The sequence below is a fragment of the Monodelphis domestica genome, chromosome 8 (genome assembly GCF_027887165.1).
Source record: "Monodelphis domestica isolate mMonDom1 chromosome 8, mMonDom1.pri, whole genome shotgun sequence".
In the NCBI taxonomy this organism is placed as follows: domain Eukaryota; kingdom Metazoa; phylum Chordata; class Mammalia; order Didelphimorphia; family Didelphidae; genus Monodelphis; species Monodelphis domestica.
In genome coordinates this window covers 69,832,363-69,893,310 of record NC_077234.1, presented here as the reverse complement: position 1 = coordinate 69,893,310, position 60,948 = coordinate 69,832,363, and the positions used below count along the sequence as shown (strand labels likewise).

Here is a 60,948-nt window from a genome sequence, read left to right as displayed (position 1 = left end):
CAAGACATAACGTCAACATCGCTGACTCATCTTGCGTTTGTAGTCTATTGAAACCTCCAAGTCGTTATCACATAAACAGTCATTTTGTCATACTTCTCTCAAGAGACTGATTATTCCATTCCATTCACATTGGACACCATGTTGTTATTCCATCAATATTTATTGAGTGCGTACTCTATGCTCAGCACCTTATGAGGCTCTGGGAGTTTACTATTATCCTTCACTTGTTTCAGTCCTGTCGGACTCCTTGTGACCCCATTTGGATTTTTCTCATCAGAGACGCTGGAGTGGTTGGCCATTTCCTTCTCTGGTTCATTTGACAGATGAGGAAACTGAGGCAAACAGGGTAAAACGACTTGTCCAGGGCCACACAGCTGGTAAGTGTCGGAGGCCAGATTTGAACCCAGGAAGAAGTCTGACTCCAGGCTCCTATGCGCTCTATTCGGAACTCCACCTAGCTGCCTTTGGGAGGTGCAAGGAATGGTTATAGCTCTTATTCAAACCAACCAACCTGTGTCCTTAAATGTCTGCAAATCAGAGGCGGTTGTGCTCCTGGGTCACAATGCTTGATTTTGTCCCATCGGATGACTGTTACTCTCTTCCTTCAAAGTCAACGTCTAACGGGTCTAATAATGTGATGAGCAACAGTGCATTAAAAACAATTGTGTAATAATCATAACGAATAATAGTAATAACAATAACTAGCCTTGACGTAGCGTGGTAATAATAAGTAAAATGTGGCCCCTACGCCAGAGAACTTAGAGGTGGCACGAGCGTTTGCTTAGCTTTCAGGCTGGAACGACAGACTTGGAGCTAAAAAGCCCATCCTAAATCCTCTTGTCGGACTCCTGCATTTTATAGATGAGGAAACTCGGTCAATCAGTCAGTCAATAAATATTTATTAAGCCTCTCGGAGATAGCCAGCACAAAAGGGTCCAGGGAAGCTGGCGAGCGACGAGGCTCTTCTCGGTTCCAAGTCCAGCGCTCTAGCTCCAGAGACACGTGAGATGCTCCATGAGCTACGGCATCACCGCTGCTTCTCTCCACTGTCATTTCCACAGACATTTTTAGTGACTTTGGAAAATATGATCCCCCATTTGGCTTGTTGCTGCCATGAATTTCATCGTGTCCCCTTCTTGGCTCTGCATTGCAGCATCTCCACTTGGGCTGAGATTAGACTTGTGATTTCCCTGGTACAGGGAGCTCCCAGGAGAGCAAACTCCCTGTCCCCGTGCAGGTTTACATCCTCTCCGTGACTTATGGCTTCAGAGAGATATTAGAGGGCATTAAATGACCAGTAAAAGAGCCAGTGCCTGTCAGGAACAAGACTCGAAGACTCGGGTCTTACTGGCTTCAAGGCCACTCTTCCATCTTGTCTCTCCGGGATGCGTTCTAGCGTCTACAAATCAAAACTTCCTTTTATTCTCTTTCCTCTCTCTTTTTTTTTCTTTGTCAAGATAATATTGCTCGGTACTGTTTGCAACTCTGCAGTCAGAGGGGAAGATTCTGAATCTTAATGCCTTCAAAGTAGCATGACTTTTGGGTCCGATTCTTGCTTTATTTATTTGCAAACACAATGGATCAGTCAAGTCAATTAGCACTGGAGAGACACCACATTTCCCATTTTGTCTTTTGTTCTGGCCTGCTGGTATGACAGTTCTTCATTATTGGTTTGTAAGCAGTTCCCACTTATGAGACTTATAGTTGGGAGGCCCAGGGCCCTGGAACATCATTTCCCTTCTTACAAAATAATCATAGAGTTTCAGAAGGGACTTTAGAAATCATCTACCAGGGATTCTTCAATATATTTTTATTTATTTCATTAAATATTTCCCAATTACCTTATAAATTTTATTCTAAAAAAATTTCGTTTCAAATTTTCTCCTTCCCTCCCGTGCCTTCCCTACCCTTTAGGAGGCAAGCAATATGATATCAACTCTACATGTGGAGTTTTGCAAAACATATTTCTGTAATCTAAATGTTCACACTGAAAATTTAAGCTGAATACCCCCAGTTCCTTAAGAGGATCCTTGTATGGCATGATCTTCAGTCTCTTCTGGGTGAGATCCACATTGTTAATTTCCTTCCTAAAATATGGCAGCCACAACTTTCAGGTGTGACCTTACCAGAGTCAAGTATGGTAGAACTATAACTTCTCTTGTTCTGGATGGCATTCCCTTTTAATTGCAGCCCAAATCTTGAGGGATTCTTTTTTTTTTTATTTAACCCTTATTTTCTCTCTTAGCTTGAATTCTAAGACATTAAAGTGGCAAGAGCTAGGCTATTGGGATTAAGGGACTTGCCCAGGGTCACACAGCTAGGATGTTGCACTGACTCTAGTCTTGTCAATGAAAAGGATTGATGGACTTGATCCAGGGGGTGAAAAGCGGTTGCAGGTGGAATGGCAATGGATGTTACCATCCGAAATCTAATAGAATGTAACCGTTTGAGATCAGATTTGAACCCAGGTTCTCTGGACTCTAAGCCTGGTATTCTATCCCCTGAGCTACTTAGCTGTCCCTATCATGAGTAATTCTTAACATTTTTGTGTGTGATGGTCTCATTTGACAGTGTGATGAAGCCTGTGGATCCCTTCTTAGACTTTTTTAAGGGAATAAAATAAAATATCTGAGATCCCCAAAGAAACCCATGATGTTGAAATACAGCATTTACATGTTATAGATGTATAAATACATATACATATATACACAACACACATATATGCACACATGTACATATAGAATATTTCTACCCATAAAAATTTTCATGTTGTCCCAGTAACGCTCCAGCATTTGTTCAGAGTCAATCAGTAACCAAACAAGCATTTATTAAGTATTTACTATGTGCCAATGTCTGTGCTGAGGGATGAGAATAAATACATCAGGACTGGAGGAGGTAATCTCCTCAAACCCTAGGATGGGTGCCAAGGCCAGGATTTCCTCCTTAGCGAATTTTCTTATACCTCTCATTCAGAACCTATTTAACCCTTAGGCCAGAGCCCAGCACAGCTGGAGAGGGGGTGAAGGGGAAATAAAGGGAAGTAATTACCTGACTTTAAACTTCCCACTCAGTATAGACTGCTCATTTGTGTGCTCAAAAACCCTGTCCCTTTGCTTTTCCCTGGGAGGAAAAGGCAAGCAACAGGATGGGATGGGAAAGGGTAAGAGTGGCATGAGGGAGTTATTAGAAGTTAAAACCTTTAAAAAGCCCCAAAAGGTCTCATGTTTGCTTTAGTGACTAAGGACAGGGGAGAAGCCATAATAAGCCTGTCTTCATTCCTGCAGTGGGCAGAGATGAAGAGAAAGGCAGATCAAAAATAACAGGTGATGGCTGGGGACAGGAAAACAGATGAGACAATCACTTTTGGAACCAACCCTGTTTCCAAGTTAGGGAACTGCTTGTACATTCAAGATGACTTTGTAGGTCTCTAAACCTAATCCTGATGGTAACTCATATATTCCATTTCCTGGGCTTCCTCCTCCCCATCTGTTACACTTCCTGCTCTAGTCCCTACAAGTCTCCAGTTTTCTTTGTCCATTTCTTTCTCCAACTCTCAGCCAGATAGAGCAGTTGTAGTAGAGTGGTCATCGGTCCCACCATCTTCTGGGTGGGATCCAGATTGTTGACTTCCTTCCTAAAATATGGTGACCAGAACTTTTAGACATGGTCTGACCAGAGCCAAGTACAGCAGATTGATAGTAAGTTGTAATAGAGTGGATTTAAAGTCAGAGAAGCCACAAAATCAAGGGTGGTTAGCATTGGAAAGGAGCTTTGAGATTTTCTACTACAGCAACCTCAGAAATGGTTAAGTAGCTTTTGATACGGGGACCTCTACTGAGGAAGGAACTGTCCACTAATGCTGTGTCACAAAGCAAGGTCAGCAAAAGAATTTGTGGTGAGCTTGCTTCAGTAGGAAGAGAAGAACTAGAGAGAAGAATTAACCTGATTAAGAGAAAGTGGGAGGGTGTTTTGGAGGAGTTTGGACTTGTGAAGAAGGCTGGAGATGGATTTTTGAAGAGGAGAAATTTGGAGAACTTACTCATTTGTAGAATAGTCTCCAGGCTCATTTTCTGCTGTTGCCATCTATAAGAGAAGGTTGCAAGGTGGTTATTGGTGTTTTAAGATGGGGGAAATGTAGGCATGTTGGTAGGCAGCATTAGGAAGAGTTGAATGTGTGAGGTGCTGAGGGGAGGAGGCTGGAAGTTGAGGTGGTGGGGTAGTCTGATGGGGAACATGGGAAGGGCATGTTAGGCACACTACACTGCTCTTCAAGAGCCTCTCATTCCTATTCAAGCTGAACAAATCTCCTTACCTAACACCATATATCATCCAAATTCCATTCTCAGATGCCATTTTCTCAGTTGACTGATCCCTTTCCAAATCTGCCTTTTTTTTAAAATCCTTTGCCTTTGATAAGTGGTAGTCATGAGAAGACTATCCGTGCCTCCAAGATCTTCTATTTCTTGTCCAAGATTGCAATCATAATATTTAATAATACTCTTAGGCTCTTTCTAGCAGCATCACATATATGTCCATGTACATCGCTAGAGATGGAAGAGATGTATTCATCAGATTTGACAAATCCATGGTGATTCTCTGTCATGTCTCAGATCCACACAGGTCTGCCTCAGGACCATTCATCAAGGACTTCCCCACTATTGCTTCTCTCACTGATCTCTCAAATGAGAGCATGTATGACTTCTCAATATCTCCTTCTTCAAAGACAAGCAGATCTTTAGACTATATAGTACAGTTCCTTCCTCTTGGAAAGACTCACTCATATCCATTTTTTTTAGCTTTCAAGTGTTCACTGGTCTTGTTCCCTTTCTCCTGTGTGACATTTCTTCCACCCACCAATGTCCTGACACGTCAGAATTTCTTCTTTACTTCTTTTTTCATCTTTATTACAACACTGAAGATCTTTTATTTTTTTTCAAGGACTAATTCATTCTCCCCCACAACTTGGAAAATGGAGAACTGTTCCTCAAATCCTTTCACCTTCTTTTCTAGGCAGGTTATCAACCTATACATTGAGCATAGAAAACAGGTCATAAATAATATGACAGAAATAGAAACTTCCCACTCTCAGTTCAGGCCACTCCAAAGACCTTCATGTTCTCCAGGCTTCCTGGAAGTGAGGTCCTCAGTCCTTATCTTTCTTGTCAGTAGCTAATTGGATTGACAAACTGTTTTTGGAGTCTTCAACTTGGGAATGGAACTTGTTTCTACTTGGGCAAACCTATCCAAAGTTCCTTTCCTTCTCCAAATGACTTCTTACCTTATTTAACCAAATACTTCCCTTTTCTGCTTAAATCTTCCACTCCAATCCTTTTCCTACAGCTTTTGTTATTCTCTTTATTCATGTCTTTATCTCTGGGTCCTTCACTTCTTACTTTTCTCATCACCTTCCATATTTTCCCTTTCTAAATTCATTCTCTTACTCCCCCCCCCCCATTTCCAGAACTCTCCAAATTACCTGCACAATTCCTTCTCTTACTTTGGCTCCAGACGTTCTGCCTCTTCCCTGACACAACTGTCTCTCATGGAAGCTAGAAGCAAAATGGATTAGATTCCATCTAGGGTCTGCTACTTTGAACATGTTCCATGGTATCTCTGGCTCTCAGTTTCTTCTTGTATAAAATGGGAGTCTTAGGTCACTGTTATCTCCAAATCCTATGAGCTTATGGATTCCCCATCTTTCCTTCTTGTCATGACATGCTCCATTTGAAAATTCCATTTTTAGGCATGCTGCATCTCCTCTCCCTCAAGAGGGGGAGTTTTAAGACTGGAATGTGAAAATTCTCATAGTCTCCAAAGACAAATTCCTTCCTCTTTCTGAACCTCAGTTTCCTTACCTGTAAAACAGAGGGGTCTGAACAGCTGACCCTCTAAAGTTCCTTCCAACTCAAAGATTCTACAACTTTGAATCTATCCTAACTGGGCTGTATCTGATTTAGTCTCCATCCTATTTGGAGTCTCTCTGATTGGATTTCCAATGACATGCCATCCCACTAGAAAACCAACCAACCAACTTAAAAAAAAACAACACCCTTCCCCCTCAGCCCAGGTTCACAGCATTCAAGTTCATACATGAATTCTGGGCTTTGGGGAATAGGGGAGCACTGCTTAGCGGCGAGAGAGATGTTGTCCTGCCACAGGATTTATTTTTGAAACCTGAGTGTGGGCTTAGCAAGTGGACAGACGACTCTGAATGTTGTGGTGAATAGACTAAACTGTGCACCACAGGGATGGTGAACAGCAAATCTTGTGTTACTATTCTAGGCAAGTGGAGGCGGGGACCAGTCACTGTTAAGAACTGGGGACTCCAGCTCAATTTACTGTAGCAGAACTGGGAGCTACCTCAACCCTTCCCCTAAGCGTCTCCTGGAAACTGCTGAACTGGGAGTGTTATGGTCAAGTGAGGCAAAAATTAATTGGCATATTAATCTGGAAACCATTGAGTCTACCCAGGGAATGGGTGAGTGACTATGAGAAAGCCTGTTCCTGGTCTGTTTCCCCTTTGGATTCCTCTAACACCCATTCTGCTTTGCCTCTTAACAATATTGCTTTGGATCTGTTTACGGCACTTGGTAGAAAGCCAGAGACAGAGGGTGGCTGATGGGAGTGGGTGGCACATACCTATCCATGCTTTAGAGGAGGCTAAGGCTGGTGGGTCACTTGAGACCAGGATTTCTGAGTTGCGGTAGGAAGCCAATCAGATGTCCACACTAACTCTGACATCAATACAGCGAGCCTCTAAAAAGGGAGGACCACCAGAATGCCTATGCCTTCCGATGAACCAGAATTAGGCTGGAATAATGGTGAAGGTTAAAAAATTTCCTTGCCCATTGGTTTATCTATCTATCTATCTATCTATCTATCTATCTATCTATTCATTTATTCAATTTATTTATTTATTTATTTGTCCATTTTCCACTTATTTATTCATTCATCCATTCATTCCTTTATTTGTTTATTTATTTATCCACTCATTTATTTATTCATTCATTCATTCATTTATTTATTTATGTATTTATTGAATTAAACCCTTACCTTCTGTCTTAGAATCAATACTGTGTATTGGTTCCAAGGCAGAAGAGTGGTAAGGGCTAGATCAAATTTGAACCCAGGACCTCCTGTCTCTAGGCCTGGCTCTCCATCTACTGAGCTACCCCCTTGCCCACTGGTTTTGGGATTGAGTCAGTGAGCTTGGGCAAGGCATTGAGAGCTAGCCTAAGAAGAAAGGAAAGGAAAAAAAGAGAAAAGAAAAGAAAGGGATTTGGATTTAGTAAAACAAGGACCAGGTTCAGGGTCAGAAGATTTGAGTTCAAGTCCTGACTCCACATTTACAAGCTAAATAAATTTGAAGCATCATTTCACTTTTCTGAGCTTTCTATGCTTTTTCCTCTGTAAAATGGGTATAGCAGCCCTTGTGCCACCTGACTTCCTGAGGAGTAGTAAAAAAAAAAAATCACAGTGACTCACATTTACATGGTTCTTTATGGTTTACAAAGCAAACCACTTATGAATTCCTTCCTTCCTTCCTTCCTTCCTTCCTTCCTTCCTTCCTTCCTTCCTTCCTTCCTTCCTTCCTTCCTTCCTTCCTTCCTTCCTTCCTTCCTTCCTTCCTTCCTTCCTTCCTTCCTTCCTTCCTTCCTTCCTTCCTTCCTTCCTTCCTCTTCCTCCTTTGACTCAGTTCCAAGGCAGAAGAGGGACAGAAAGACTAGGCAGTAGAAGTCAAATGACTCAATCAGGGTCATACAGCTAGGCAGTGTCCGAGGCCCGATTGGAACCATCTCTAGGCCTGGCTCTCCATCCACTGAGCCACCTATCTATGCCTAATAGCTCTTCTTTAATGTCATTTTCATTGATGATATCATACCAATTTCTGATATCAAAAGATTTGACAATATCCAGGGCTTTGGTGGCAAGAACTTTCTCTTTTGTATCATCAGTAGTGGTAGCTGTAGCCCACAGCTATAGGAACCATGACCAGAGTGACTCTCCATAAGGCTTACTTCCCAGAATGATGTCTAAGGGCACTGGGCTGGAAACTTTGCTATTTCCAAGGCTCTTGGGTTCAAAAAATACCATGTGAGCCCATCAGAATCAAGGTTAAGATGGTAGAAGAGGCTTGACTTTCATGGCACAGGCTGCTTCCTCATTTCTCCATTTCTCCCTCAGAAAAATGGCTGTTTTTGTATTTTTATGATCAGAGTTTAGCACAGTGCCTGGCACATAGAAAGTGCTTAAGAAATGCTTGTTCATTCATTCATCCATTTATTCATTCATTGTTTGGTCACATTGCTTTGCACAGAACTTCTGCTTAATACATCTTTGTTGAATTGAATGGTAGGCTCTGTGATCGATGGTTGGAACTCTTTAGAGTCTGAGCCTTTAAGACAGGGGTATGAGTACACCAAAATTATGTCCTCCAGGTAGACGTAGTGAGGATTGGGTTGTGATAATAATAACCCAGGGTAGAGTTCTGAATAATACCAAGATAAGCCAGAATTTCCTAATGCTAGGCCAGAGACAGCTGATTGGTGTGATGCCAAAAGAAGGAAAGGGGAAGAAAACAAACATTTATTAATCAACTATATGACATTGTGTTCAGGTCTTTACAAATTATGAAAATTGTATTTGATCCTCACAACAACCCTGCGAGTTAGATGCTGTTATCCTCATTTTACAATTCGAGAAACCAAAGCAAAGGTTAAAGACTTACCTAGGGTTATTCAGCTAATAATATTTTTTAAAAAATTATAATTGAAATGAAAGATCCAGATTTTAAAATTGCCTCTAGGGTTGTACTCAGTTTTGCCGGATGTTAGTCTCTATCATTTTCCTCTCAAAAGATTATATTCTAAGCTCTCTTTTCCTTTGACTACTAAATGCTTTATGATGTAACTGTACCTTCTAAGTATTTGAACTCTTGTGGATTCTTTTTTTTTTTTTGGTTCAAAGATATTTTATTTTCCCAATTATACATAACAACAATTTTCAACATACATTTCCCAAAATAATAAGATCCAAATTGTCTCCTTCCTTCAGTTCCCTCTTGCCTCTTGGAGTGGTAAATCAATTTGATCTGGATTATACATGCATTATCATGAAAAATATCATTTCATGTTGGTCATTATTTTAAGAAAATACTCATATAAAACCAAAACCCCCAACTAAAACCATAAATAAACTAATGTGGAAGAGAGTATGCTTTGATCTGCATCTGACTCCAACAGTTCTTTCTCTGGAGGTGGAGAGCATTCTTTGTCATAAATCCTTCAGAACTGCCCCAAATCATTGAATTGCTGGAAATAACCAAGTCTTCTACAGCTGATCATTGTACGATATTGCTATCATTATGTACATTGTTCTCCTATTTCTGCTTATTTTACTCTGTATCGATCAGTTCACGTAGCTCTTTGCAGCTTTTTCTAAAACCATGTTGCTTATCATTTCATATAGCACAATAGTATTCCATTACCATCATAGACCACAATTTGTTTGTTACCAACTGATGGACATTCCCTCAATTTCCAATTCTTTACCACCACAAAAAGAGCTGCTATACATATTCTTGTACAAGTAGGTCCTTCTTGTGGGTTCTTGAAGTACTTTTATCTTGACCTGGAAGCTATGGATTTTAGTTACAATGTTCCTGGGAGTTTTTATTTTGGGATTTCTTTCCAGAGGTGAAAGGTGGGATTCCCCCCCCCCCCCCCATTTCTATCATCCCTTGATTCTGGTAGGTCCGAGCAGTTTTCATTCTTGATTTTGTGTCTAAGCTGTGTTTTTCTTTGAAGTTTCTCTCCTTTGGGTTTGTGTCCTGGGACTCTCTGGATCCAAAATAACTTTTTATTCTTGGTGTCTTTTTTGTTTGTGCGTTTACTCATTCTACCACCCTAACCTCCTAAATTGGGACTTTTTGTTAGGCCAGGTTTTTTAATATATAGGCCAGGTTTTTAAATAAGGGAATATTTAGGACCGTTTATGGTACTGATATGTAATATCTAGGGTCTCACCATTGCTCTCGTTTGCTTATTACTGATCTCGGGGATGGCTCAGGCCAAGGGACTGCAGACTTTTGAGGCATGCTGTCTCAAATTGCTACCCTCCTTGTTTAGCTTTGCAGGCTCTTGACCCCAGTTTGGTTTTGGGTAATGCAACTTCAGACTTCCCCTTAGTAATAGACCATTGCTGGACCCAAACTCTGTTAACTAGCTGGAAATCTCTGCAAATTCAGGTTGAAAGGACTGTAGATGTTCTCTCTGCTCTGATTACCCAGCTGCAAACTCAAGCCCAAGATTGTAGACTGAATCTGGAGTTGGAGCAACACAACTGTAGGCTCAGCCATGATTCAATCTCCCTGCCCAATGACAGTCAGTGCTGAATCCATTATTCTATTCTAAGGTCAGAGCACCACCACTGCCCCTTCCACCCTGTTCCTGCTCTTGTTCCCTACTTCATTCACAGTTATAAGGCCCCAGACCAATAAGCTGGAAGGCTCTTCAAGTCTTCCTGGCTGGACTTGCTTCCCAGGGCTCACAGGCTGTCTCCCTGGGTTGATCAGGTCTGGGAAAATGACCTACAGTGGTTTTCTCCTTGGATTTCTTATGCTCCTCTGTCTGTTACTCTTCCTAGGTCTTTGTTGTGGAGGGATTGTGGGACAAAACCCAGTTGTACCATTTCCATTCACTCTGCCATCTTGTCTGGTCTCTCTCCTGATTTTCAATGTCCTTCTAAACCATAGTAACCCATGAATGGGTACAATCTTCCACCTATGTACATAGTATGTGAGTCTAGTGAGTAGACTATCCTATCCTTGATCCTGATGCCCATGGTCCTTTTAATGTAGCTGAGATCACATGCCCTTTCTTGGTGGAAATGTTGTATTGTTGATCCATGTGGGCTTCTTACAGTACGCTAACATCTTATAGCAACAGATTGCTTTTCACCATGCCTCCTCCATATGAAATCTATTTTTTGAACCCAAGTGTCAGACTTTACATTGATCCCTAATAAGTTTCACCTTATTAGAATTCAGCCCAGTTTTCTAGCCTTGTAAAACCTTTTTGCCATGCAGAGTGCTGATATCCAGAGGGAGAATATCAACACTAAATCATCAGAGCCTTCTATGGGAAGCACAAAAAAGGACCCTTTTCCCAGGGGAGAATTTGGGATCAGGGGTCCTGGCACGTCTACAAGTTTACCTCTGGTGAGACGAGCATGTATAGTGTTAGCACTCTGAGAACCACAGCCCCGAAACATGAAGAAAGCCAGTAGAATCCAACAAACAAAAGAATACCATTACGTACAATTGATTCTTCTTCCTCCCATTTTCAAAAAATGTCAATACTAAATTTAAAATCAACCTTTGCTTCTGCTTCTTTTGTACAAGAGGTACTCACTGGATTTTTTTAACTCTTACCTTCCATCTTAGAATCAATACTGTATATTGGTTCTAAGGCAGGAGAGTAATAAGGGCTAGTCAATGGGTTAAATGACTTGCCCAGCTAAGTTATAAGGCAAGATTTGAATCCAGGATCTTCTTTCTCTAGTCTTGACTCTCAATCCACTGAACCACCCAGCTGGCTCACAATGAATAAACATCTTCTTGAGAATAGGAACTTTTGGGGTTTTTTTTGGATCCCCCAGTGCTTGGCATTAAATAAATGATTGTTGTCAGACCAAATGGGATTTAATCAGGAGCTACTCAACCATGACTTTTTTTTAAGGTCTGGTCAGCACACGGCAAACCTGTCCTTAAATACCCAGAGTTGGTGTCTCTTTGTCATCTCTTGACTGTCCTATTTGTCAGGGCCCCAGTTTCCCCCCTATTATGAGGTCAGAGGCTATTGACAACTGTTCCTGCTACTTGCTATCTGGGTGATGAAGTGTCATGTCTCTCTGCTCTGCTCCACTGGCTAGGAGTTCTTGGTTCAGATTCTATGCCCAAGCTAAGTGCCTTGGGAACTCAGAATGCAGGCTGGACTCCTCCTGCCCTTGGAGAGCCGTGGCTCTAGGCTCTGGATTCCAGAGCCTCACAGGTGTACCAGGATCCTTGCCTTGGCTGCTACCACTTGAAGTCATAGAAACTTTTCTGTGCGGTTACAGGCACAGACATCATCTCAGGTCAGTTTTCTCCAATGTGACAAAAACTCCTTTCCTGCAGGTGCAAGTTCTGACCAGGATGCAAATTAGCTGCAAGTAGGCAAATGTAGCTGCATGTGCTTTCCAGTTCTCCATCTTCAGAAAGGATATTTAAACTTTTTTGTATTCGTGCATTTGAGGGCTCGTCACAAATCCACGTATGAACGTGGGGTTAGTTCCAACTCTCATCCAAAGCCAGGGGATGAGGCTTCACTAAATACCCTCTCAACAGGACCCTGTCCTTGTCTGAACCCCAGAGGATGTGAGAAGGTAGGTCTTTTTTCCCCCAAGTTGTTGATTGAGAAAAGATTAGAAGACATTGGGGTGAGTCTGAGGCCCTGATGGGGAGGAAACGAAGAGGGGAACTGCTCTTTTGGACCTGATTCTACCAAAGGGGAGAAATTGGTTTCAGAAACAGGAAGCAGAAACGCTACAACTTTGGGGTGGGGGGGACTACCAGTTCATTTTTGAATTTGTGGTAGATGGGAGGAAGGCCCAATCTGATATGTACTCTAGGGCTTGGGAGAGCAAATTTCAAAATGTTCAGAGAAAAGACAGCTGGGGATCCCATGACAGAAGTCAACCCAGGAGGGATGGGAAACTCTCAAGAATGAAATTGTTTTTTATTCGAAGATAATCTATTTTTCCAATTTCATGTAATAACAAATTTCAATATGTTTACCAAAAGTATAAGCTCCAAACTGACTCTCCCTCTCCCTTCCTTCCTCTCTCTTGGAAATGGTAAGCAATTGATCTGGTTTTTCATGTATTATAAGAACGAAATTCTGAAGATCCAAACAGAAACAAATTCCAATAAGGAAGGAAAAGAGAGGGACTGTCTAAAGAGATGGATGTAGGTAACATGGAACCATTTAGCAAATGAGATATTCTTTTTTAAATGTAAAACTTTCCCTTATAGCAAATATCACACAAGTAAAGTAACTGACTCTAACTGACTGCCTATGCACCTATGGTCCACTCACTATATCTCTGTAAATATGAGGGAAGTCCAACTTCTTAGATTTTTAAAAAAATTTTTACCTTCCACCTTAGAATCAATACTGTATATTGGTTCCAAGGCAGAAGAAGAGGAGTAAGGGCTGGACTCTGGGGATTAGGTAACTTGCCCAGGGTCACACAGCTAGGAAGTATCTGAGGCCAGATTTGAGGACCTACTATCTCTGGGTCTGGCTGTCAATCCACAGAGCCACCCAGGTGCCCCCTTGCCAACTTAGATCTTTAAAAGTCATATACAGAAAATGGAGACAAGACTAGTAATGAAAAATTGAATAAAAAATAAATGACATGATTTCTTTAAGAAAGTTTCATTGTAGTTCAAAATGAATTGAAATTGGACAACAACAGAAAGGCTCTTTTAAAAACAACTATGTTGTCACAGCATTGGTAGAACCTATATTGGACTGTTTACCACCCCAAGGATGGGGAAAGGGAGAGGATATGAATCCTAAAATGTGACATTTGTCACAAATTGTTTCTACATGTAATTAAAAAAAAAAGTTAAAAATGAAACAAAACCAAAAAAATATGTTGGAGCAGGTAGGTGGTCAAGTGGATAGGTGGTAGGACCAGGCCTAGAGTCAGGAGATCCTGGGTACAAATCTGTCCTCAGAAACTTCCTAGCTGTGTGGGCCTGGACAAGTCACTTAACCCCCCAATGACTATCTTACCACTCTTCTGTCTTGGAACTGATACTTGAGTATTGCTTCTAAGACAGAAATTAAGCATTAAAAAACCCAAAGAAACCCCAAAATAGCTGTTGTTCAAAAGAGGAATAAAGAAGAGAAAGATCTTTGCTTTCTCTTTTTTTTTCTATTATAAAGAATGATACTTGTACAGAGAAGGAAGGACTGAAAGAAAATGAATAATAGGGAATTGAAACCAAGTAAAGGGATAGTATGCAAGTATCATGCTGCCCTCTCTAAGTCTAACTCACAAGGTCCAGATGAATTATATTCCATCAAATTGATAGAACTGCCTGGTATTTTGGCAAAGCCACTCTCAGATATATCTCGATATCTCTGAAATATCAGAGTAATGGGGGAGGTACCATGTCCTAATTTTTAAAAAAAGGAAGGTGGGGGGAGGGGAAATGAAGTCTGCAAACTTCAGGTCAGTGAGCTAGAGACTCTTGGCAAAATTGTGAAAGAAATGACTAGGGGTCATCTAAGTGATCATAAAACCAGTGTGGCTCCATCCAGGATGTCATCCCAACCTAATATCATTTCCTTTCTCAATAGGGTTATTAAACTGGTTATTCAAAGGAATAATGTAGATTTAGGTTTTGGTAAAACATCTGACAAATTGTCTCAAATTAATCTCTTGGGAAAAAGTGGAAAAATGTGGCTTAGATGATAGTACAATTAGGAAGTTCCAGAAGTGGTTGAATGATTGGACCCAAAGAGTAATCATTAATGGTTCAAAATCAATTTCGAAGGAAGTTTTTAGTGGCATGCCCTAGGGATGGCACATATGCCTAACTCTGTGATGCTTAACATTTTAATCAGATGTATTAGCAATCTACAGTATGTCCAGAGGAAGGCAGCTAGATGGTAAAGGGACTGGAGAGTATGCTATGCACATACAAGGTTCAGTGGAAGAAACTGGGTATGGTTAGCCTGGAAAAGAGAAGATTTAAGTGGATGACTTGATAATATGTCTTCAAATATTCAAAAGACAGTTATTCGGAAAAGAGATTATATTTGGTAGGTAGGGCAAGGAAAACTTTCTGTTTGACCCCAGAGGCACAGTGGAACCCCCAATGTAGTCAATGTAGTCAAAAGCTACATAAATAAAGGCTTGAAGTAAACTAAAACTTCCTAATAGAGCTTTCACAAAGCCAAACGACAGGCACATTGATGCAGTGGCTAGAGAAGGGTCCTCAGAGAAGATGTTGGCTCAAGTGGGTTGTGCCCTAGGCAAGTCACTGAATGTCCTACTACACCCTGGTAATTCTCTAAGACTAATATTTGAGGAGTGGCACAGGGAGTTTGTCCACAAGACTGCCTACATCCATTCTAGACAGAAAGGTTGGGGGGAGAATAGCCTGGCCTGGGGAGGCAGAGAGGTTTTCATCACTAGAAGTCTTCCTTTCAGTGAAGGCTTGTTGGGAATATGATAGAGGACTCTGATTTTTGTTCGGAGGAAGCTTCCAACTTTGAGAATCTACTGTGGCTGGGTCTCCTGCCAAGAAGGATGGTCCTCAGAGGAATTTAGAATTTAGAGCTAGCAGAAATTGTCTGCGATCAGTTAGTCTAACTCCCCTCACTTTTCTGAGTAAGAAAACTCAAATGTAGAAAGTAGGAGCAACTTGCATACGCTCCACAATTAGTTAAGGGCAGAGCTAAGGTTACTTTGGGGTTTAGAGTCTCTTTCCCAAACTCTAGCCCTCCAAAAACTTCTTAGAGAATACGAAGACCTTCTATTTACAGCTCTCAAGTATTACCAGGGTCATTATTTTCCTGGCTCCTGGAAAGTTAGGTAGGAGAAATATGATGTTATCCTGATTATGCAGAGAGGGAAACTGAGGCTGAGGCGCAGAGAGGTTGTTTCTCCCACAAATAATCAAGAGAAGAGTCGGGAGTAGAAACCAGGTTTTCTGGAGATCTCTTTCTCAATGCCAAGTCGTGTTTCAAAAGGACAGCCCTGTAGGTTGGACGAGGGCAAGGTGAACCGTATTTTCTGCTTGCTATTTAAGAAATGAATACAAAGAAGTTTTATTCATGGGGACGGATGGGGGCATAAGCTGGGGGGTTGTTTACGGGTTGTTGGCAATGGAGAGGCATGATCAGGGGAGGGGTCCTCTGCAGTGGTAAGGGGATGTATTTGGGGGATGGTGGGAATCGAAGGCCCCCAGAGAAGTACCTGGGACTGCTGTGGCGGGGGGCAGCGGGGCTTGTGCGCGAGGCTGTGAGGCGGGTGGGGGGCATGGCGGGGTCCGGGAGCGTGCAGGCGGGGAGCTGGTTGGGGCCCGCGTGGTGTGAGTCACGACCCCGCTCTCATTGTACCGGGCCCGAGGCTCAGCTGAGCCGCTGCGCCGGGCGGGGACGGAGGAGGTGGAGCCGCGGGGCTGCGGTGCGGGTGCGGGGCTGCGGGTGCTGGCTGCGGGCTCGGGCGCCTGCGTCTGTCTGCCCAGCGCTGCCCGGCCCGCCCGGCTTGGCTCGCTCTCCGCCAGAGGTTGTCCGGGCGCTCGGAGGCCCCGAAACGGAGCGTGGAAGGGAGGGTGATGGGGAGCGCCGGGCCCCCGCCGCCGGCTCCCGAGCCCCGAGGTACCGCTGCTGGGGGTTGGAGGGGGGAGGAGGAGGAGCGGGGGCGAGGGGACCGGATGCGGGGCGTGGCGGGAGGATGGGGCTGGGGGCTCTTCAGGCCATAGTCCGAGCCTGAACCTGGGGTAGCGGGACAGACTGCGGAGGGGGGGCGGGGGCGGAGGAGAAGGTCACAGAGATGGGGGAGGGCACCTGGGCTTCCCTGGGCGGTGGCGGGGGCCCCCTCGAGCATCGAGAGACAGGGACTGGGAGGATGTGGAAGGAGTGCCTGTGTGGGGATTTGGTGAGGTGGGAGAAGCAGTGCAGATCCCAGAGAGGGTTCTTGGACCCCGCAGGGGGTGGGGATGGTGCACTTGATCTAATCCTGTTTTCTTCCCCTCCACTCCTTCAACCCTCAGACCTCCCCACTTAGATACTATACCTCATCAGTGACAGAGACCGACAGGAACCCACCCCCTAGCCCAAACTGATGGCTAACGGATTGATCCCACCTCCCGGGGGCACCTCTCCTCTACCCCAGGTGAAAGAGTACATCGTCCCAGATGTGTGTGGGTTGGTGAGAGGGGGAAGAAACGGGCTGGGGAGGAGGATATCATCAAAGGGCGATCCTGTGTGTGTGTGGGGGGGTATGTGGGGTGGGGGAGAGACCCTCCAGGGTCTTGGGATAGGATATTTAAGAGACTGAAGGGTTTTGGAGGACCAAGCTGGAAGGACTTGGCTTTTAGGTCATCCTAAGGAAGGCTGACCAAGATCTGGGGCTCTGACTCAAGGGTAGATCCAGGATCCAGGCCCCAGTGTCTTCCAGGTGTGTCCAGATCAGGGATACTTAGGAAGAGGATGTCTGGGCTCTGTAGGTCCGGGTGCCATTGGAAGAGCTCCCCTTGAGCCCTGACAGAGAAGAGGATGATGACTTGGGAAAGACCTTGGCCGTGAGCAGGTTTGGGGACCTGATCAGCAAACTCCCTGCCTGGGACCCTGAAAAACCAAGCCGAAGCTACAGCGAGAGAGACTTTGAGTGTGCGTAGCCCTAGGGACCCTAAGCCTGTTATCATCATTATTAGCATCATCATCACCGTTATCACAATCATCAGCATCACTGTCACCATCTTATCTCAGTCACTCAATGCCATCCTTTGCTGGATACTGTGCTGGCTACTGTGTGGTGGTAATCCACACCGCCTTATCCCCACTTTCCAGGGCAGGAGCTCTAGATATGGGCTTTTAAAGAATTAGTAGTAAAGGGTAGCCCTATAGGCTCTCTGAGTAATTCTTCATCTTTTTCTATCCTCATCTTCCCTCCATCTTTCCTTAGTGTCTCCATCTCTCCTTTGTCTCCTGTCCTTCCGTAGCTATTTCTCCTCTTCAGCTTCTCACTGGCTCTCCATCTCCCTCCTTCCTGATACCTGTTTTTTCTCAGCTTCTCTCCTCGCCTTCTGTACTGATTTGTTTAGTTCACATCAGGCTATGGGCCTGGACACCACTGAAGGGGAAATGGTGACCCAAGGAAAAGATTGTGGGGAGATCTCATGTCTTGAGCTAGAGGGAGAAGGTAGCTTGTAGGTCTAAGGAAGATGTAAGGGATTGGGAGGAGGGTGCTAGGATCTGAGGCTAAGGTAAGGTATATTGGGGGTGGAGGTTGCTGTCCAAGGGCAGGGGCCTGAGGCCAACTCTCCCTACAATCTCAGTTCACCGTCACACATCCCACCACACACACCACCCGCTGTCAGCTCGCCTGCCTCCCCCACACAAGTTTCGTCGGCTACCCACCACCTCTGCCCATCGGGCCAGGAGAAAGAGGAAGAAGGAGAAAACCTCTGCTCCCCCTTCTGAAGGCACACCTCCTATCCAGGAGGAGGGGGTAGTTGGGGGAGAGGAGGAGGAAGAAGAGGAGGAGGAGGAGGAGGAGGAAGAAGAAGGGGAGTCTGAGGCAGAGACATTGGATCAGGAACCCTTGCCTGCAGAGTCTCCAAGCAGAGTCAAGGCAAGAGTGACTTCCCCTGGGAGGGAGGTGGGGATGAATGGGGTGGTGTCAAGGTGATGCTATGTGGGACAAAGTTGGATGGATGGTGTAAGAGTGGTTGAATGGCCAGTGGAAGGGGAGATGGAGTAAATAAAGGTATGGCTTTGGTCTAAGCTGGCAGAATACAACCCTAAGGCTTCATTCTGTTGATCTCCAGTTCTCCATTGGAAGTGATGATGATGACAGTGTGGGTGTCCCAGGGAAGAATGTCCCCACAAAGTCCCTGTCTCAGCCTCTCCCGGGCCTGGCCCATGACTCTGAACACTCCAGCAGGTATTGACTATTAGCTTGGCCACTTCTTCAGGGACTGGACCCTTTCCTAGAACTGCAGAGTGACCAGACCAAAGACACACCACACTCCATGCCCCATCTTGTAGAGAGGAGGCCATGGGGAAATCTTTTCCTGAAGGGTTGGGGGTGGTGAGAAGTGGGGATATGGGCTTTATTCCCATTCACCTTGCAGCTGTATAACTTCCTCTTCCCAATTCCCTCTCCCCCCAAGACCTAGGGGAAAGGTACTGTCCTAGTGTTAGTCCTCAAATTATGATCCATTTTGAGAAATATAATTAGTAAGGAGTATTGAATTAAGAGAAGAGAGGAGGAAAGAGAAGGGGAAGGGATAGAGTGGGCTGGGCCCAAAGGGGCAGAAATGGGGGAGAAGGAGAGGAAGAAGAAGATGGAGTTGAAAGGAGGAAAGTATGGAGAGAGAAGAGAATGGTGAACAAGATGAGGGAGCACCTTCCTCAACCTTTAGGAGAAGTTTTTCCTCTCTAATACAGGTGGCCCCTGAGTGGCTTCTTCTCTGGCCTTCCTTGTAGGTTGGGTGGGGAGAGGTTGATGGAGGGCTTTCCTGAAGGGGACAGGATCCATGTTGGCAGATTTCCAATCTAGACTCTTGTAAGGGTCTGAGTTATCCCTGAGACTGGTTGTGACCTTTCCCAGAGGATATGGGTGAGGGGAGCAGGGGCCTCTTCTCTACCTCTTCTCCCAGTCCCCCGATTCCTCGACCCCGGACCCCTCGAGGCATGGATGAGAAGGCCAGGCCATGGAGCCCATCAGCAAGTTATGACCTCCGGGAGCGCCTGTGCCCTGGCAGTGCCTTGGAAAGCCCAGTCAGCCTGGAACAGCAGGTGCCCACCGATGAGGCTGAGGCCCAGATGCTTGGTTCTGCTGACCTGGATGACATGAAAAGTGAGTGAACTCATCTCTTAGACTCACATAGAGGGGACCCTGGAGTCAAAAAGACACAGGTTCCAATCTGAGGCATTTATGAACCTGCAAAAGTCACTTCATCTCTTTCAGCCTCAGTTTCTCTTTCTATAAACTTAGGGAAAAATAGCACCCACTTCCTAGAGTTGTGATGTTCTATTGCATCCTTAAATTAGCACTACGTAGATCCAAGCAATTCTTTAGACCCTTAGCATCTCTCTTAACTTTAGTTTCCTCCCCTGTAAGATGGGAATGATCCTTGTAGGACTCACTTAATTGGGTGACTGCGAAGATGGAGCAAGATGATGTTTGGAAGGCACTTTGCCAATCTGAAGGAGTGACATAAATGCTGGTTCCATGATTCTGAGGTGTAGCTCCAGCTTCACACACAGTCCTTCATCCTCTGCCGTCCTGGTGTCTCTCTTCCCTTTGCCCTTTTCTCTCCTTGGCTTCTATTGGGCCTGTGCACATTCTCTCCCTATTATCAGTAGCCTGCCTTCTGTACCACCTGTCATCGCCCATGAAGCTCCATGCCCTGGGCAAGGGCCCCACTGACCGCACCCTCCCTCCTCCCTCCCTCTCAGAGCCACGGCATGGAGGCGGGGTGTAGGGGGGGCTGCTGCTGCTGCTTTGAGCACAGACACGTCATGGAAAGTAGCCAGGGCCTGAGGACAGGGGCAGGAACAATTCGTCCGATGGCAGCAGCAGAATGGAGAGGGGAGGGGGAGAAGGGTGTGTTTAAAAGGCCCAGGTGGGGGCTGCTGGCACCAGGGAGCAGTGCTGGGAGCTGGGGGGACCCTGGCTTCATCTGCACACTAGCCTTGCCTTCTCTTCCTCCTCTTCCCATCCTCCCCAACCCCAGCTGTGGACCCTGAGTGTGAGGACTTGGTGCCAGACAGAGTGGGCATGTGGTCATCACACTGAGCTGTGCCCAATCACAAAGGGGTAATGGCGAGTATGCCGGAGGAGGCAGAGCAGAGTGGAGCTCCGAACGCTAGGACCGGGGTTAGCCTGGCTCCTCTGGAGGCTCAGGACTCCCCTCTCCAAGAATATCAGGCCTCTGAGGACTTGGAGGCATTTGTGCTGCAGTTTGAGGATTATGACCTGTGGGAGTTGATCCGGGGCCAGTTGAGCCCTTTGACTGGGGAACTGGCTTGTGAGTCACCATTCTGTCTTTTTTCTAGGTTGAGGATTTCTGAGGTAGGGGGTAGGTGGGCAGCTTGGGGGGAGGTGGGCAGTGGGCACAGGACAAGAAGGAGGCCACACAGGGTCCTGGAGATCTCCTGATACAGCCAGGGGGTCTGAGGCTGAAGGTCATTTGCTGACCTCCAATGGGTCAGCAGGGATGTGAATCCATTTTCTGGATAGACAGAGGCGAGTCTATGGAGTTGGTCTGTTCTAGACTCGGGGTACTCCTTCAGCCTGTGCATAGAGGGTAGATTTGGGGGCTACTTTGGGCAGGGCAATGAGAGTGGACTCGGCTATATCCCCAAGGATCTGATTTCTTGTTCTTTCTCCAGTCATCCACTTACCACCTTTTTCCTAGGTCATCGACTGGAGGACAACCCTGGAGTGCGGAGGCATCTGGTGAAGAAGCCTTCTCGGACCCAGGCTGGGAGGAGTAGCCCTGGAGGCTTGGCTCCTATTTTGAGGAAGAAAAAGAAAAAGAAGAAACTGGACCGGAGGCCTCATGAGGTATGGGGAACTTAGGGTAGATGGGTCTGAACTTGCTCCTTTTTTGTGTGGTCAGACCCCTTTCACTCTCCCTCTGTTTAGTCCCAGCCCATCTTTCCAGCCTCACGGCACGTTCCCCCCCTCTTTACTCTTGGGATCCAGACTGGCTCCCTCTATTCTTCACACATACTGCTCTTTTTCCTGGCGTTGTTGGCCATCTCCCATTCTGGATTGTGCGTCTCTTTCACTTCTGACTCATGGCATCCCTCTCTCTTACAAGACCACTTTCCACATGAATCCTTTCCCGACACTTCCCTCTCTCTCAGCTGCGAGGACTTTCCCTCTCAAATGACTTTATATTTAATTTCTATTTATTCTCTTGATTCCTATTCTGAATATATTTCTCTTTGCCCTTGTTGCTTCCTTTATTAGAATGAGAGCTCCTTGAGAACAGAGACTGTTAGCCTTTGTCTTTGTCCCCACAGCACTTAGCGCTGAGAGTAGGTCCCTAACTATATTGTTTGCTTCTTCCCTTCCCTCAGAATCCTGATTTTCAGAATTGGAAGGGACTTTGTAGTGCATCCAGTCCAAGTCTTACCCATCCGTCACAATGACTGGACCTTGTCTGAAGATCTTTATTGAGAGGAAAAGCCCTTCCTTTCTCCATATCCTCTCCTCAGGGCAGTGGGTAGCACAGCGACGGACACATAGTAGGCACTTAATAAATGTTTATTGATTGACTTATTGACTAACAATTCATTTTGCAATTGGATGGCACCAATTGTTTGCTTTATTTCAAGACATTTTTTTTCATTCCAACTTTCCCCTCTTGCCAAAGTTCCATTAAAAAAAAAATCCTAACCTTCTGTTTTAGAATCAAAACTGAGTGTTGATTCCAAGGCAGAAGAGTGGAAAGGGCCAGGTAATGGGGATTAAGTGACTTGTCCAGAGCCACACAGCTAGGAAGTTTCTGGGGCCAGATTTGAACCCAGGACCTCCCATTTCTGGGCTCAGTTCTCTATCCACAGAGCAATGTTCCATTTATTTATTTTATTTATTTTTAAAACCCTTACCTTCTGTCTTAGAATCAATACTGTGTATTGGTTCCAAGGTAGAAGAGTGGTAAGGGCTAGGCAATGGAGGTTAGGTGACTTGCCCAGGGTCACATAGCTAGGAAGTGCCTGAGGCCAGATTTGAACCTAGGACCTTCCTCCCTCCCATCTCTAGACCTGGCAATGTTCCATTTATAATGCTTCTCTTCCTTCCGTCTCCCTGGTGCTGACTTTGATGATCCTTCTCTCAGTTCTAGTCTCTTTGCTCTATTCATAGGAGCAGAAGGGACCTCAGAGGCCATCGTCCTCAGTCTCTCCTCATTTGATGCCCAGTGACTTGCTCAAGGTCACCTGGGCAGAGGCATCAGAGATGGGACCTGAACCCAACCCTCTGACTCCAGACCTAGGCTTCTTTCACATTGCTTCCTCTCTTTTCCTCTCCAGGTGTTTGTGGAACTGAACGAGCTCATGTTGGACAAGGCCCAGGAGCCTCAGTGGCGGGAAACAGCCCGCTGGATCAAGTTTGAGGAAGATGTGGAGGAGGAGACGGAGCGTTGGGGGAAGCCCCACGTGGCTTCGCTGTCTTTCCGTAGCCTTCTGGAGCTGAGGAAAACCATTGCCCACGGTACGGGCTCCTCAATCCCATGCCAAGTTGGGATCCCCATCATCCCTCCAATCCTCAGTGCTTTCCATCCCCCGTTTGTCTTCCTTGCATCCCTGTCTGCCCCCTCTTCATATTCGGTGGTCAGTGACCTGGAGGGATTCTGGGAGGAGATAAATGATGAGCCCCAGGCTGGATTGACATTGGGATTCTAGAATCCTTCATTTAGAACTGGAAGGGACCGGTCCAACTCCCTCATTCTCTAAAGACCCAGACAGGACAAGTTAATCTTTCCCTGGTCAAATGGTTGCAAGCAGAGCTGGGATTGAATGGAGGTCTTCCTTCTCTAGGTCTGGTCTGTCCTCACTACAACATGGTATGCCTCAGGCACAGGGTCATGTTCTTACATAAGATGATCAATCATCATTCCCAGAGCCAGTTATGTGGGCCACTCTGGCTCCGCGCCAGTGAAGACCATGGCACCATTAGAACCCTTCTTATCAATAGTAGTGCTGCTTCTGCACATTTCCACCAGATTGGCTTCTTTCTATATTTTTTCCCTCCCACAAAGTAAACACTTAATAAAAGCTTATGGATTCATTGAATTAGGTAGGATCTAGGCGGATTCCCATTTTATAGCTAAAGAAACTGAGCCTTAGATTAAATAACAGACAGGGGCTAAATATTAAATTAATGCAAGAACCAGAATTAGGATGTGGATCTCCCATCATCTAACCAAATGCTTTAATGAGAGGGCCTCCATGGCCATGGGACTATGACCAGAGTCACAGGATCACTGCCATGATGGATTGGGTTTTGGGTGGGAGGTGGGGAATGCATGTTCAAGGAAGGTTGACCTGTAGAATTGTAAGGTACTACTGTGATGTCTGTGTTTGATTCTTTCCTCTGTTTTTCATCTCTTCCCTCTCCATACTCCTGTCTAGGCTAGACCATACCCTCCATATTTCTTCTTTCTCTCCTTTATCGCAAATTGACTCTTAGGAGAGCGTCTGATAAACCAATTCATATAAAGGTGAAACCGTGCTAGATTGAGAGTTTGAGAAACTGGACTCAGGTTTTGTCTGCTCCTTGTCTTTGTGCCTGGATTTTAAATTACTTAAATTCTCTGGGCTCCACTTTCCTCATCTATTAAATGAAGAGCTTGGAATTGATGGCTTGAAGCTGTGATATTAAGAGATGCAGTCTAATGTTTGACCTCCCTCAGGAAGGATTTCTATTTTAACTAGGGTCAGAGCTTTCAGCCAAAGGAATAAAGCTCAGATGCAGACTTCAGCCAGTGGGTAGAGACTTATTTTAGAGGCTGGATTATCTTCCTTGTCTCCTTAGATTTTGCCCTTGGGTAAGGCTGACCCTTTCTCTTGAGGTGATTCTGTCTTATGCCCATGACTATAACTGCTGTATTGTAGAGAAGCTAGACTCTAGAGTGCCTGACTCAGTGATCACAGGACTGCAGGGGTCTTTAGGGATGAGAGCGTGAAGAGCTCAGCTCTAGATGCTTGTAGGGACTTCGAGGGGGTAAAGGGCTAGGATGGGTAAGAAGGGTTTCTGAGTCCGTCCCCATCTGCATTCATACTTGTCTTCCCATATCCTTCTTGCCTGACCATGTGTCTTCTCAGGGGCCACCCTCCTGGACCTAGAGCAGACCACCCTGCCTGGCATTGCACACCTCGTGGTGGAGACGATGATCATGTCAGACCAAATCCGTCCAGAGGACCGAGCAAGTGTACTGCGCACACTTTTGCTAAAACACAGGTACCAAAGACTGAGTTGAGTGTGTGTGTTGGGCAGGCACGGAACATGGTGGGGATGGATGGGTAATAGACAAGCAGAAGGGAAGGAGTCTTGTGGGATCTAACCCTTCGTGTTCTCCCTGCCCAGCCACCCTAACGATGACAAAGATGGAAGTTTTTTCCCCCGAAATCCATCAAGCTCCAGTGTGAACTCCATGCTGGGGAACCATCACTCAACTCCGGGCCATGTTCCTGATAGTGCTGTCCCCACTATAGGGGATGACCTCAGTGAACCAGCTCCGCTTTGGCCCCATGATCCTGACAGCAGAGAGGTTAGTGGTTCCCCCTCAAACTCTGATCTGTGGTGGAATCAGAGTCAAACAGAGGGATCTTCAATTCAGTTTGAATTAAAGTGTTTATTAAAATTATTATATGGAAGATAGAGTCACTGATCTCACAGTACTCGTTTTCTGCTTGGGTAGATGAGATAATGAGGCAGCTAGGTGGCACACAGTGGATAGAATACTGAATTTGGAGTCAGGAAATCATCTTCCCAAGTTCATATCCAGCCTCAGACACTTAACTAGCTCTAGGACCCTGGGCAAGTTCAATGAACCCTGTTTGTCTCAGTTTCCCCATCTGCCAATGAGTTGGAGAAAGAATTGGTGCAGCACTCCAGTATCTTTGCCAAAAAAATCCAAATGGGGTCACAATGAATCAGACACGACTGAAAATGACTGAATGACAATGACAAGAGATAATTCATGAAATGGTTAAATGATAAAATGAGACAGCTTATGATTTTCAAAATGAGAAATGTGGAATCAGGCCCGCTAAAGGGTGAAAAAACCACCACGTTACCCATCGTTATCATGCAATAATTCACTGATCATCTAAAGACCCTCTACACTGATTATCTCTGGGACATTTCAGGTGCATCACCAGGTTGGCCCATAGAGGTGATGAAATTTTTCGGCCTCAGCAATGTTTGAAAGCCATCTGTTGAGTCAAAGAGAGGAAGCAATCTTCCCCAGTGAGGGTCTACACCCATTGACGAAATCTTGAATCATTTCTCAGTTTTACAGAGGAGAGCATTGAAACCCAGGGAAGGAAGCAAAGGGACTGCCTGAATCCACATGATTACCAAAAGGGAGAGCCTTCCTTGATCTAGCCCCTTCAGGTTGGCAATTTGCTTTCCTCACGACAGCTCCCATAAATAACAAGCAAGGCACTATTTTTTGTTTTCCAAATGAGGAAGCTGAATGTGCCTCCAGAGAGCTGAGGTGGTTGGCCTCAGATCACATCGCTAGTACGTGTCAAATCTTTGACTTGAACTCCAATTTTCTGACGCCTAGTCCTATGCTTTTCCTGTTATGCCATATGGTTGTTTTTGTCTCTTAGACTGCATCCTGAGCAGTAGGATGATTGAATGTCAAACTCAAAGAGACATTAGTGGTTATTTAATCCAACGCCCAAATTAAAAAGAAACAAACTCATGTGGAAGGGCTTTGGAGTTGACCACACTCACTCATATTCTAAGTGGGAAGCCCACCCTTCAGCCCGCCATATTTCTTCTCATCATCCTGGCTTCTAAGATAATCCAAGGATATGTTGAATATTTCTTTTTTTGATGACCCAAATTATAACCTCTTTTTCATTAATTAACCAGTTACCTCAGAGTTCCCAACTGCTTTATTAAATATGATTCATTTAATAAACAGGAGAAATATTTTTATCTCTCTACTAGGATCACTAATGTTTTAGGCTTAAACAAACATCACTTACTGGCTGTATACAATTTATTCCCAGAACTAACTAATAATAACATGAAGATATGAATATTTATTTACAATATTTTAACTTCAAGAAAGGTCACTGCTGTATTTAATTCAACCGTCATGTCAGCTCTTGACTTCTTCAACCCCATCATTTTACAGATTATAAAATCGAAGGCTAGAGAGGCTGTGATTTGTCTTCAGTCATACAGATAATAAATATCAAAACTGGTCTTTTAACTCTGAAATCAGTTTGCTTTTTTTAACCCCTTACCTTCTGTATTAGAACCAGTATTGTGTTCCAAGACATAAGAGAGGTTAGGGTTAGGCAACTTGCCCAGAGTCACACAGGTAAGAAGTGCCTGATTCTGGATTTGAACCCAGGACAGCTTGGCTCTCAATCTTCTGAACCACCTAGCTGCCCCCTTAAATGAGTACACTCATCTATACCACAAGGAGTATACAGTCAATCCCTCAATCAGGCATTTATTAAATAACTGCTATGTGCCAGGTATTCTTCTAGGCACTGGGCATTCTCCTCCATTGGAGAGTTCCTTGACCCGGGGAGTGGGTTAAGAGGCATAATCAGATATCATGATCCTAGGTTTGGGTCCCAGCCCCAATCTCAGCTCTGTATCCTCAGAAGCCCTTGCACATGCCTGGGGGGGATGGCCACCGAGGGAAAAGCCTGAAGCTGATGGAGAAGATCCCTGAGGATGCCGAAGCCACTGTTGTGCTTGTGGGTGAGACGGGATAAAAGAGAGTAGGGAAGCAGGAAAGATGGGAGCCAAGGGAGGGAGCTATGATCCCTGCATTCATTCCAAGGCTTTGGCTTTCTAGTTCTCACCAGTGAGGGTGCCCCCTTCCCTTCTCCACTCTGTGCTGTAACCCAAGCTCATGGCTCCATCTTTGAATTAATACCATTGGCCCTGGGCTCCCCTGTCTACTTGGATCTCTCTCCCTCATGCCTTAGTCCAGTCCTCTCCTCTGTCCTTCCCAGGGCAGCACACCCTGAGTCCTTGACCCTTCTTGGTCTAATATCCCTCCAGCTTCACCCCACTTATTCTTTTTCCTGTGCCCAGCATCCCATGCCCCATAGGCTGCCTCTCTCCCTGCCCCCTAGGCTGTGTCCCTTTTTTGGAGCAGCCTGCTGCGGCTTTTGTTCGGTTGAATGAGGCTGTGCTCCTGGAATCTGTGCTTGAAGTTCCCGTGCCGGTCCGTTTCCTCTTTGTGATGCTGGGGCCCAGAGAGACCAGGACTGATTACCATGAGTTGGGTCGCTCCATCGCTACTCTCATGTCTGACAAGGTCAGGACCCTCTGCCAAATCCTTCCTGTGTCCAGGCTCCCTCATTTCTCCCTTTAAGCTCCACCAGATAAGGTGGGCTTAACCAGATGTGTCACACCCATAGCCTGTGTCATGTGGTCCACAAAACTCCCAAATGCACACTCCAGACCAAAATGTAATTGGGAGACATCTAACAAGATAAAAATACAATAAAATATAATGAACAGAAATGCATAGTTTTCTAAGTCAAAATGTGGCCTGCAGGGATCCTTAGTGACCTTCATTTCTATTTGGGCTCATCTCCATTGGCTTGTCCAATGGCATGACCACTAGGATCTGTTGGGCGCCATTAGCGAGTTCTTGGATGGCAGCATTGTAATCCTGACATTTTACAATTCATCCTCCAGGGCTGAAGTTTTTAGGGGGTTGCAAAGTTATGATGACTCATCATTGTCAAGCCCTCTTGGTCCCTGGTTCTTGATTTGTCCTAGACTCTTTCCCCCCCTCAAAGACACTCCTGTAACTTCTCCAGTGTCTGTTGGAGGGTAGCTCTCTATGAGTGATGGAGGCCACTTCAGGACCTGGGCTGGAAGCAGGTGCACTTGGCTGTGGATGAACGGACTGGTTCCTAGAAGCCATTTGAGTGGGTCCTGTTCTTCCATCCCAAAGCTGTTCCATGAGGCTGCGTACCAGGCAGATGACCGCCAGGATCTGCTGTGTGCCATCAGTGAGTTCTTGGATGGCAGCATTGTGATCCCACCATCTGAGGTGGAGGGTCGTGATCTACTGCGGTCAGTGGCCGCCTTCCAGCGGGAGCTGCTCAGGAAGCGGAGGGAGCGGGAGCAGAACAAGGTCCAGCTGGCCCCCCGGAGTGAGACCACTGTTTCAGGAAAAGGTCAGAGCTTTGGCCCAGACTCCTAAGTCCCAGTCCTGAGGCACTGTCTTTGGTGGACCCCATCCCTAACTCCTTGGACCCTGCTGCAATGATGAGTAAAATCCCAGGGATCATAACATGTTTGAGCTTGAAAGAGACTTAAGAGACCAAAATGATAAGATTTTGGGGTTTAAAAGGGACCTTATAAGTTCATTTGGCAGGATGATGCCCAGAGGGAGATGGGGGAGGATTTCATTGGGGGGTGTGAATCCAAGATTTGTACCTCATTTCTCTGGTTACCAATGCAACATTCTTGTTCTTGGGACTTCAAAAGTCCTGTCCCTAGGCTGTCAGTGCTGGCACCAGAGTGGGCAGACAGATGGGGTGGGCATGTTGGCAAGGTTTGTGATCCTTTGTCCCCTTAGATCTGTCCACATCAGGGTCAGGAGTCTCTGAGGGGAGCCCAGAGGATGACCCTCTTCAGCGGACAGGCAGCTTGTTTGGGGGACTTATTCAAGATGTGAAGCGTCGCTACCCACTCTATGTCAGTGACCTGATAGATGCGCTGGACTCTCAGTGCTTGGCTGCTGTGCTTTTTATCTACTTTGCAGCCCTGAGCCCGGCTATCACCTTTGGAGGACTGCTGGGTGAGGAGGCCTGGAGGGCTATGGGGATGGCTACTGCCTTGGGGTGGGGAAGGGCACTCCAGGACTCATCCTTGGGCCCCCAGCCTCTACTGCTATGAGCCCAAGAAGTTGATGGGGAAAAGGGGTAGAATGAGTGGGGGGAGTTTGGGGATGCAGGGCAGGCCTGGATGCCTCACTAACCCCTGCCCAACCCTAGGGGAGAAGACTGAAGGGCTGATAGGGGTGTCAGAGATGATCGTCTCCACTTCTATCATCGGTGTCATTTTCTCCCTGCTGGCTGCCCAGCCGCTGCTTGTGGTGGGCTTCTCAGGGCCATTGCTCGTTTTTGAGGAAGCCTTCTTCAAGGTGACATCCCTATTGCCCCACCATCTCCCCACAGTCTGTCCATGCTCCCTGCCCTTGATGGCCATCTACATTCCCCCTTCCTGTTCTTGGTTTCCATGATCACCTCATCCTTTGCCCTCTTCCTCCATCCTTGGAGCCTTCCGTCCCACCCTCTCTCCAGTCCTGCCAGGTACTACCTGATGGGCCACAGGTGGGTAACCTTGGTCCTCCACACGCTCCTAGTTCTGCCATGCTCAGGACCTGGAGTACCTCACAAGCCGGGTTTGGGTTGGCTTCTGGCTCATCGTCTTTGTGGTTTCACTGGTGGCCATCGAGGGCAGCTTTCTCGTCCGATACATCTCGCTCTTCACCCAGGAGATCTTTGCCTTTCTCATCTCCCTCATCTTCATCTATGAGACTTTCTACAAGCTCTATAAGGTAGAGAGCTGGCAAGGTCTGGTGAGGGGTGGGGGAGAAGGAATAAGGGGTGAGTGAATGTAGAGGAGATCTGGAAACCCTGGGAAGGAAGCTTGGTGAGAGGTGGCCTCAGGGATTGGGCAGGGAGCTAATTTGCAGGATGCAAGAGGGCCTGGGGGGAAGGATGGAACCTACAGGTTAGCTATGGGGTAATATCTGCATCATATACACAGTGTGTCAGAGACTTCATAGGAAGGGTGCAAGCTTTCTGATGGGAGCTTGCCTTTACAGGTGCATGTCAACAGATTGCTTGTCACCTTCCCTTGTGTGGTTATTGATGGGTGGGTGGCACCACTTTTGCTTGAAAAGGCTTCGGTGTTGCAGAGAGTTATATTTGGGGGAGGTGTTAATGTCACTTGTGTGCACTAGTGTATGACAGAGGTGCGTGGCCTTTTCAACTGCACAGGTGTTTACTGAACATCCCTTACTGCCCTTTTACCCTTCGGACTCAGCATTGGAAAGGCCAATAGGATCCGACCTAGACCTGAATTCAAGTGCACTGCCTACCACAGAGGGCCCACCAGGGCCACGGAAGCAGCCCAATACAGCACTGCTTTCCCTCATCCTTATGCTTGGGACCTTTCTTCTTGCCTTCTTCCTACGGAAATTCAGGAACAGTCGCTTTCTGGGGGGAAAGGTGGGGGTTGGATCCAGGTGATCTGGGTCTAGGGGCTTTGAGGAGAGGGAGACCTTAGTCTTCCAGACAGTGGTGGGAGGGCTAGGCTTCCTTGGGTCTTCTCTTTGGTGGGCACAACCCCAGGACATGTGGGCTAAGCTCTAGCTAGCTCAATGTCCTCTTTTTCAAAGTGTGTCTGACATGGGCGCTCTTTTTCCTTCTGGTTCTTCCCTTCTTCCACAAGGCACGCCGAATTATTGGGGACTTTGGGATTCCAATCTCCATTCTGGTGATGGTTTTGGTGGATTATTCTATCATTGACACCTATACTCAGGTGAGGAAACCTTGCGATCTCTTGCCTTTTCTATGCCCAGCTCCCTTCTTACCCCAGAGGCTATTTTTTAAAATCTCCAACTTAATTCCACTCAACAATAGCTAGTTGTAATACAATGTGCTAGACATCCATGATACCTGAAAAGCCAAGTTGACCATTCTTTTCCTTCTAATGTTAAGGGTGAATGAACTGTCAATGATCACACAGGTGTGGTTTAAGTTGAGGTCTGCCAAATTGGGAACTCCTAAAGTGTGCAAGTTTCCCATTTCTTGCATTCTTGTACCCCCTTCCTTTCCAGATATTTTGTCATCCACCAGAAGGACCAGCCAAGCTTTAGCCCTGAGCCAGCTCATGATGATCTGCTTTGTAGCTGAGAGTTGGGGAGGTTGTGGGGTGGTGGTGGTTTGATATCTTGGAAGACCAGATGGAGGTGAAGTCACCACAAGAATGATGATGGGAGAATTAGACCTTTGGAACATTGAGAGAGAAAGAAGGGGGTTTCAGGATGACTTTACCCTTCTTCTAGCTTGGTGTAGAATTCTCTATTGGCCCTAAGACTATTGATCTTTAAGGGGATGATTGCTCTGATAAACTTAGAGTAGATGCTTGCACAGGGTATCAGTGAGGGGTTGGAGAGTCTTGTACCATAAACCTTGATCCTTCCAATCCCACAGAGGCTGACTGTACCCACGGGGCTCTCCGTGACATCCCCTGATAAGCGCAGTTGGTTCATTCCACCCCTGGGAAGCACTCGACCTTTCCCACCTTGGATGATGGTGGCAGCATCTATCCCAGCTCTCCTTGTCCTCATTCTTATCTTCATGGAGACACAGATCACTGCGTGAGGGGGAAGGGAGAGGGGAATTTGGGTTAGAGGGACCTAGGGTTGAAGCTGGAGACCATTAAGTAGTTTAAATAGAGTGAGAGTCTGGGTTTGGGTTTAGGTTTAGGGTTGAGATTTAGACTCAGTGGTGGAGTTGGGACTTGGTGGGAGAGGGTTGATCTTTGACATAGAGCTTGGGAAGGGACTAGCAGGAGGTGAGAGGAATGAAGGCCTAGGAAAGAGGATGTAAACAGATTATTTGGAATTGGGGGATACAAAGAGGCATTGATAGCAGTTTCCCCTGATTGTTTGGGGTTCTAAACTAGGATATTAGAATCATGGGATTATTATCTATTTAGAGCCTTTTAGGTCATCTAATCCAACTCTCTTATTTTACAAATAATGGAACAAAGTAAACAAATTAGATGACTTGCCTAAGGTCATACAGGTAGTAAGTGGCAGAAACAGAATTGAATGACCCCAATCCATCCATTTATCTATCTATCTACACATATACACATATATGTACACACATATACACATACATGTATATTTATATATGTGCATATGTTTCACACATACATTTTAAATTTATTTTTGGCTAAGTATCTGTATTCCTCTTAATGTACTACAAATGCCTGTGGTTTATCCATTTGTCTTAGATTTTTTTCTCCCAAACACCTAACCTACCTTTGGTCATAGAATCATTACTGTGCATTGGTTCCAAGGCAGAAGAGTGGTAAAAGGCTAAGCATTGGGGGTTAAGTGACTTGCCCAAAGTCTCTCATAGCTAGGAAGTTCCTGAGACCAGATTTGAACCCAGGACTTTCTGTCTTTAAGCCTTTACCTCAAAGCCCCATAGCCATCTAGCTGCACTCCCCCATCTTAGACTTTTATTGAATATTATATGTATTTGAATTGGCAAGAACATTTATCATGCCCTGCCACAAATTAAGATCATTGTACATGGTTTTGGGAGAGATTCAAAGCTGAGATAAGAAATAGCCCTTCTCCTTGTGCTCACAATCTTGTGGGGGACGTATGAGTCATAAACAACTGTAGTCTTTGAGTACCCAAGAAAGTTCTAAGATCTCTATCTGAGGTCCAAAGGGTTCAAGAAAAGCCACCACCAACTCAGGATTGAGGAGAAACTTCCTGAAGAGGTAGCATTTGAATTGGGCTTTAAAGAATGAGATTGGGGTTATGGGATTGTGGCATCATTTCCTGGGCACAGGGACCAGTCTGAGCAAAGACCCAGAGCTGAGAAAGCAGGGGAGCTGAGCAGACTTAAAGATGAGAGGATCATTCTCAGCATCTGAGAAACAAAAATGGCTGTTTCTCCTGAAACCTCTGATACTCATGTCTTTCTTACCTTATCCTGTCCCCCATGTTCCATCTGCCCCACTACCCCCAACCCCTGGCAGGCTCATTGTCAGCCAGAAGGCTCGTCGGCTGGTCAAGGGTTCAGGCTTCCACCTAGACCTGTTGCTGATTGGCTCTCTGGGGGGTCTCTGTGGGCTCTTTGGGATGCCCTGGCTCACAGCTACCACTGTCCGATCCGTCACCCATGTTAATGCACTGTCTGTTATGCGCACGGCCATTGCACCTGGAGAGAAGCCCCAGATCAAGAAGGTCAGGGAGCAGCGGGTCACAGGATTGCTCATTTCCTGCCTTGTGGGTGAGAGTTTCTCCCTCTCAGCCCCTGTGGGTCTTTGGTCTCTCAAATAGCCCCTATGTTTTGGACTTCCAAATCCACCTACCTTGGGTCCTTCATTCTGCTTCTCAACCCTTCTTATGGATCTCCAAGCTCATTGTTCCCACATCTTTCCCTGACTCCCCAACTTTGTCCCCTAAAATCTGTACAGTCACTGCATTTTCCCTGCCCAGCCTATGTATCATTATGGGGCCACACTGAGTAGTAAGTGTGGGTCAGTGTGCCCTCCTCTCCTATAGGCCTCTCCATTGTGATGGGGCCAATGCTTCGTCGGATCCCACTGGCAGTACTGTTTGGAATTTTCCTGTACATGGGGGTCACCTCTCTGATTGGGATACAGCTCTCACAGCGCCTTCTGCTCCTTCTGATGCCTGCAAAACACCATCCTGATGAGCCCTATGTGACCAAGGTGCAAGATGCTGGAGGGAGCAGAAGGGTTGGGAAGGGAGGTCTGGGCCAGAGATAAGAGGTCAGGGGCTAGTGGATCTATATATAATTCATATTATCAGATTCTTTACAATTAACAAATACTTATTAAATACTTGACCTGGCCCAGGACCATGCTCCAGGCATTATAGGGGCAAATACAAAAGTGAGGTCATCTTTGCCTTCAAAGAGCTTATATCCTGTTAATAGAGGTAAGGGATAGGTCTGGAGACAGTTGTCCCCAAGGAATGCCATGTAACCAAGACTTGGGCTAATGGCAAAGTCCTAATGCCTCCCTCTATTCCCACTTTGCCATCCCAAAGGTAAAGACTTGGCGGATGCATCTCTTCACCTGTATCCAGCTGGGTTGCATTGCAGTGCTCTGGGTGGTCAAGTCCACAGCTGCCTCCCTCGCCTTCCCTTTTCTGCTGTTGCTCACGGTACCACTGAGGCGTTGCCTGCTGCCTCGAATCTTTAAGGAGAGGGAACTGCAGGCGGTGAGAATATGGAAAAAAGCTGAAGCTGTGTTAGGTTGTAGGGAACCAGGCACCATGGACAGGGGCATCGGGTGTTGTCCTCTGGAGGGTTAGGGAGGTGGAAGAGAAGGTTGGTGAGGAAATTTGGGAGAACTAGAGAGCACTGTAGGCAGTGAGACCAGGGTAGGGGGAACAGGAGGCTGTAGATGGTGGCATCATGGGGGTAGTTGGAGAATGATGAATTTTGTCTGCCTCTTTTTTTCTTATTCCTTCCTGTCGAACAGTTGGACTCCGTAGAAGCCGAACCCAACTTTGATGAAGATGGGCAGGATGAATATAATGAGCTCCACATGCCGGTGTAAAAACTGGAGAAGAGGTCCCTCAGAGACCATTGGGATGAGGGGGATACGTAGTAGTTCCCCCCAGCCTAGAGATAGGCTCTGAGCAAGAACCCAATCCCACAGCTGATGAAGCATCTTATTACTCAGAGATGTGCCTGGCACTAATACCAACCCTCACAGCGGAGTGACCTTCCTGATTTCCACCCAGGACTCTGGTCCTTCATCTCCCATGCCCCCAGTACAGATCTTCATCCCAATTCAGCTTTGACCTCATTACAATCAGAGAACGTCTCACCTTCTGTCTGACTTGTTTCCTCTGTTGTATCTTTCATTTCCTGCATATATGAAGCTTCCTTCTGATAATACTTCCCCAGATCCCATTTTCAGGGTGACTAAAGTTGATAAAGGTTCTGAGTCAGAGAATCTCAGGGCCTAGAGCTGTGTTTGCAAACCTATGGCATGTGTGCTGGAAGGGGCTGCTCCCTTTTCCCACACACTTCTGAGGACATTTCTCACTTCACCCTCCCCTTTGCCCAAAAGTCTAATGGGAGCACTTCCTCCCTCCCCTGTATGGGGTAAGGAGGAGTGGGGACTCACTTGCAGCATGAGGGTGCAGTTTGGGCACTCGATCTCTAAAATGTTCACCATCACTAGCTTAGAGGTTCTGCATTTAAAAGAGGTAAGATGAGGGTACTTAGGATACATTTCCTCCAGGTACTGGCTATCTTCAGCTCACGTCCTCCTTTAGCTCACAAAGATCAAACCTACTCTGAGGATGTTGCCCTATTCCCAACCCCAACATATAGGAGTTTCTCTAGGAGAGCTATCAAAACCTAGTCCATTCCTACATCTGCAGCTGTTGAAGGGAATAAAGCCAAGTCTGTGGCTACTCTGAAACCACCTTTTGCCCCCCTCTTTGAGTCTCCTTCAATGATTGTACCTTGTTTCACACGTAGCAGTTTAGGGATTGAGGGAAACTGATGATAAAATCTGCTGGCAGTGCCTGAGAACCTGATCATGTCAATGAAAACAAGCCACTCAGTAATGAAATCTTAGGGAGGGACGTGAAGGTGGTGAGGAATCAGAGGAAATAGTGGAACCAGTATTGCAACTCAGTACCATCTGCTCTTAGGATTTTGGTGATCTCTCTTCTTTCTATCTCTTGCCTGTCTCTCCTCTCACTTCTCTCTACGTTGACTCTTAGTATTCCCTTAGCAAAATAAGCTGGCTCTTGGCTTCCAAGTCCATCAGCAAAGGCAGATTAATGAGGGTATTCCATACTAGGGCATTGGTCATCCAACTCAATTTTCCTTTAGTTCTAGACATAGAAAAGGCTCATTAAAGTTTTTTTTTAGTAAAAAATGAAACAGGGACAGACAAGTTGCACAATATAGGGGAGTAGGATACCTTAGTTTTTATCATTAGCTCTGAGACTTTGTCACTATGTCTTTTCTTTTTTATGTAAACTATGGAGTCGGGACTAGTTGATCTCAGGTGCTTTTTAACTCCAAGCCAGGACAAAACAAATACAAAAAAAGTACAAATTTAATTAAATAGCCATTGTATGAGGCCACTATGGGGGATACAATTAGTTTGATCATTTGATTCTGCCTTCAAGAAGCACAACCCATTAGGAAGATAAGACAGATACATGAAAAAACCATTAAAATAGAATGTGATATGATATAGGAGGGTTACAGAGTACTTCAAGAGTAGAAAGGAAGGGAAGAATGTTTTTGGTGGGGGATTGGATGGAGTTTGGGGTATTTCAGGCAGGGGGATCTGTGAACAAAGCAAGAGGGTGTAAATTAAGGAAAGCAGGAAAAGGAACTAGAAAAAGGTAAACTGGAACCAGATTAGAGAAGGCCTATTGAATACTGGGTCAAAGTGGTTGGAATTTATTCTGAAGGCAATAGGGAGCCACTAAAATGTGGCTAGTTGAGTGCTGCCATCCTTTGTGCTGTAAGAAAAGGATTTGTCTTTAATATGTAGGTTGGTTTAGAAAGAGGTGAGAATGAAGGCAAAGAGTCCAGCTGGGAAGCTATTGCAATACTTTCTGTGAAGGGTAATAAGAGTCTGAATGAAAAGAAATGGAATATTTAGAATAAATGGAATATAAATGGAAAATAATAGATGTATATTTGAAAAATGTCAGATGAGTGAGATGGGTTAGAAGGCATGGTGTGGATACATCAAGGGAGAGGGAAGGATCAGATTCCAGGGATTAGGAGGAGCCTGAGGTTTTATGTCTGGGAAAATGGAGTTGGTGTTACCAAGGATGAGGGAAGACTGAAGGAGGATCAGGGATGTGTGTATGTGTGTGTGAAGATAAGTTCAGTTTGGTATGCTAAAGATGTCAGCTTAAGCCCTGGGCACATTTGAGGTAGCAGCACTTCTCTGTCTGGCTGTAGCTCCCCATAGCTACTTTTGAACCCACTTCTTTGTCCTGTAGTATCTATTGGGGGGACTTTGGATCCCAAGTTGTTTTGTTGGGCATGTGAAGCCCCCCTTCCATTCCTTCCTCTAAAAGAGAACTGCTAGCCAAAGCTTGGGTCACTGCTTTAAAGTCTGGGGAAATAATATAAATATCTCCTAAGTGGCTGCTCCCAAATGAAAAAGATGTGTTACCTATAACATTTAGTTGACCAGCCAGGTGGTGCAGTGCATAGAGAGCTGAGTCCAGACTCAGGAAAACCTGAGTTCAAATTTGAGCTTGGACACAGCTTTGTGACTCTGGGCAAGTCACTTAACCACTGCCTTAGTTTCTTCAATTATAAAATGGGTATGATAATAGCACCTGCCTTGAAGGGTTGTTGTAAGGACCAAATTAAATAATATCTGTAAAGAGTATTTGGAACAATGCTTGATACATAGCTGCTGTATAAATGCTTATTCCCTTATTCCCCTTAGGGTATCTGTCTATCAGGGTTCTGATCCATTATCAGCTCCACATAGCTTTTCTTGGGTCATTCTAAAGAGCACAAGGAGGTAGTCTTACATAGGTTCTGGCCCCTGATCCTTTTAGAGACAATCTTCTGTCCCAGAATCTATAGACTTTCTAGACTCAGGACTAGAACTTGAGCTGGTGGCCTCTGGGAATGATGGAATTTAGTTACATCTGTGTGTTCCTGGTTCTTATGAGACTTCTAAAGAAGTAAGGGTTAGGGGTGAAGTGAAGGAAGCGATGCCTTAACTATTCTCCCACTGACTACATTCTGGTTATCCTCTGAGGTGGAGAAGGGATGGGTGGGGCATCATAAAATATAGAATTGAAAGTGACTCCAGAAATCATCTGGTACAGGAAAGAATTCTGATTCTATAGTCAGATGATCTGGGCTCAAATCTTGCCCAAATCTTAGTGTCACCTTAGGGCAAATCACATAACTTAAGTGAGCCTCAATTTTCTCATCTTTAAAGTGAAGGAGCTGAAGGTGAAGTGAGGTGCTTTGAAGTATCCATATGTAAATATATGATCTATCTATATATAAAACCTATATATACATGTATTATATGAGATTAAAATATATAAATGTATATTATACATGCACATAGATACATATTTATACATACATACATAAATATAAATCTATTCTCATTTATTTTTCACAACATTGAGTGGTAAGTGCTATTTATTACCCCCATTTTACAGATGAGGAAACAGCCTGAGAGTAGTGAAGTGACTTGTCCAGGATTATATAGGTAAGTCTGAGACAATATTTAAAGTCATTCCGCCCCTCAAATTCAAGATCAGCTCTTGGCTGTCTATTCAATGGCCTCTAAGGACCCTTCCAGCTTTAAATCTATTATCTATGAACTTCGTTTTACATAGGGGGAAACAGGCTTAGAGATAGAGAAATGATTGATTTAAGGTCACTCTAGTAGTAAGTAGGAGAGTTGGGATTGGATCCCAGACTCAGTGGATTCCAAACACTGGTATGAGGAAGGATGAATGCTGGCTAGGGTCTTAATTGGGTCAGGAAGCCCACAGGACTGCCTGGGCATTATAAGTCTCTGGTCATTTAATCTTGAGGGATTGAAGAAGACCTTGAGGGTAATGGGAGTTAGGGATGTTGTGCGTGTGTGTGTGGGTTGATTATCAGGGATGGTAAGACTCCATCAGTGGCTAGGTGCTCTCTTGTTTTGGTGGGAGTTTAATTTATCATCCAGGTGTTTCCGAGGTGAGGTACTGAGCATCTTTAAACACTCCAGGCACCTTAGAGCTAGGATACCCCGGATTTTTTCCTGGCTCCCTCGGGGCACGCCCCAGACTGGGGACGTGAAACTCCGCCATCCTTGCTTTTGCCCTGAACTACCTTGGGATGCAGGCGTCACGGAGGTCGGAAACGGGAGCTGGGTTATGTCAACGTTGCCAGGCAACAAGTGGTCTGGGATTTGTGCTGACGCCAGCAACCGATGCCCTCGTGTGGCCTCGAGTGAAAGCAGCAGATTCTGCTGGAGCGACACTGCCATCTAGTGGCCATATTGCAGATAGGTCTCTTACTGCTCTGTGGTCCTCACTTTGGGGCAAGGGAAAGAAAATGTAGATTCTTCAGTACCCGGCTCCTTCTTCTTCCTTGGCCCATAGCCCCTTCGCGATGAAGAGAGCCTGTCTGATCATCTCTCACACCTTAGGAAGAATTAGCTTAAAGCATTTTCTGCAGCACAAGATTTAATTTGGAAAAGGTCATCTACTTCAACCCCTTTCTTTTTACATCATTTTACACATGGGGAAACTGAGGCCCACAGAAATGAAGTGATGTGCTTAGTTAGGCTCAATGAACACATTCTCTGTGTCAAGAACTGTTCTAAATGCTGGGGATAGAAAGAAAGACAAGGAACTCCTACCCTAATGGGGCATCTGCATGTTAAGAAATAGGTTGGTATGATGGGGTATGATTGATATGCTATCATTAAAGATATATTCTAGTGGGGATGATAAAATTATGCAAGTGAAAGAACCTCTCCACAAGGTAAGGAAGTAAGAAGGGTAACAAAATTCAGTGGGTCAGCTTAAAGGGGAAGAAGTGTGAAGAGAAAATGGCCGGAGGAGGTTAGACAGTGGGAAAGATGAGCTGAATTGGCTGGGGAGGGTTAGAATCAAGACTTTCCCTGGGTGCCTTCAGATGTTCTGAGAGTCCATCCCCAGTAAGGAGATTTTAGGGTCTGAGCCCTTCTAATTTAGTTGGGATCCCCTCTGACTTCTCTTCAGGGCTGGAACTTATTCCTTCTCTGATGGAAAACAAGATCCAGACTCCTGAGATCTAGATTGAAATGAAAGGGTTGGGAAAAGCCCCTGTCCAGCTGGTCCCAGAAACAATTAACTGAAGCCCTTGTTAAATGATGTGCCAGGCACAGATAATTGAAAACTAATGAGGTGATAAAGACTTATAAGTGTTTGAGCAAGAGAACCCACTCACCATCATTGTCAGTGAGCAGAACAGGTTTGAATGAATGAACCCCAAATGGCTCAGCTGGGAGGAACAGCAGCCTCCAGGACATAAGTATTCTCAACCTGCTTAGAGCTTCAATAACCTATCATTGTTTAATTTCAACATACTTCCTCTCCCTCCGCCATCTCCTTCTGAATGTTAGCAATGGGGACTGGACCTGTGCTTTCTTTTTTCTCTTAATTATACTGAATATTTTTTAGGTAACAAAAATAGATTTCCTTTCATTCTCACCTCCACTTCCATCTTCATCCCCTATTGTATACAAAACCAAACCAAACCACTGTAACAAATATGCATAGTTAAAACAAATTCCTGAATTGGCCATATCTAAAAAATATTTCTCATTCTGTACCCTGAGTCCATCACCTCTCTACCAGGACGGTATGCTTTATCAACTTTTTTTTGAACTCAGGATTGTCACTGAATTGATCAGAATTCTAATAAAAAAATGTTAAAACTTTGCCTTATGTCTTAGTATCAATTCTAAGACTGAAGAGCAGCAAGGGTTAGGCAATTGGGGTTAAGTGACTTGCACAGGGTCACACAACTAGGAAGTATCCGAGATCAATTTTGAACCCAGGGCTTCCTGACTCCAGGGCTGGTGTACTCTCTGCTGTGCTACCTAGCCACCCCCAAATTGCTTGTTTTTAAAGTGCTGTTATTGTATAAATTATTCTGATTCTTCTCACTTCATTCTGCATCAGTTCATATAAATCTTACCAGGTTTCTCTGAAACAATCTCATCTTTTCTTATGGCACAGTAATATATAATTGCATTCTTATAACATGATTTGGCCAGCTATTTCCCCAACAGAATGGATACCTATTACATTTTTAATTCTGGGGAAGAAAAGAGCTGCTATAAATATTTTTGTACACACGTGGACATGGAATTCACTGGAATAAAGTACTCCTGAATGAAGAAACTCTTTACTATTGCAGGCCAGAAGCATCTTTTCTATAACTTAGAATCCTAGAAATTAATTTAAGTGATTTTGCCCAGAGTTATGCAGGCAGTATATGTCAGAGGTAAGATCCAAACTCCAGGTCTTCTTGGTTTGAAGACTGGCTCTCCAGCCACTATTTCTCTCATCTCCTAAACATTTAAATCAATGAAAATTAAGTCAAAATTGTAGGATTTAGAACATTAAGAATGACTCAATTCAGTAGTTTTCAACCTTTTTGAGTATCAAAGCTCCTACTAGAGACAATGTTTTGGAATCATAGAACCTAAATTTAAATCCCAGCTCTCTCCCTGTGTCATGTCAAAGAAGTTATTTAGCATCTCTAGGCCTCAGTCTCCCTAAATGTAAAATGCATGGACATTTTCCCAAGTTTTCTAAGATCCTTTTCAGTTCTAATTTCTATGATTTTATGACATAATAGTAACTGTACTATCAGCATCTGTTGGTCGAAAACATGTATATATGTAGAAAAAGCTGCTTTGTTCCAGTAATTTTTTAAACCTTTATCTTCTGTCTTAGAGTTGATATGAGGCAGAGAGTGTAAGGGCTAAGCAATGGGGGTTAAGTGACTTGCCCAAAGTCACATAGCTAAGTAGTGTCTGAGGCCAGATTTGATCCCAGGACCTCCCATCTCTGGGCCTGGCTCTCTAACCATTGAATTACCTAACTGCTCCTAACCTTCTAATTTGACAGGTGGGGGAACTGAGACCCAGAGAGATTGAGTCACTTGTCCAAGATCATACGGATAGACTCTGAGAATTTAATGAAACCATTTGTTGTTGTTCAGTCATTTCGATTGTATCTGTCTCTTCATGACCCTGTTTGGGATTTTTTGTGCAACGATTCTGGAATGTTTGCCATTTCTTTCTCCAGTTCTTTTTACAGATGAGGAAACTGAGGCAAACAGGGTGACATCTATGGAGATGAGCAGTGGACAGGGAGAGGTAGTAATGGAAACAGAACCCTTATACTCTGAAATCATGCCTCAGGTCACACAAGTTACTGTCTGAGGTCAGATTTGAACTCAGGAAAATGAGTCTTCTGGACTCCAAGCCCAGCACTCTATCCACCATGCCACTGAGCTTCCTAATGAAACTCTCTAGATCACTGGAAATCTTTTGGAGTAAATTCTTTTTGGTAAATAGAGGGAAAATATTTGTTAAGTGATTCAACAAACATCTATTAAACTACTACTATGTTTAAGACAGGATGGTAGGTAAGTTGAAAGATAAAAAAGCAGATTGTCCTGGCCTTTCAGGAATTTACAATCTGATAGGGGAAATACAATACAAAATCCACAGATAAATGGTCCAAATGAGATAAGAACATGACAGAATGAAGTGGAGGGGAGGGGAAGGGAGGGGAAGGCCACTTTCCTTTGGGGCAGTGGAGAATCAGGGATGGCTTCATAGAGGAGGCAGTAGTCCTGAAGCTGGGTCTTGAAGAAGAGAAGTATTTGAACTGGAAGAGGCAAGGAGGGGGTGTGCACCAGGTGTAGAGGTTAGCCTGTGTAAATTCACAGAGGTGGGAAAGTACGGGATGAATTTCGAGGCCTCCAGTTTTGCAGAAACATCAAGGATGTGAAAGAGAACAACTGACTTTAAGTAGAGTTACTGACCTAACAAAGTGTCCTCTAAATGTTGACACTGCCCAGGAAGATAATCTAGGCAAGATTCTTTCCAGAGTCAGAAACAACCACCATAAAAAACCTAAGCCAGCTTAGTTTCTCTGCAAAATGAAAGAAGCTGCTTTGTTCTATGTCCTTGGGTACAAGTACTCCCCACTCCCCCAGTCCTTTCCCTTCATTTATGCTTTTCTTGGTCATAGACCTTGAATGAGGAGACAGCCTTGAAAGCCTCCTTAATCTTGTTTCCACAGGTTAGCTTTTTGCCTCCTTGGAAGAACCCAAAGACCAGACCAGCCTTGGCTGCCTGTGATGTTTGGAGAAATAGTTACTGGAATTAAATTTCCATGTTGTTCCTGGACTCCCTGCTGAATCTCGGAGAACTATTTCCCAAGGAAGAAGGATTGAGTCTGAGTCTTCTGTTCATCTAGGATGGGGGGGAGGGGGCATTGGGACTCAGCGATACTTAGAGGCTGCTACTGGTGTTGAGAAATTCTATTGGCCTATCCTTCCCTTGGGCAACACCACTCTCGAGTCAAAGGAATTGTGTTCAGATCCTGGCACTGTCACTTACTACTGGTGTGATCCTGGACAAATCACTTAATTTCTTTTAGCCTTTGTTTCCTTATCTGTAAAATGGAACAGATAAATTCTATAGTCTCTTCTAGTTCTAAATATATGATCTTATTAATCCTCTCCTTTATCCTCAGTCATTGAATATCAAGAGTTGAAAACAAGTTCAATAGCCAACTAGTCTTAATTCATCCTTGTGTGGGATAAAAATCGATTACAAGTGCCCCACTCACTCAAATAAACAGAATCAGAAGGTGTTTATTCCCCTTCATGAAAGAAAGCACTCCAACAATGGGCTAAAAAGTGCCAACTGACTAGGTAGCAAACAGGCAATATATATCCGAGGTTCCTCCCCTCTCCCTTGTCAGGTCCTCAAACCAGGCTTTGACCTGCAAATCAAAACACCTGTGCTTCCAACCAAACTCAGGTGAGGCAAGGGAAGCAACCAAGAGGTTCAAGCCCCCTTCTGTCCATCATCAGTCTCTCTTACAAACCTGTCACAGAGTCCTGAACCAACAAAAAGGGAACAAACTAGCTTCTATAAGCTAAATGCTCACTCTGAGAATAACACACTCAATTCTATCCCACACAATACAGAAAAAACAGATTCTGCTACAATATACCCAGCAAGTGGTCAACCAGCCTTTGAAGACATTTGCTGTTGTTCGGCTGTGTTCGATTCTTCTTGACCCCATTGTTTTCGTGGCAAAGATACTGGAGTTTTCCTTCTTGGGCTTATTTTACAGGTGAGAAAACGGAGGCAAACAGGATTAAGTGATTTGCCACAGTCCCACAGTGTTTGAGGCCAGATTTGAACTCAATTCTATCTTCACTCTAGACCTGTGGTTCTGAGCCACCTGGCCACCTTTACGAAAACTTTTTAAGAAGGGGAACTCACTACTTCCTGAGGCATTCCTGTTGAGATTAGGCTAAGTGAAGGAGGGGTTTGAAAAAGCCAGAGAAGGTCCCTTGGAGCCAGAGATGATAAAAGAATGTCTAAATACTCTGCTGGCAAACAAATCTGCTAGGAAACATTTGACTCTTCTGTGGTTGTGGTGTAGCTGCTTATGGAGGATGGGCAGGTAGAATATGTCATTGGAACAGGCTCTCCTTATTGCTTCTCACTGCATTAAGTATTCCACATTTAACTCTTTTTTCATACTCTGGTGGTTTAGAGCCTTTTAAATCGTCTGCTCATATTTCTTCCTCCAGTCCATAGTGATAGTGAAATTCATGTGCTGTCATTTCCTTTGCAGTATTTCCCAGCATCACTGGCATTTATGCTTGAGCTGGTGAAAACAGTAGTGATGGGGATGGCAGCTCTAAGTATCTATTTGTTCAATGTTCCATGTTCATTTGGCTCCTGATAGTTTAGGTATTCAGTCATGTCTTACTGAGGGTCTTGCATGCAGTAGACACTTAATAAGTATTTACTGAATTGAATCTAATTATCACTGTTAACCTGCTTTAGAGTGGCAGCTCCTAGAGGGAAGCAGCCATGCGAAATATGACATTTGACAAATATTTGGGTGGCCAGGATAATAGTAATAGCTTTATATTTATATGCTAGCTTATGATCATCAAACATGTATAGTCAACATTATATATATATTATATATATGTATTAGTACATGGGCAAAAGTTTATATGTTAGTTTATGGTTATAAATATAATAAACCATAAAGATAAAATTATCATAAAGATGAGAATAAAATAATAATAATAATGATGCTATTCACTTCTTTCAGTTATGTTTGACTCTATTACTCTGTAGGGGGTTTTCTGGGCACAGCTACTAGAATGCTTTGCTATTTCCTTCTCCAGCTCATTTTACAGATGAGGAAATCGAGGCAAACAAAATGAAGTGATTTGCTCAGGGTCACATAGCTAGTAAGTGTCTGAAACCAGATTTAAACTCAGAAAGATGAGTCTTCCTGATTCTAGGTCTGGCACTCTGTCCACTGAGCCATAATAGCTAATTTTTATTTCATTCAGTAAATCAATGAGCATTTGTTGTACTTTTTAATTTAAAATTTTAAAAATTACATGTAGAAATAATTTTAAACACTTGCTTTCTGCTCTTTTGTCATCCAGTGTCTTTTTCTCCCTCTTTCCCCTCTCCTTTCCCTGAGATAGTAAATAATCCGATATAGGGTATGCAGTGAATACATAGTTCCATATTCCTCAGGTTGTGAAAGAAGCCACATATAAGAAAAACTCTCAATGAGTGTTTATTAAGGAACTGCTATGTTCCAGGCACTGTGTGAGGCACAAAAGGAGGCAAAAGACAGCCCAGGTCCTCAAAGGGCTCCCAGTCTAAGGATAAACAACTATATCCAAACAAGAAAGACCTTAAATGTTAGGCTCTCTGATGCCAAATTCAGTGTTCCACCTCAAGGGAATATTTGGAGGAAAGAAATTTGTCAGCCGTGAAATCTTATGCAAATATGTGTTATTATTATTATCCTCATTTTATAGATGAGGAAACCAAAGATTAGAAAATTAAATGTGACTTGCCCTAGGATACATAGCTATGAAATGGTGAGAGCCTCCGGTCTTCTAACTCCCAATCCACTATACTTTCCATTACCCTTGAGTGCCTCGGAGGGGCCATCTCTTATCTGCCTGCCTTTTCCTAACCAAACAGCTCACTGATCAACCAAGATGGCGGCAGGGATTACATTGGCCATTGAGAACTTCTGCAGGATACTTTCACATTGACTGAAGCCTTGAATCCCTCTCAAAACCAGGACGGAAGCCAAACTCTTTTCTTTCACTGTTGGGCAAAGGATCTGGCTGTCATTCCTCTGTCCCCTGCTGAGAATTCTGCCTATAGAAAGACATTCAGCATTCTTGCAAAAAGCTTTTGGCTGTCTGCATTCGTGGCCCATCTGTTTGGATGGCATGAGGCTTGCTCCTCTAGGGCACAGGAGTCTGGCAGTGAGGCCTCTGATTTGGCACTGCATCACTTTTTTTTAAAAGGGGGTTCCCTCAGGGGTGACTTTGCTGCCACATCTTCTTGGGTGACCCTTTAATAATCGTAGGACTTGTGGATGCTGAAATCTCTCAAAAGGGAATTCTGATCAGAGAAGGAAAAAGAGACACAGATTCAAGGGCACCTAGCCTGATTGCTTGCCATACGGGCTGTAATGGAGCTCTTGCTTAGGAAAGCAGTGACAGTTTCACTGGGGATCAGAATGGATGGATTCTAGGCAAGCACTGGGCCGTCAATCCCCAGTGCAGTCATGACACACAGGAAAAGAAGAAATTACAAAGCAAGAAATCCAGCTGGTGCTGAAATATATGACTGCCCCAAAGTGAGGCTGATCAATTATATGACTCATGATTACTTGTGCAAGTAGCAGACTCAAAAATTTATACTGTTTATGTTCCAAGGGAAGGATTTCATATTTTAGACCTTTGCTTGAATTATTATTAATTTTTTTTTCTTGGAAATAAACAGTCAGGGGAATAAGGAGACCATTGGGACTGTGATCCAATGTGCCAGCCCTGCAGGGATCTTAAGGTACCAAGCTTGCCCGTGTAATAGGTACTTAATGAATAAATGAATGAAGATTGCCCCTGAGGGTGATGGGCGCATTAAACTAAAGACTGAAACCCCAGCTTCACTGTATATCAATAATTGCTGACATTTATATAGTCGTTTCTGGTTTACAAAGTACTTTGCACTTACTATCTCATTAAAGCTTCACAGCCTCTCTAAGGTAGATTGATATTACTTTCACCATTTTAAAGATGAGGAAACTGAGGCCTCGGGGGACTAGGCAACTTTCTTTTCTTCTTTTTTCCTCCCAGAACCCCTTACTAGCCATCTTAAAATCAGTACTAGATATTGGTTCCAAGGCAGAAGAGTGGTAAGGGCTAGGCAATGGGAGTTAAATGACTTTCCCAGGATCACACAGATAGGAAGTATCTGAGGCCAGATTTGAGCCCAGGATTCCCTACTCCCTCTCTAGTCCTGGCTCTCAATCCACTGAGCCATTTAGCTGCCCCAACACATGCATACATGTGCACATAAACATACAGAACACACAAACATGTCTGCACACAGGTATGTATCACATCACAGCATATACACACATGCACCTTATCATGTAATATGTATGTACATGTGTATACATTTGCTCCCTATATACACACACATAAGAATATATACACATTTATAGATAGGTGTGTATGTGTATATGTATTACCTCCTCTTTCCATGAAAGACTATTAGAGGCGGAAGAAACAGACACATAATGCATATATGTACTTGCATACATACTTATACATACATGTACACATGTATTACATACATATGTGGTAAACATTTTTTTTTGAGCAGTCCTTGATTGGTTTGGAGAGATTCCCTGCACCCAGCCAAGGATGAGAAATTCCCTGTCTTGGCCCTCCTCCAGTCTATCAGACAAAGCTGAGGACGATTCCTAGGGAGTGACTACTCCCTCGAAAGTGAGCCTGGCAGAGGGGTCATGAGAAGGGTGTGCAGGGTTTTTTTGCCTAGGATTCCCTGTTTCTTTCTGGGCAGGAGGGAGAGAGGGCGGCAGGCTGATAGCTGACTGACAGCATCCTGGGGGAAAGGGAGGGAGGAGAGCAGATCCCATTTTCACGTCGTTTTGATTGCCTTGCTCTCAAGGTCGGTGTAACGAGGGCATTCCACACGATGCCAAATTGCCCTTCTTCCCAAGAGCGAGTAGAATGAGTTGCGTTCTCCCCTTGTTTCTGATCAAAGGAGGCAAAGAGGCGATTTGGCACCTGATGAAGAAAGAGAGTGAGCGGGAATGAAGATCTCTGGGCTTCTCACATGTTCCCTCTCCATCTCACTGTTCTCTTGGCTTCCTTTCCAGTGGGGTCTTTCCCCCAGCTGGTTCTACTGAACCTGCGTGAGGAGGCCATTCTGGGGACGCTGCCGCTCTGCCTGTCTGTTCTGTTGGCAGCCGGGAGTGACTTGATCTACAGCCATACCCTTCATAAAGTTCTTAACAGCGTCCAAGAAAACGTGACATTAGGAGAAACAACATTATAGGGGACACACACTATAAATGTCAGCTGTGCTTCCCGGGAGCCAAAGTTCAGGCTATAAAAGCTTCAATTAGGTCTTTACTGAGACCTCTTAACAATATAATCTTCGTAATGGAAATTCCAACACGCCCTCCTTACAGCTTCTCCCCCCCCCCCCCCCCCACTGGGCTCCTGTTGGAGTGACAGAGTTATTCTACGGACAACCTTGCATGTCTAGAGATGGGGAGGAGGTTCTCTCAAAACCGTGCTGGTTTTCTTGGTCGCCTTCAGAAAATCCTCTGACAGGTAGCATGATGTTATTAAAGAGACAGCTATTTATATTTTAATTTATCTTTTTAGGTTCAAGTCTATCCTCATCTACATCACAGATGAAAGTGCACAAAGACAATCGTCATCCTCGGTTACAGAGAGACTACTACTACTACCACTAACAATTTTATCTAATTTTATATTAATCTAATAGTCAAGCATTTCTGTCCAAACGGCTCAGTCTTCTGTGAATCCCTCCTTGTCCCAATGACTGTCCCAAGACAATTTGTGGTTATCTTAAACGAGGAAAAGATATATTAATTTATAGTCTAGGTTAATACCAAAGTGTCTTGGATTCTAGGAATAAACAAAGAGATTTCTCTTTGGTCCATAACCTTTCTCAAAGGAGAACAGCATGTCTTGGAGTCTATTATTATTACTATTATTATCATTTTTAAACCCTCATCTTCTGTCTTGGAATCAATATTGTGTATTGGTTCCAAGGCAGAAGAGCAGTAAGGTAATGGGGGTTAAGTGACTTGCTCAGGGTTGCATAGCTAGGAAGTGTTTGAGGCCAGATTTGAACCCATCTCTGAGGCTGACTCTCCAACCCCTGAGCCACCTAGCTGCCCCCAAGCCAATGATTTTTGGTAGAGGGGAAAACAATTATTTGAGTAATACAGGATTTGGGTATTACCTTTAATATAGCCCTTTTGTCCAAGTACTTTGGAAAAAGCCGTTAGAAGAAAATATTACTTTTAATACTTTCAATTTTACTTAAAAATGGAGGCTTAAAAAACCCCCAATCCTTATCTTGCATCTTAGAATCTGTACTATGTATAGGTTCCAAGGCAGAAGAGCAGTAAGGACTAGGCAATGGGGGTTAAGTGACTTGTCCAGGGTCACACAACTAGTGTCTGAGGTCACATTTGAATCTAGAACTTCCCATCTCTAGACTTGACTCTCATTTCACTGAGTCACCCAGATACTCTCCCCTACCCCAAAAGGAGTCCTTTAATATTCTTCCAGATGGGTGAATACAGGTGGGCACCCTTTGATTCTCAGGTACCATTTTAGTCTTTCCAACAACTGTTTTCTCATTGGTTAACATATTAAAGACAACCAGGGAATTTTCAGGCAAGTAACAGTGTTTCTCTGCAGTCTACTAAGGGGCAGAAGGGACAGCCATGGCTACATAGTTATAGGAAGGTTGGGTTATACTGTATTAATGAAACAATGTTGGTTGTGGGTAATTTTACAGAGGGTATGCTTGCTCTGGGGTTGTCAGTACTGCCTTTCTTAAACCAGGCACAATAAGAGGTGGGGAAACTAGTGATAGAGTGATAGAGTGTAAAAAATAGACTCGAATACAGGACTACAATCCCCACAAGTCTTTGCTCCACTTCCCCAAAATGCTTTGTAATCTCACAGGAATTCTGAGGTGGGTCGAGATCGAGGAAGGATTTAAACTGGTGGCAAAGGTTTTTGGCTCTTTTGGACTTTCGTTTTGGAGCAGAGGCGTCTCTTCCATGATGTGAGGTTATTTTGTCTAGGCCTCTGGCCTAGGCACATGTTTCTTACTTGTATATTCTTTAATCCTTAATCCTTAATAAACCTTTAAAAAATATAACACTCCTTGCAGAGAGAAACTAATTTCAGATGCCTCAGTCTCCCCATATTCCTAAATTTTAATCTTTACAAGAGGCTCTGGGAGTCAGCAGAATTCCAACCCTACCTGCAGAATGTTCGATATAAGACTCTTTATTTCCCAGAGTCCTGGTTTCCTTATTTGTGAAATGAAAGAGTTGGACTACATGAAATTTGAGTTTCCCTTTAGCTCTAGACCTTCAGACCTTGTTGCTACTCTGAGATGATTGTAGGGAGCACTTGAGCCCACATTATCTGCCTATCTAGATATTCACTCAAAGGATTGGAGGGCTCCAATACTCTCCTATCTGAACTCTTTATCCCAGGAGGAAAGGTTTCCTCACTGCCCCTTACCAAAGATTTCTTGGGGTTTTGCCACTTTGACACCTTTCTCTAACCCAGAGCATCCTCTCCATGTCCTTTCATTTTATTAGAATCCTATGTATCCTTTAGCACCAGCCTCCTCCTTAAGACTTTGCACTCTAGGTAGCCACAACTCCCTTTGTCCCTCCCATTTGGTGTTATGTTTTCTCTACATTGATTTGTTGTAAGCTTATGGAGGGCAGGAACTGGGTTTGATGCTTCTTTATATCCCCCCACAATGCCCAACATAAGATGTTATTAGTATTATTAATGGGTATTCGCTATATATTTATTGATAGATTGATCTAACCTCCACTAATATCCTTATGTGATACTTCTTCCTAGTGAGAAGGGAACTCTGGGTTTTTGAAGGTTATATAAGCAGAGGGCAAACTCTGGGGAGTACTACGGAGTGTTGGTCTAGTGAATGATAGGGGCAAAAATCAAACATGATTTTATTGGCATGCGGACTCCCAGGTGATGAAACTCCTTTTCTACCTGTGCAGGTTGGCATGTTTTCTGTAACTTAAAGCCTTAGAGAATTGCCCAGAGCACTGAGAGATTAATTGATTTGCCTAGGATTACCCAGGCTTTATATGTCGGAGGCAGTACTCGAAGTCCTTCTGGCTTCCAGGCCAGACCTCTCAGCAGTAGGGCACACGGCCTGCTCATGGACCTGCTGTTTGCCCTTCATCTTGAAGAGGACCAGCGGCATCACAGAGTGATGTCTTGACTTGGGATTGAATTGGATTTAAGTGAGGCAGAGTTGCATGAAGTCATCAGCCTCACACTCTCACCAAATCATACAAGTCCAGAGGCAAGACAAAAGACCTCCTCCTTCATGGCCATTGGAACAAATTGTTTTCATCCATCCAATCCACTGGGGGAAGTCTTCACAAGCTGAGGGGTAGACATCTGTCTAACTCACTGACTGTCAGTTACCCTCAATCTGGTTTAGATGGTTTTATTAGGGTGTGGCCACTGTGCATGCTGCAGCTTCTTGGAGACATAGGTGAGAGTTGGGTGAATGGTGGACACCAAAGGTGGGTGAGCAGTCCTGAAAAAGTGCCAGTCCTCTTTGAACACCTCACACCCCATTATATAGACCTAGTGCTGGGCTTTAGATCTGTTTTCTGAACATCAGCCTAGCTAGGTTTAGAAAGGTTCATCACAAGATTGGAAACAAGATGTTGAGGTTTTTGGCTATAGCTACTCAAGCACATCTGTTTAAGTGACTTTTGACCTATGTTGGGTTTCTGTCCCCCAACTCTTTTCCTAGGAGGGGATATCCACACTGATCAACAACTATATACTTGAATAATAGAAATTAGTTTGATCTAGGGCAGTGATGGCAAACCTTTTAAAGACCTTAGAGACCAAGTGCCCAAACTGCAATCCTCACACCACATGTGAGCACTGCTTCCCTTCCCCCACCTAACCCAAACAAGGGAGGGAGGAAATACTCCCACTGGGCTACTGGACAGAGGGAAAGGTCATGTGAGAAATGTCCTTAGATGCATGTGGAGAGGGGGAAGGGAGCAACCCCCACTGCCATGCTCTAGCATGTATGCCATAGGTTCACCAACATGGATCTAGGTTGATAGATTTAGTATTGAAAAACAGTTCAGTAACCATGTATTCTAATTCTTTCTTTTTACATATAGAGAAACTGAGGCCCAGGGAGATTAAATGGTGTGTCTAGGTCATTAAAGACAGTAGTTAATTCAAAAGTGGCTTTTGAATCCTAGTCTTCCAACTCTGCATCCAATAATCTTTTCCCTGTGTACCACCTTGCTTCTAAAGGCTCAGGTCACCTCCTTTCCCTTGAGTTTTTTTTTTTTGGATTAACCCAGTTGAATTCCTTAGGCTGTCCTCACATAGAGGAGAGTGAAAGAAGGAATGCTAGCCTTAGATTTAGGAGAGCCTGGGGTTCTACACTTCTCACACTTGTGTAAACATAAAGGGCATACAAGTCACTCCTCTCCTGAGTTTGTTTCATTATCTGTAAAGTAGAGGTATCTGTGGTACTTGCTTCAAATAGTTGTTCTGATGATCAGATGAGGTTTGCAAATGTAATGAGCAATGCAAATACCCACTCCCTTCTCCTCCTTTTCCTCCTCCTCCTCCCCTTTCCTATTTAAACTGCCTTTCCATTTGAGTCACTGATCCAAAAAGGGAGAACAGTGATGGGGAGAGATCAGATAACAACAAAAGGAGATTTTGCTGTTTATGACCAAAGAGGGAAGGGACATTTGCAATAGAGATTCCTTTCAATAGAGCACTGGGGAAAACCATTTTCAAGAGACATTTTGCTGGAGAGAGTTTTTGTTGTTTGTTAAGAAACTGCAGTCCATAATCCCCTGTATCCACTGATTTATTTCTTGACAAAATGTCTGCTTTTCACATCTAGACATATGTTAATTCTTTGTCAAAGTCATGGTGTAAGCTGCATATGGTTTATTTCAATTAGTGTAATTGTTTTGGGTATTTAATAGCTAATTGTTTTTATTAGCCTTTAAAGCACAACAATTCTCACAATGACTACCTCTTATCCATATGGTTACAAAAGAAAGATGACTCAATTTCCCCTGTGCAGGCAGTATGAGTTCCAATAGCTGAATGTACCAAAAAGGGGGTAGGGAATGCAACGGTGTTCAATATGGCTGACTAGGTTCTGGCAAAAATCATAATGGCAATAAGAAATGAGCAACAAAGGAAACAGAATAATAAAAGAAGCTAAAATTATAACAGTCAATGTTGGCCCCAGAAAAGTTCAGAAAATTCACCTTCTTCTCTTCATTGCAGAAGTGGGGGACTATGGATATAGAATACTGCATATACTGTTAGACAGGTTTGATATGTTGGTTGGTTTTGAAGAACTGCCTTTTTCCTCCCTTTTTTTTTTTGTTTCCAGTCTTTATTGCAAGAAATAGTTTAATGGGAAGGGGCTGGGGAGGAATATATTCCGGAATGAATTCCATATAACAACAAAAGATATCAATAAAATTTAAAAACGACATAAAAAGGGTAACGAGGGGGTGGGCAGTGAAATAAAACAAGAGTAAAGGGTTTATGCAGGACTTGATGTAGCTGTTTGCTCAATACAGTTATCATAACGAGATGCCTTTTTGAATAATAGTAATAAAAATAAATCTCACTGAGCCAAATAGCTTAGATCTTTAGGGCTGAAACCCAGTTGAGAAAGATGCTTCTGATTTCTTAATCAAGCTACAAGACAAGATGCAAAATCCAAGTGTTCTTATAGTGATCCCAAGAGGCAGTGTGGCATGGTTGATAGAAACCTTGAAGTCAGAAAGATCTGTGCTTATGTCTTTCCCTTGGCACATTCTCTCTGTGTGACCAGGGGCAGATTGTTTAATCCTTGAGGGGCTCAGGGAACTTTTAAACACTCTCAGTTATAAAAGAATCGCCTCTCTGTATCGCTAATGAAATCCCATGTCTGAAACACACACACACACACACACGCACGCATGCATGCACGCACGCATGCACATGCACACGATCAAGATACTAGCACAAGCCGAGTTTCCTGAAATTCGAATTTGGAGAGAGAGGACCTTGGTTCAAGTCTCATCTCAGCTCCTTAACTATTTGTCTGACCTTGGGCAAGACCCATCTTTCTGGGTTTAAGTTTTCTCGTCTGTAAAATAAGTAGGTTGAACTGTGTAATCCTGAAGGTTCTTTCTAGCCCTAAATATATGGCTCTTTTCTACTTCAGAGGCATTTGTCTATAAAGTCCAAAATTGATCTTTTAACGAGAACCATAAAGTTGTCATGTTAGGATTTTTGGTTTGCAGCTTTAGGATGAGAAGACTGATACTCACCCTGCCTGCTGTGGCAATAGTTAGCATTTATATAGTGTTTAAGGTTTGTAAAGCATTTTACAGACAGTAACTCATTTTCTGCTCACAACAACCTTGGGAAGGAGATGCTATATTAATAATTAAAATAAATAATCATCATCGTTATCCAGGGTTGGAAATAACAATAGTAATACTTTCCAACACTGGGTAGGGGATTCGTGTTTTGTATGGTGTCAATGGAGTGTTATATGCTGGAAGTTTCATGTGTATGCAGCCCTTCATGCCAATATTCTACATGTGTGGTTTTGGTTTTAAACCCTTACTTTCTGTCTTAGTAACAGCTCTAAGATAAAAGGGTTAGGGCTGGGCAAAAGGGGTTTAAGTGACTTACCCAGGGTTACACAATTAGGAAGTGTCTGAGGTCAGATTTGAACTCAGGTCCTCCTGACTCTATACCTGTCATTCTATTCACTGGGCCACCTAGCTGCCCCCTCTGTGATGCTAAAGATGTACCTTCAACAGTTAGGATCCTGGTGTGTAGCTGCCAATCACTCTTCCTTAACCTCTCATTGTCGTGCCCCTGATTTTTATTGAGAGGGATGAATTAATCTTTGTCTATCACTCATATGTCTTTCCCCTTCCCTCCAAATGGTCATACTGCTTCCTTTCCAGACTTACTGTGTTGTTTCAGGCAAAGTTCCAGGTGAACAACAGCTTAATTAGGTTGGATCACAAAAGTTTGCAAAATTAAAGATGAGCTGCATTTGTCACAAAGCAGAGCATCCTACCAGCTCCCAGTTCCAACCATAAATGAATAAATAAACAGTGAAAAGCCCCCCCGCCCCAAACCCTTCTCTGGTTGGGGTCTGGTTCCTTCCTCCTCAACTTCCCAGCTGTAGCACGAGCCAGGCTGGAAGTTTAATGTCTTTTATTAGACATCTATCTTCCCCACCCCTGTGGTACTGAAGGAAGGGTCATAGTTTTCTCTGCAGTTGGTAAGCATTAGACTGGGAACTGGTTATTGCTGCTGGCACAGATGCCCAAAGATCAGCATCCTTGCCTCCATGCTGAGCATGGCAGGACTGAAGCACTGTTTTGCCCATTCTAGCTCAAATCAGTTCTATGGTGCATTCCTTAGACTCAGCAGACACAGGTCTCACCTGATGCTGCTGTGTTGGAGGAAGGAGGAAAAACTCCATTTCTCCCAAGTCTTCTATGTGCTTGGGCAGGGGGAAAGTGCAAGAGATTATTCTGGCTTCTGCAATTTTTCTTGTTCCCATTTACCCCTCTATCTATGTATTCTTAGGCTTCTGTACACCATATCTGTGCTATGTCTTAATCTTTTTTTTAAAAACTCTTACCTTCTGTCTTAGACTCAATACTGTGTATTAGTTCCAAGGCAGAAGAGTGGTAAGGGCTAGGCAATGGGGGTTAAGTGACTTGCCCAGGTCACACAGCTAGGAAGTGTCTGAGGTCAGATTTGAACCCAGTACCTCCCATCGCTGGACTTGGCTCTCAATCCCCTGAACCACCCAGCTGCCCCCCTACTATGTCCTAATATTGTCATATTCTTCTGTTGCAAGCAGGAACATTCTATACTTTTATCTGCTTGCTTTCTGGCACACTGTATTTTGGACAGGCTGTATATGCCTTGATTTCTCCTTCTAACTTGTTCATTTGGTCCCTGATGGAGTGGTGGGATGCAGTTAAATGTGGTCAAGCCATGGAATGAAATTCATCTGATCTGCATTCTTCACACTCAACCCTTTATGTTCAGCTTCTTCTTTCTGGTCTTTACTGGATCATTTCTGATTCACTCCTCCCACCCTGAGGGCTGATTCTGACTGTCGTCTTGGTTCTCTTTATCTGTTCTCAACCTTGTAGGGCCATGTTCCTCAATTGAGGGCAAGGATTCAAGCAATCTCTTTTACAAAAGGAAAAAAAAAATTCTTAAAACATTGTTGGCCCCATTTCCCTATTTATCCCCAAAGTTATCTAAAGACAACAGAAGCAGCTCCTATGGGAAATAGGAGCAATCAGGCTTGCTTCCAGGTCTGTAGTGTACTTGAGGTCCAGGTCTAGAGAGTAGCTACAATTGCTTTTCTTGGCACCTGGTTCATCTCTGGAGCTTGTCAGAATCCCATAGGGTAGGACTGAGAGTGACTCATGCTAATGATTAGGATAATCACCTGGCATAAGGAACAACCTGTATTGTGGAAAGGGCCATGTCAAGGTCAGAAATTCCTCTGGCACATCAAATCCAGTGTGGGGGTAAGCTAGAACCAGGAAACTGGGTCCAAGGAGATTTTCAGTTAGGGAATTTTGTGTGGAGATCATCTGAAACACAATAATAAGAATGAAGATTGTTGATACACACTTCCTTCTTGACAACCCTTTATAAAGATGGTGCATCTTTTCTTTTCTCATTTTTCTTGGATGCTATTGTACATAATTTCCCCAAGAAATTTAGTAGGAGAAGGAAATTGTTTTCAGTCACAAAACAATGGGCAGGCCATGTTACCTCCTTGCTCAGCTAGGACAGCATTGCCATTAGAAAAGTCCCTAGGGCAGCTGGGTGGCTTAGTAGATTGAGAGTCAGGCCTAGAGATGGGAGGTCCTAGGTTCAAATCTGACCTCAGGCATTTCCCAGCTATGTGATCCTGGGCAAGTCACTTAACCCACATTGCCTAGCCCTTATAGCTCTTCTGCCTCAGAACTGATACATAGTATTTATTGTAAGATGGAAGGTAAGGGTTTAAAAAAAAAAAGGTCCCATCCTCTTACTTCAATGACTCAAAAGTCAAGGTGAAGATGGAAGCTTGACCGCAAAGGTTGATCAATGAGAGGTTAGTGAGAGAGTAGAGGTACTGTGTGAAAGTGGCATTGGGTAAAGAGCGCATGGAGGCATTGATTGTAGATAATTTTCCCAAGAAATTTAGTATTGAAGGAGAAGGAAATGAATAGGAAAATAACTTTGAGGTCAAGGGGAGGCTTTTTTTTTAAAGCCCTGAGGTGACCTGAAGGTGTATATAGTTAGGAAGGAACCAGTGCCACAGGGAGAACTGAAGATACATATGAGTGAGGGGGTGACTACTGGGACATGGTCCTTTAGGAGGTAGGAGAGAATGGGATAAATGGGCATAGGTAGAAGGATTAACCTGCTATCTCTTCTGTGCCTAGAGGAAAGAATGAGAGGGAGGGTAATGACACTAAGAAGGTTTAAGAAATGGAGGACAGGACCTGAGAGTGTTCATACCAGATGGCCTCAGTATTTTTAGAGAATGAGGACAGGTCATCTGCTATAATTGGGGGACCTTGAAGGGTAGGAATAGTATTAAGAGAAGAGAAAAAGGGTTTGGAATAGTTCAAGGATTGAGATTACTGAGAGCAGAGATTCTTAACCTGGGGCTTGTGGACAGATTTTGTTGGATAGGAGGCATCTATGAACTTGGTTGGGAGAAAAATTAAGCCTTAATTTTCACTAATCCCTAACTGGAATTTAGCATTTCCCTTCAATTATTTAAAATATTATTTTGGACCAGTGCAACCACGATTAGAAGGGAAGCAACAAATTGGGAAAATTTTTTATAACAAATCTCACTGATAAAGGTCTCATTTCTCAAATACATAATGAAGTCAAATTTATAAGAACCCAAGGCATTCCCCAATTGACAAATGGTTAAAGGATATGAATAAGCAGTTTTCAGATGAAGGAATCAAAGCTATCAATAATCATATCAAAAATGTCCTAAATACCTCATGATTAGAGAAATGCAATTAAAACAACTCTGAGTTTACCACCTCACATTTATCAGATTGGCCAATATGACAGTAAAGAAAATAATACATTTTGAAGGGAAAGTGACAAAATTGGAAAACTAATGCTTTGGTAGTGGAGTTGTGAATTGATTTGACCATTCTGGAGGGCATTTGGGAATTATGCCCCAAGGGCTATAAAAGAATGCATAGCTTTAGATCCAGCAATACCACTACTAAGTGTACCCCAAAGAGATTTTAAAAAGTGGGGATGAACTTTTTTGTATAAAAATATTTATAGTTGTGCTTTTTGTAGTGGCAAAAAATTGGAAAATGAGGGGTTGTCTCTCAATTGGAGAATGAACAAATTGTGGTATATTTTGCTGATAGAATACTATTGTGCTATAAGGAATGATGAACAGGATGATTTCAGAAAAAGATGGAAAGATCTATGTGAACTGACGCAGAGTGAAATAAGCAGAACCAGGAGAACATTGTACACAGTAACTGAAAAATTGTGGGATGATCAAATGTGATAGACTTTGCTACTAACAGCAATGCATTGATCCAGGGCAATTCTGAGGACTTATGAAAAAGATTGCTATTTACCTTCAGAGAAAGAACTGTTGGGAGTATAAATGCAGATGAAAAGATATGATTTATCACTTGTTTATTTAGGTTTATGATTTGGGGTTTTGTTTTTATACGATTATTCACTTATAAAAATGAATAATGTGGAAATATGTGTTGTGTGATAATACATGTATTCTTGTCAACTCTGGGAGGAGAGAGGGAAGAAAAGAGGGAGATAACACGAATCATATAACTCTGGAAACATGTGTAAATCTGTTATTAAAATAAAATAAAGATAAAACTAAACAAAATATTATTTTGGGAAGATGCCCATAAGTTTCTCCAGGCTGCCAATGGAATCTGTGACATCAAAAAAATCTAGGAGTCTTGATTGAGATCAACCTTCTTATTTCATAGGGGAAGAGCCTGATATCTAGAGAAAGAAAGGCTTGTCCTTGGTACCATGGGTAATAAGTACCATAGCTTGGATTTGAACTGTGGTTCTCTGATTTCAGGTCTAGTCTTTTCATTATATCATATTGTCTTTGCTGGTCCTTAGGTTATGTTCTATTACTTGATATAACTACATTATTGGCTATATTGGCATTCTCTCTGTGGACCTTTCTACCTAGAAACCCAATTGCCCACCTTATTCTTGGCTTCATATCCCAATAATCATCTAGGAAGAGGATCAGTCACTCATCAAACATTTATTAAGCCTGGGGATGCAAAGAAAGGCAAAAAAATGAGGTGCCCAGTTGGGCATAGGAACCTGGAGAGAGGAATGGGTAAAAGGGGTTGAAAGCCTGAATTAAGATGGTTGTTCAAAATGGGCAAAATTGAACTCCATAAGTAAACACATTTACTCAGAGCACACTCATGACTTTCTACTTCCCAACAACTTATTGCAGAACTTTAAAGGGTGTGATTTGTCTCCTGTATTGCCTTTCTGCCTATGCTCTTTTCTTTTTTTAAACCCTTATCTTTTGTCTTAGAATTGATGCAAGTATTGATTCCAAGGCAGGAGCGGTAAAAGTTAGGCAGTTGGGGTTAAGTGACTTGCCCTTACACAGCTAGGAAGTGTCTGAGGCCAGATTTAGTTCTCCCCTCTCCAGGCCTGGCACTCTTTCCACTGAGCTTATGTTTTAGCAATACTTTTGTGACTCCTTTGTCTATGTCCAATAGATATAGCTGTAACATTCAAGCATTTTCTCTTTCCATGGTTTCCTTCTCTCTTTATGGTGAGATGAAGTAAAGGGGGAAAAATATTTGCAAATGGGAAATTTTGAGGCAATAATGAAATTTGCTGTTATAACTAAGTTAGGAGCCCTGGGATTTAGAATCACAACTTCTTGAAATTGAAGAATTTATTTATGAAAACACCAGTATATTAAATCCACGGTCCTGACAGTAGTGATTACAAATGCCATTACTTTGGTCTTCAATTCCAAAGAGACTGGAATGGTTGCAGGCCCTTTAATTGGGTTACATGTTTGGGGGTGGCCTGAGAGTTTGATTTCCATTCTTCTTCCATGATTTCTCTGAACTAATCCCAGTGACTTTTTTATATAGCACTTGCTGTTCAGAAAGTGTCATGTGATGAGGTTTGGGACCTGAAGATGGTAACGTCAAATAATAACTATTAAACATGTGGTTTACTTAGATTGTGCCTGTTCCCTTTGGAGTTGGTTCCTTTTATTTATTTTCATTTGTGTAAGTCTATGGGAAAGTCTTGAGGCACAGATGGATCCCATCAACTGAACAATAACCAGAGGATGAACAAAGGGTAAAATCCCTTGGAAGCTTTAATGGTGGGTAAACTGCCAAAGAAAGAGTCATTCTGGATAAGTGTTTAATAAATCAGTTAAGACTGACCTAGAGACTTGGATTTCTTTGTTTCTCTTTATCCCTGCCTCCCAACCTCTCCTACCCATCAAGTACTCTGGGGTTTCTAAAGCCTGTATTTAATAGTATGAGAACTTACATATTTGTAGAATTTTTGTCCATCTGAAGGGTTTTTTGAG

General features: G+C 43.9%; 1 protein-coding gene across 13 annotated transcripts; it reads left to right on the top strand.

Annotated features, from left to right (window-relative positions):
- Window positions 1-6,457: 6,457 nt before the first annotated feature.
- SLC4A3 (solute carrier family 4 member 3) lies at window positions 6,458-35,151 on the top strand. Of its 13 annotated transcripts, none has more exons than XM_056808094.1 (23): window positions 6,458-6,478; window positions 16,835-16,956; window positions 17,291-17,453; window positions 18,122-18,417; window positions 18,614-18,729; window positions 19,421-19,647; window positions 21,212-21,360; window positions 22,836-23,016; window positions 24,630-24,765; window positions 24,892-25,075; window positions 27,123-27,261; window positions 27,642-27,826; window positions 28,475-28,700; window positions 29,105-29,326; window positions 29,523-29,671; window positions 29,894-30,088; window positions 30,534-30,764; window positions 30,988-31,077; window positions 31,752-31,918; window positions 33,325-33,578; window positions 33,854-34,023; window positions 34,364-34,537; window positions 34,801-35,151. In XM_056808094.1, exons 2-23 carry the CDS (start codon window positions 16,906-16,908, stop codon window positions 34,876-34,878), a joined length of 3,783 nt encoding a protein of 1,260 aa, XP_056664072.1. In that variant the 5' UTR covers window positions 6,458-6,478; window positions 16,835-16,905; the 3' UTR covers window positions 34,879-35,151. The 13 variants fall into 13 exon arrangements, with proteins under 13 accessions (XP_056664072.1, XP_056664070.1, XP_056664071.1 ...); XM_056808092.1 differs by lacking the exon at window positions 6,458-6,478 and adding an exon at window positions 11,894-12,135; XM_056808093.1 differs by lacking the exon at window positions 6,458-6,478 and adding an exon at window positions 12,159-12,423.
- Window positions 35,152-60,948: the final 25,797 nt, after the last annotated feature.

Bases quoted from the DNA above. Each gene is read 5' to 3' on its own strand.
- SLC4A3 (XM_056808094.1), top strand. From the start codon at position 16,906: ATGGCTAACGGATTGATCCCACCTCCCGGGGGCACCTCTCCTCTACCC. The intron at 25,076-27,122 runs GTTAGTGGTTCC...TCATGATCCTAG, and splicing joins ATGATCCTGACAGCAGAGAG to GTTTGGGTCCCAGCCCCAAT. The intron at 31,919-33,324 runs GTGAGGGGGAAG...AACCCCTGGCAG, and splicing joins ATGGAGACACAGATCACTGC to GCTCATTGTCAGCCAGAAGG.